At 40.7% G+C, this 72,089-nt stretch overlaps 1 protein-coding gene across 1 annotated transcript; it reads right to left on the bottom strand.

Moving 5' to 3' along the window:
* Nucleotides 1–9,069: 9,069 nt before the first annotated feature.
* On the bottom strand, nt 9,070–59,227 carry AMTN (amelotin). Its single transcript, XM_032213812.1, has 10 exons — nt 58,921–59,227; nt 23,998–24,044; nt 23,828–23,881; nt 21,941–21,997; nt 18,523–18,600; nt 16,619–16,675; nt 13,529–13,624; nt 12,465–12,500; nt 10,293–10,319; nt 9,070–9,504 (listed from the first exon to the last, which is right to left on the bottom strand). Exons 1-10 carry the CDS (start codon nt 59,225–59,227, stop codon nt 9,070–9,072), a joined length of 1,194 nt encoding a protein of 397 aa, XP_032069703.1.
* Nucleotides 59,228–72,089: the final 12,862 nt, after the last annotated feature.

Genomic DNA, 72,089 nt, shown 5'->3' on the forward strand with positions numbered 1-72,089 from the left:
TTGATTAGCCAGGGGACATGGTGAAGCAAGTATTAATTATAAACAGCAAAGCTTCTAAAGATGAAGAGCTGCTATTAACAAGTTAGAATATTAGCACTTACCCAGGAGATATCTCATGGGTACCCAACACATGTACATGGTTCTCAGACAGACCAGATGGGAGTATTGGAGCAAATTGGAAATCATATTTAGCATTACAAAGACCTTAGAATCACTTGCATTTGAATTCCAGGAAACATTTCCAAGGCAGGCAGTTTATAAAACGCCATAATCTGCCAGTATTTGATAGGTTCCACAAATGAAATGAGTTTAGGAAAGAAGAATGAAAAGAATTCAAAGATCAGTCAAAAATGAAGGGGGCAAACCTGGCAATTGGGGTTGCTCGGGAATTTTCCGCTTCCAAAAGAAGCTGTCTGTTATTAAATTGTGCTATTCTCCTTCACCTAAACACTACATTGTTCCTTCGGAAACATATGGCTGGAAGCTGAGTAATGTGACTTGTAGAATAAATGTGAGATTGGGGGACATCAGAGGAGAATAAATGGGAGACAGGAGCAGACAGATGGTGAGATGGCAGACAGGATGAATACAGCACAGAATTGCTTGTGAGAAAGAAACATACAAGTGATCAGCTACCATCTCCCTCATAAATGAAACCAATTGGATTGAGGATCTTCTTTCCTTCTCACTGAGGCTACTGGTTCCCTCTCTGTGCAGAAGAGAAGCAGAAACACAGGATATGGAAGTGGTAGAATGGTCTTTCTAGACCAGCTATCCCCAAACTTTTTGGCACCAGGAACCAGTGTGGTGGAAGATAATTTTTCCATGGATCAGGGGAGGGGGGAAAAGAAGCACATAACCTAGACCCCTCACAACAGCAGTTTACAGTAGGGTTCATGCTCCTATGAGAATCTAATGCCTGATGATCTGAGGTGGAGCTGAGGTATTGATGCTAGCACCAGAGAGCAGCTGCAAATGAAGCTTTGCTCGTTCACCTACTGCTTACTTCCAACTGCGTGGCCTGGTTCCTAGCAGGTCACAGACTGGCACTGATCTATGGCCCAGGGCTTGAGGATCCCTGATCTAAACAACCCACAAATCATTATAGGAAGGCTGAAGCTTACTTTTCTTTTCCTTCCTGTTTTCTTTCTGTGCTGCATCAGTGTAGCTTGACAGCAACAGCTATCTATCCTTACTTAGGGTGACCAGACGTCCCGCATCTGGTGGGACAGGCACGATTTTTCATCATTTTTCCCGCGTCCCGCCCGCTTCTCAAAAAACCCCACTTTATTTTGGCACTCGCTGGCTCCCCCGCCATCATCAGCTGCCGCTAGCTCGCTCGTTCCGTTCCCCCATCTATTCTATCTACACTAAAAATCTAAGCCAGCCCAGCCTGCCGCTCACTGATTGGCCTGGACTTCAGCCAATCAGTGAGCTGGCTGGGATGAAAAACTTTAAGCACGCACGAGGCGTGCTTAAAATTTTCCATCCCAGCCAGCTCACTGATTGGCTGGAGTCCGCTTAAGCACGCTGCGTGAGTCGCAATTCTCACGAGTCTCCATTTCATTTCGCCTTCGCCGTTTGCTTTTGCTGCACTGCCCTGGTGAGTAACTCCGGCGGTGCCGGTGGGAATCGGGAGGCTTCGCCGCTTCGGGTGGGCGGCGGCTGCCTTTAGCAAGGGAAGGGAAGGCCTTCCCTTGCGAGCTACTCATGAGAGGAACTGGGGGGGAACCGGGGAACCTGAGAGAGGGGAAGAAGATCGCCCCCCCCCCCGCAACTCCCCGGATTTTGAAAGCCGGATGTGTGTGGAAGGCGGGGTTTTTGAGGAAAGCGCTCCAGGGTAAAAAGAGGGAAAAGCAGAGAGCCTACCCTGGATGGGATCTCTTCTTTCCCCGGTGCTTTCCCCGGGCTCGGCCATCTCCATTTCCTCCCCGCCAATTCTCGCTCCCCTGACCTGAGGCCTTGGCCCCGCCCAAGCCTACCTGCCGGCGGACCCTTGCTACGAACCTCCCTTATCTACCGCAAGGAGAACCGATACACGTGGCCATCTCTTTTCCCTTCCGCGGCCACTTCCAGCCTGCCTTCTCACATGCTGGTCAAGCACTTCCCACCCGTCCTTCGCTTTGGGGATGCTTCGCTTGCTCTCTTCGGCGCGCTTTGCATTTAGCCCTCACTTCTCATCTCTGCCTCCCTGGCTCAGCTCCGCCCTCGCTTTCCCCACCCACCAACGATCATCCCAGAGGCTCCAAGCAGAGACTGAAGGAAGACCGCATTTCAGTTAGCGCACCTGGGAGTCACCGAAAACTCGATGCCGGCTTCCCCATGTTTTGTTTGTAGTGAAGAATAAACTGACAGTTGGTCGGAGGGAAGGTGGGGGTGGGGGTGGAGGCTGAGTGTCCAAGGAAGCCAACCCAGACAGGCATCGCAGGGCACAGAGGAACCCAGCAGTCAGACGGGAGACCGGGGGGGGGGAGGAAGAGATCCCATCCAGGGTAGGCTCTCCGCTTTTCCCTCTTTTTACCCTGGACGGGATCTCTCCCCCCCCAGTTTCCCATCTGTCTGCTGGGTTCCTCTGCGCCCCCCAACTGGCAATGGTCAATTCCAGACCCTCTAACTGGTAAATAGACCTGAGGCCATAAGTAGAATTCCTCCAGCAGGGAGGATTTGAACTTTGGGGTCCAGCGGAGGAGAAAGTAGGCAGAAAGTGAGCAGAATTCCAGAGCGCTGATCCAGACACGGCTGCGGCACGGAGGGTGGTTCTTGCACTCCGAACTAGCCTGCCCGCTTCCTCTTGCCCATCCGCCACCGAGAACTCAGAGGCGGGCAGCTGCTGAGAAGTCTTGGGCTTGGAGACAGAGCGCGCTTCCCTCCGGCCTTTTCCTTCTCGGCTCTCAGGCTCCGGCAGTCTCTGGCGCTATAAGCTGTGTGGAGCCCTCGCGTGCAGAACTTCGGGGGGAAATGCGTGGCGGCGTCCAGCTGAAGAGCGAGGCGCGCTTGAGGGTGCTGCAGGCCTGGGAAGTGGGGGAGCGGGAGGAGCGCTGGTGGTTTGTTTTTGGGGTGGGTGGGCACGACGGGGAAGGGGATGACTGTGCAGAGAGGCTCAGAGGTGGATACGCCTGGCAGTCGGTGGGGACGGTGCTGAGAGGAGCTTGCGCTGGGAAAGCGTGGCATGCGGCGGACCGTGCAAGCTCTCTCCCTCCGTTTTGGTTGAAGGACAGCGGTGGCGGGGAGGCGTTTTGTTCCGAGAACGGGCTGCTCGGTGAGAGGAAAGGGGGCTCCCTGAGAAGCGAGAGCAGTGAAGAGGTGGTGCAGTCGCAGAATTCCCCGACACTCGCTTTTTTTAACCCAGCCTACCTCGTAGGGTTGTTGTTACGGGGCTAGACTAGGAAAGGCAGCCTCTCTCCCATTTTCGAGAAAAAGTAAGGATGTCCATCTGGTAGAACAACCACCTGTGCAATTTGGTGGCGATCTGCGAACGTTCAAGCCATGTAATGCGTGGGAAGGCATAGAATAAAGTTAGCATACTTGAAGTGAAATAGGCTTTGGCTATGTTTAGGTTGCATTAGCTAAAATGTGCCAATACCATCCTTGTTGGTAAGAATTGTTGTCATGTTAGAAGAATGACTAAGGCTGACAGCCTAATCTACTCTGTATTAAATAAATAAAATGGATGGAAGGAAATGAAAGAATACAGAAAAGGTTGGTGAGGCATTTAGTGGCCTATGGATGAGAATGGTGGCTGTTTAGTAAGAAAATCTGTTTGGAATGTGCATATATATTCATATGTGGCCATAGCAAAATAATAAATAGAAATAAAAAAGCATGATTGATTTTTACTGTTTTTGATGAAAGTGAGAGGATTAGTGAAGGCTTGGTGCAGCAAGGATCCCACTATCTTGCTATTTTATTTTTCTTTATGTACACTGAGAGCATATTCACCAAAGACAAATTCCTTGTGTGTCCAATCACACTTGGCTAATAAACTATTCTATTCTATTTTTACTCTATTCATTTCTATTTCAATTCTAACAAGGAGTTTAGCTTCTCTCTCTTGAAAATGTAAGCTGGCATTATAATGCAAGCCTCAAACAGTTCATTTAGTGACCAAAGTTACAATGGCATTGAAAAAAGTGTCTGATGACCATTTTCACACTTAGCGACCATTGCAGCATCCTCATGGTCACGTGATCAAAATTTTGATGTTTGGCAACAGATTTGTATTTATGATGGTTTCAGTGTCCTGGGGTCATGTTTGACAAAATATAAAATTTTTAATCAAGCCCCCCCCCCTTCCCCGTCAATGGTGTCCCTCTTTACCAATCTGAAAATCTGGTCACCTTATCCTTACTAGACCGAAATACTGACATGCATGTGTGCTTAGTTACTGCCATAAGCTTATGTTGGCATCTGTGGGATGAATTAGTTTGATCTAGTTGTTAAGGTACCAAGCTAGAAACCAGGAGTGTGTGAGTTCTAGTCCAGGGGTCATCAACCCGTGACTCTGGAGCAGCATGTGGCTCTTTCATCCCTCTGCTGCAGCTCCCTATTGGCTGTCGGCTCCACAAATGATAGGGTTTGGGTTAGGAATTTTGGTTAGGACAGGTAGAGGAAAAAGGACGCCTTGCTAGAAGGAGACTATGGTGGGGGAACCAGACTTCCGGTCAGCAGAGGAAAAAGGATGCTGCGCTAGGAGACTTTATCAGCTCCAGAACTGAACAGGGAACTTTCAGTTAGGACCTTTGTGGCTCTTTGAGTGTTTAAGGTTGCTGACCCCTGTTCAAGTCCCACTTCAGGCATGAAATCTGGCTGGGTGAGTTTGGGCCAGTCCTTCCCTCTCAACCCAATCTACCTCAGGGTTGAAATGGAGAAAAATAAGGCGAGAAGGAGTATTAGTTATGTTTGCTACCTTGACTTATTTATAAAAATAATAAAGCTGGGATGTAAATGAATAAATAAATAAACAAATATATGAATAAAGAGATCCCACAACACATTTTTATGAGGCTTCTTGTCAGAATAATACATTCAATTCCTAGCCCCAACAATGGAAGGTAGTTGGGTGAGCAAAAAAACATGGACATAGTGATCATACTTTAGTACTGCCTTCATTTTCATGTCCTTGGTGCTTTAAACACCCACTTAACAAATTTCAGAAATAATATCATATTTTTCTGCCTCTTGTTCCTTTAATTTAGTGACATCCTTCAAAATAAATTAGCTAGGTGCTCCTGAGCTGGGTCTGAACAAATTGTCCTTTCTTTAGTATTAATTCTACTTGATTCATCCTTCAGAACCAACTTCAAAATCCCCACCATCTTCAGGACAGCTTCAGAAATAACACATTTCCATTCAAATATCCTTGAAAAATAATTAAACGTGTCTCTTTCAAAATTCATGGTCTAATTCATGTGGCCTGATGAATACCAAAGGGCAACACATCACAAAGATACTGATGGGCATTCATTATACTTTATATGACCTGCATACTATGGACCCCTCTATTTAATACCTCTAAGAAAGTTTAAGCTACAAGGTAGCTGCTTGTCTTAAATGAGAATGTAATGATTGCATATTAAGTTGAACAGCCTTCATAAATGGCTGAAGTATGCCCAAACAAAAAGCGTATAGAAACTAAACCATGCACAAAATAAGATGCACTAGAAAACCAGAAAGTATTCAATATCAGGGGGAAAATGTACTCTTTAATTGGACAAGACTATATATTACCTTCCCTAAGAAGCAGGTTTTCTGCTTTGGCAAAAGGAGACAAGTAAACTACTATGTAAGAACATCTAAACAAATATTTAGAATATATAAATTCTACTTAGGTTCTAGAATCCAATGACGCCCATAGCTTGCAAATAAAATTAAGGTGATTTTGCTGGTTTTATTTGAAATTTAGAGTGCTTACTCAAGTGGTTACTTAGATCATTTCCCAAATAAGTGCATTATTTATGTGTTTAATGCTAAGCCTGCATTATTTTAAAGGGAAACTTCTTAAAACAATCCTCACACAATCCAGAAACAGATAATCCTTCAAAGGATTAATATCTTCAAGCCATTTCCCCTAAGAGCTTGTCCTGACTAGACAACTTACTAAAGAACTCCAGGGAAGTGGGGGAAAACCCTTATTGGGAACCTTCTCAGAACAAATCCAGGGGTTTAAGGCTGATAGGAATAATAGTTGCAATATTGTTGCAATGATGGAAGCCTTCCATCATGCACACAATGTGAGGCAAATCCATCGACAGTCTTAATATTTGTGGAGAGTGACTTGTCAACTTCTAATAGAGCCCAAAAGTTCTGGAACATTATTAAGAATGGCCTTAATAATGGCCAGAAGGGGAGGGAGAAAGGGAAAGGAAGAAGGAACGTAAGCCTTATAGACTGCTTTTGGCACCCAACCAATTTTGCTTGATGAAGTTGAGTCTGACTTAGGATCAGCCAAATGAAAATGCAGTATGAAAGGAAGACTGAGCCAAAGCTTCTACTGAAAAGAATATAGGATGTAATTTGTATGTGAAATTCTGTGATCAAGGTCAGCATATTATAGGGAATTGCCACAATAAGATTAACATTGCTTTACAACTTCCACAGAGAATATTGTTGGCCAATGCATCCTGAGCATTAATGGCACAGTGATTAGAATGCACTATTGCAGGCTAACTCTGCCCACTTCCAGGAGCTTAATCCTGACCGGCTCAAGGTTGACTCAACCTTCCAGCCTTTGGAAGTTGGTAAAATGAGGACCCAGATGGTTGGGGGCAATATGCTGACTCTGTAAACCACTTAGAGAGGGTTCTAAAGCACTGTTCTGACCTAGGCTTCCTGAGACTGTAAAAATCACACACTTAGTCCCAAAAACCCTCTTTTTATTAAAACGGCTGTGAATTATGTTCATTCACAGCCTGTAATGAGTCACCAACAGTTTGTGAAGAGTCCGACTGAAGTCTGCCCCAGTCCTTCAGGGTAAGGCTGATAAGCACCCACCCTTATCTTCCTTGAAATGCTTCCAGAGACCTAACTGCCAATTAGTTTTGCAAGGCCAAATGGAACACAGAGTCAAAACAGAGCTTCAGAGTTTAAACTGACCAGAACAAACAAAGTTGCTTCCTGCAAAGGCTCACGCCCATTTTATCCTCTTTTATTTTTTATGGGAGGGGCCAATTATCTCCAAGCCTTACTCCCGAATCGCCCTTTTTGTCATACCTGTTCTCTGGCAGCTCTGCACATGCGTGCACTGGGAACAGTCTCCCCTTGTTCCTCTGCCTCACTGATGTCAGACTCCGGAGGCTCCGGAGGCAGTACATAACTCCCAGATGGCTCTGGCCCCCACTCTGCCTCCAACACCGAGCCCTCATCTGAGCCTTCCCCAGACTCCAGGACTGGCCCATGTTCCCCCCTCCCCCAACCTCCTTACTGTCTGACTCTGCTGCCAGCTCTGCAGGCCACCGGTGTACCACAACAAGCATTGTGAAGTGGTACATAAGCCTAAATGCTATTGTTAAGTGCTATTGAAATTACCCAGCCCAAGTGCTGCCTTGACTTCATTATTATGCCATCCTGTGGCCATGGGTGGTGAGGCTCAGAGCCAGATGGTGTTTCAAGCAGATACATTTGCTATGATGAAATGGTCAGTTGACATTGTCACAGATGTTGGCACAAATTTTTATGGTAGGAGTTGTAGTAAAACTGTTAGTACGTTGTGTTGTAATATTGTTATACTGTAATAATGTAATATCATTATATTGCAACAAAACCTGGTTATGTTCCCCAACTTGAGGTGCTGAATATGTCAAGGGTCCCATTTCCTGACTTTATTGTCAACTGGTATCACAGCTACTGTTATTTATTGTGGATGTTTTTATTGTTCATTGTTGTTTTTAAATGTTTTAGTGCTTTAGTTGCAATCTATTTTTTGAACTGTAAGCCACCCAGTGTCATTGATTTAGGTGGGCAGCTATAAACATAGAATAAAGAAATAAAGAAACACACACACACACACACACACACACCTTGGTGCCAGCTGTCTGTCCTGTACTATCATTAGATAAATAATTCAGGGGGAAAGTATAATTATTGTAACCATAAAGGTGAATAAAACAGAAAATTCAAAGACATTGTAACTGCATTGGAAAATGCCTTTATTGATGGAATGTTCATAATGCATTTTCAGAAAAATGTAATATATATATAGCATGGCACATATAGCATTCCCTAGATTCTCAAGGGGAAAAAACAGAAAATTGATGGCATAGTATCCCCCATCAGATCAAACCACAGAATATAATGAAGTGATTGAGTTAACAACATCTAATTATTTGATGGTGTTAATAGAATTCATTTTTAAAAAGACATTACGGTACATAAAGTTTTGTTCCAGGTTATATATCTAGCTGGAAAAATAATCACATAGCTATACTAATCCATTTGATCTGGGGAGAAGGAGGAATATAATCTCTCTTATTGCCATTGAAATTGTCAAATTCCCTATTTTGAAATTTGCCCAGAGAACAAAAAAAAAAGAGGCAAGCAGAAGTAAAATAGTAGTGGGAGTGCACAAAGAAGCATGTTGAAATATTGAGATGCACTCCAGTACTTGACATGATCTGGAAAGGGGTTGGGAATCATGGGAAGATGGACTATTTGCTACTCATTTTTTTTAAAATGATGCCACATCCTCTTTCACACATGTCTAGAGCAGAAAGTTCTGCCTTTGTGCTTAGAGTGTTATTTAACGTTTTTAAAAACAATGTAGGTTCAGGCACTTAGTATATAGTAACTGAAAGATGCTAGTTTGGAGAAAGCTAGTTTATAGCAATGGTTATGTAGAGTACTAAACTGGCCAGATATGTTGCTAAGGAATAAATGTGAAGCTAAGAAACTTTTTGTCATGAAATAAAAATTCCAGATTATTAAGATTTGACACTGGAATTAGATAATGCTGGATGTCTGATCTGAAAAATGCCCACATCTTTTGAAGAAATCATGTTTTATTTCTTAAAACCAAAATAAAAAGGGCTTTTTGCCATTTCTAGCCTGAATTGAAGAACTGCTGTCACCCATAGATCAGGGCACATTCAGAGGCTTACTAGCTGCAGTGTTCATGGGTATGTGGCTGTCTCCTCTCACAAGTGGTTGAGAGAGATTGTGAGGACTCTGCATGTTACCCATATCGAATTTTACAAGAGAGGTGGGTGGTTCCCGAAGCTCACTTGGTTCCATATTGATGTCCGCAGTTGGTTCTACAAACATGCCACTTGTACCAGCATCTGGCTGTCTGAAGCCAGAGGGAGTTGGGTACAATTCACCTGGAATCTCACTCAGTCCATCAGTGGCTGTGGGGAAGACCTTCTGAATGCCTGCTGCCGTGCCTTCGGGATTGGCCTGGCCCACTGGAAGAAATCCATCTTGACCGTCAGGAGGGGGTTCAGCTTGGCCTGAAGGGAACATAGCTCCTTGCATGCCAGGAACGAGAAGCCCAGTGAAAAACTGTGAAGGTGACTGCCAAGGCAAAAAGAAAATAAGAGAATATGCATCAAAAAATTTTAAAAGAACTCATGGAGCACTTTGGACATTATAGAGAAAGACGGAAGAGAAAAGAATGAAAAGAGAGAGAATGTAGAGTAGTATTTCTTGTTTTTAACACCTCCATAAAAATGCAAGGAATTCAGCATTCTGGAAAACAGAATACCGGATTCCATAGCCTAACCATATTTTTAAATCCAAAAGTATCCTGAACCCTAGCCCTACTTCAATAAGATGATAATCTTATTGAAAACATTCTTCACTTAAAGGGCTTCTCAGTCTAAATGAAAATTCTCAAGACAGAGAATTGGATGGACAAAGCAAGACCCTGAAAGATATGAAAGAAGTCTTGTTCATGTATAGTATTTTTAAATGAGCAGTCAAAGTTGCAGCAATTGTTTCTAGATTTACAGCCATCTATCTAAATTAGCTTCTGTAAAATTGTATACAAATCTGTATCATGTTTTGTCTTCCTGTTTTGTCACTTCAAACTGTAGTATAAACTCTAAAGCAGACCAAGAAGGAAGGGAGGGAGGGAGGGAGGGAGAAAAAAGGAAGGAAGGAAGGCCTATTTTTTTTATTAACCCAACTGAAATATCCTGTGAATTGGTGAGACCCTTGGTCCCCTAATGGCATTTTGTCTGACCCTGTGAAGAAGGATTAGAAGCTGTAAATCTATCACACAGTGTGGATGGTTTGGAATTGGGCTTATGATGATTCTGAATGATCCCATGAAAATAGAAATATGTTAGTAAATTATTTACCATTTCCTCAGAGCTGAGCACTGCACCCTAGAACACCAATCAGAAAATGCGGGTTTGAGGGAGCAGAATGGAATAAATCAACATTAAAGGCATGGAGCAATGATTTCTAAAAGGTTTACAAAAATGATGATGATGATGATGATGATGATGATGATGATGATGATGACGACGACGACAATGCACAGTCTTATTACAATAGATACAGGGGTATCCATAGGTGTTCCAAAATCTACAGGATTATGGGCATGGAATAGTGATCCAAGCTCTACGCCTTTAATAATGGAGCCAAGCCCACCATCCTGCAGACCTTTTCACACACACAGACATCTCTTCAATAAGGCCTTTGTGATAGGCTAGGTCTGGAAACAGACACTACAAGAAATGCACAACTTTATTATTATTATTATTATTATTATTATTATTATTATTATTATTATTATTATTATTATATGAAATGTTAACAGGATATTGAAAGCCTGACAGTTTGTTTCTCCAGTTTTATACTAAACATAATCAAGACAGGGAAATCTGAATTTATTTCCTCATCACTTGCTATCTGTTCCACAAGCTCATATTTTTAAAAGGATTTTTCCTTCTCTGTACTTTTCCACATCCCCTTCTCATGAATGTTGTCTGCGGGATAGCAATCTGTAGTTACACACAATCCTCCCACAGCCACATCCTACAGAATATCCCAGCGTGAGTTAGGTTAAGATTTTTGGCCCTTTTGTTGGATTTTGCCTGATTCTGATTTTTTCTAAGAAAGCAATAGCAATAACACTAAGACCTATATATTGCTACACAGTGTTTTACAGCCCTCTCTAAGAAGTTTGCAGAGTCAGCCTATTGCCCCCAATAATCTGGGACTTCATTTTACCAACCTCAGAAGGATGGAAGGCTGAGTCAACCTTGGCCCAGTGAGCATTGAATCCTTGGCAGCCAGCAGAATTAGCCTGCAATACTACCATCTCACCACTTTTTCCATTAAAAACCTTAAGCCCCTATCTTCCACAAAAGGGCCAATTATTTGCATAATTGAAAGACCCTCTAGAAGTGCTCTGTGGCCCAAATGCCTTTCCTAAAAGAACCTACATCCTCTTATTTTTTAATATAAAAATAATTGTTTTTGATAGTGCTAAATAGTTGCCACTGCTGTGATTTCATGAAATTAGTCCAAAGAGCACAAACATGTTAGTTCAATACTGCTTTGAAGTGGATTAGTGAAAGATATATAAATCCATTTCCTGTGAAACCAAGATATGAAATGGACTTCCACTTCAGTCAAGCCTATTAGCAACACCATTTAAGGTGCCCAAGTTCCTCATTTTTTAACAGAGTCCTGACCCTCCTGGAAGAAGATACCCTGCCAGATATGATCCTGAAGAAAAGAAGGCCATTGCATATTCTTCCCAAGCGTGTTTCACACATGATAGGAATCAGTGGTGGGTTCCTGCTGGTTTTACTACCGGTTCACAACATGTGCGCAACACGCTGAGCGTGCGTGCACTGTTCAATGTAGATTGTCATTCACGCTTGTGCAGAACAATTTACAGTGAACTGCGCATGTGCAGTCACTAAAAACAACATGGTGGTGACATCAGTGGCGGTGAGGGAACTGGTTTGGGGGCATGGCAAGCCTGGGTCGCTGCTGGTTCTGCGACCCAGGCAAAAATGCCATTACTGGTTCACCGAACCGGGAGCAACCCACCTCTGGTAGGAATGTGGGAGAAAGTTGTTTGATACTAAGCTAGGCCACTGTTCCATTTCATTCAGTCCCATTAAGATTAAAAAAAAGTTGGTTGCTCCAGATGTTTCAGACAGATTGCTTTCCTAGACCCACTTGCAGATGCTTAGAAATTGAGACCTTGGGCATGGCAAAGCACCAAATTGCAAGAATAGCTGGATAGCAGTGATCAGGATCACAATTCGATCCATTTTTCTTTCATTGGAAAAGGGTTGAATTACATGATCTTTAAGGGAAACAGATTTCACAATTTATTCAAGCCCACTTCAGGCTATGGACATTCCCAATAAAGGATTGAATAAGCACTGCTGTTCCAGCGAAAACAAACCAGACATCCACTTCAAAAAAAAAAAGCAAAACTATTCATTATGCAAAAAAAAAAAAAAAAGCCTGAAAATCTCAAACAGACTTTCTGTCTCACTTCTTACCTGTGGTCCCATCTGTGTAACTATAATTGGCAGCATCTGCAAGACAAGTAATAATAATTGCATGTATGTTATGCCTTTAGTTAACTACAGGTAAGACTGAAGAAGGAATTGGCTTTGGGGATAGTTTGTCTTTTATCTGTTCAGCTATTCAGTACTTGTAAAACATGCTTCTATTCTGACCTTGTAATCCTTTGGATCAGGGGTGGGTTTCTGCTGGTGTTACTGCCAGTTCAGTGCACGTGCATGCACAGTTGCCTATAAATAGGTCTGCGCATGCGCAGAACATTAAAAATGTCAAAAAAAACATGCCACAGCAACTGGGGAACTGGTTTGGGGGTGTGGCGAGCCTGCCGTCCTTACTGGTTCGGCGACCCAGTTGCAATTTCCACCACCAGTTCGCCCAAACCAGTACAAACCGTTAGCAACCCACCTCTGTTTTGGATCATTAGACAGCCTTTCTTTAGATTCATTTTAAGTTACACTTTCCACAAACATATTTAAGTTGACAAAATCAATGTAGCCAGTATGACGATTCTGCTTGGACTTTCTTCCCATAATTCTCGTGTGAACCTCATTCTCTTGCACCTCAACTTTGTGTGAAGCAGCTGGTACTATTCTTCAGTGGTTGTACTGAGATGAAGCTTTCTCCAATCAGGTGCCCTCCAATTTGTTTGACTCCAATTCCTACCAGCTCCATCCATCCCTTGGGGAAATTGTGATGTTTTGCTTCTCATCCAAGAAGCTTCTTCAGCTCTGAAGAAGCTTCTTGGATGAGAAGCGAAATGTCTTCAGAAAAAAAAATAGAAAGCCCAGTTGCCTCCTGAAAAACCACCTTTGGGACATGCAGAGTAATAGTGTGTGAATATACACCACATATACAGATGATCACAGAAGCTGATTTAAGGGAATTAAGAAGTTATTTATGCTTACTATCCAATGTCTAAGTCTGGAAGGTAAGTATATTTGCTTCCTATGATTGCTTAGTTTCTAAAATGGAGAAAGATGAACAGTGGAAACAGATGAGGATATTAGCCAGCATGGATTCTTAGTTATAAAATACTTACTGCTTGCCCTGGCGGTAGCTGCTGTGGTACAGTCATTCCTCCACCAACTATAGGCAATGTTTGCATTGTGGATAATATTCCTAGGAGAGTAGAAAGCTGCATGGCAAATGGATTAGAACATGGTTAGAAAGAAATACAGAAAGAAAGAAAGCAGCTTCCTTTGCATTGGGTGACACGATTAAAATCTTCAACTAAAATATTTTTGTTTCTTTCTAGTGTCAAATATAGCCAAAAAAAGGACAACAGTTTTACCACCATCATCAGGGCTGCCGATAGGATTATTAAGTGCTGGAACAAGACTAATATGGCCCCCCCTCACCTACACATGGACACATAAATCAATAATGTCATAATTGTACTGTAGTGAAGCCTAGAAGGCCCAAAACGGAGTGCAGGGGAGATGCGCAACCATAAAGGTTATGTCAAACAAGGTTGCAAGGCACTTTTGCTATACACACAAAGTATAGAGTATGAAGTATATATCCAATATTTGGTTTTGTAAAAACTTAAAAAAAATTCCTCTTCATGGACCCCCTTTGAGCTCCATGGCCCTGGAACAATGTACCAGCTACACCCCCCTCTCCTCAGGCCTGACCATCATCCTGAGCAAGATGTGTAGGGCTTCCCACTCATGCATGATGTTTCAACTGTCAGGCAAAGTGTCAGGATTTTGGCACCAAAGTTAGCCCTTTGGCTATTCTGCAACTTCTGAAGACTTACATATTCTACCAACAAAACAAGGCAAGATTCCTGTGATCTTCCAGATGTTATTAGATTCACATTCTAACCATCCCTGACAATAAATCCTGGAGGTTGGAGATGGGGGCTCTTGGGGTACAGCTGGAAAAAAACTGCTACTTGCATGAAAGCGTGGCTTAAGAGCCATTTAGTACTATTAGTACCCTTTAGTTGGGTACTAAATGGGAAACTACAAAAGCCCCCTCTCTGAATTCATTTATATTTTCTCATTTGGCTGGCTCATTTAAAAAGTCCTTTTTTTTTTTGCCCTGGCAAGGCAATTATTTTAATCCACCTGGATCTTGGGAATGAATTCCAGTTGGGTTTCTAACATCATAGCTTCTCTTTTAACTACTTTTTTCAACTCCTGTGGAAATATATCACTTCCAGTGTTCTGCTTGCATTTTCATTATCATTGCCTTTGTTATATCAGAATCCTCCCCTTCTATGTTAACAGGATTTAATGATTGATTTTTCCCCTTATTATCATTCATCGATTGATTATATGCTATCAAGTCAATGTTGACGCTTAGCAACCACATCAATAGATCTTCTCCTGGAGGATTTGTCCCCAACCTGGTACTTCAGGCCTTTTAGAAGCATTATAATCTATTATATTATTAAATTTTACATTATTAAAATTATTATGAAACCAAACCTTATAGATTCTAAAGTAATAGAACTGGAAGGATCTCGCATAAAAATTCATTCTGAATGCCACCTGAGATGCAGTTTTACAAATAAGGCATAACCACAAAGCATCCTTTTGTCTTCTCTAAGAAGGCAAGAGGCTTAATGTGAGAAGAAATATCACATTGTTTCTTGCTTCTTTTGAATTTTATTTACTGTTTTTATGCTTTTGATATTTTATTGTACACCACACAGAGATGGGCGGTTCTTAAATATGATACCATAGATCAGACCTGCGTGCCAGATGCGTCATGCCCATGCCTGGTTTAGCGAAGGGGGGGGGAGTCTGATACATCATGTGATGACGCATGACGATGTGAGTTTAACACCCCTACTGTAGAGAGGTGTTAGGTAGCTAAACAGAAAGACAAACAGACAGAATGTTTCTAGGCAGCTTGGTCCCAAACCTTTGCAAATAATAATCCTTTCAATTGTCCCTGAGAAGCAGTGCAGATACAAAACAGAATCATACATTCCACAGAGTGGAAATCCAATATTACTTGGATTTCCAAAGATGACAGTGGGGAAAATAGTTCCCTTATTCACACCTCTCCTCTTTATTGAAAATCCATTACATGCTGCCTATAAGAAGGATCCTATTCAAAAAAAGACTCCACAGGTTGCACAATACATACTATCTGAGCTGTCATAAATGCTGAAGAGATTCTCCATCATTTTGTAGTAATTGCCATGCTCTGCAGTCACAATTGCTGGCTAAGTACTACTCAGAGCATCTACTGTTAGATATTGCTAAAGACTCTTCTCTGCTTGTGGCATTCAGTTTTTCTTCAAGAAGTGATCCCATCCTGATTTTCTGGCTGAGAGTTTTAGTTCTTTGATTTGCAGAAGCAGTAAGAAACCAGCAGCATCCTGCAATCTTCCAAAATGAATTTCTCTAGTAGGTGGATGCATGAAACTGGGTGAATTTAGAACCAGCCCTCTCAGACAAGTTTGGAGAATTTTGCTAATATTGAAAAGATAGAAAAACATTCTGATTTTTTTTAAAAAGATACTGAAAGCAGAATGCTCAGGAATTTTTACTTTCCTCTCCTCTCCTCTCCTTTCCCTACCTCTACTTCTATCTCTACCTCTACCCTTCCCCTTCAGCTCACTCATGACAAACTTGATATAAAAAGTCTATATCATAGGGAACAGCAATGAAATCCACTTACCTTTGCTACCCGTTTGGTAGCAATATGAGCATGCGTGCGCAGAGCATGCCTGCAAAGGTAAGCAAACAGCAAGGGGAGGAATCCGCTTTGCCACGCAATTTATGTTAATATAAATTGCACGTCACAGCTGATCGTCAGAAAAACCAATTCATCCGAACCGGTAGCATTTTTTTTACTACCGGTTCAGGCGAATGGGTAGCATTTTTAGTACCGGTTCGGGTGAACCCATCTGAACTGGTAGCATTTAACCCCTGATGGAGAAGTAACATTCTCACAGAGAAATGAAAATGGCTGAACCATTGCCAAGAAAAACTATATGTAGGGCTATCAGATCTGGGTTACGCAAATCTATATGACCATTAGCAGCACAAATTTATTTTTTGCTGCCATCCAGTTTGTTGGGATCTTTGCAGCCCAGATCTGCTAGTTATCTGATCTGTAAAACAAACATATACAATGGTACACTTGCTTAGTGCAGAAAATAACTTACGAAATTCATATCTATCGGGAACACCTGATTCTGTGGTAGGCTGATGACAGGAAAGTTCTGTAATACAAAGAATGTATGGGTTTTTAAAACTGATTCTTGTGAGAGTTTTAATGCAATTCTGTGCATGGCTATTCAGTTCAATTGGAATTGCTTCTAGCAACCTGATCCTGAAGGCATAAAAAAAATAATTGCTAGATCTGGCATTAGTGCAACAGTTCTTTGTACTTTGCACTTTAATGTTCAGGGACAGAGAGCATATCTGCAGAGTAATATCTGGGAAATGAATGAGAATTTTTCACAAAATGATTTTAATCCTTCATCATAATCAGACTGCTGAAAGTTAGCTGCCTACTAAGAAATATAATTATTTGCAGATCTTGTGCTTGAGCATACCATGCACATATACACTTAAGCTTGGAGGACAGAATCTTTTGATAGAAAATTATTTATAATATTTGTAGAATATTAATGGAAATTTTTTTAAACCCTTTGCCTTGTGATCAGCGGTGAAATCATCTGAAGTCTGCTACCGGTTTGGTAAATCTGCTACCGAGCAAGTGCTTTGTGCACACATGTGCAAAACATGTGCACTAAAAAAGGAACATTTTGAAGCCTTCCGAGTCTGCAAAGACAAGTAGAACAATGTGGGGGGGGGGGAATCTGCTGTGCCACGCAATTTAGATTAGCTACAAAGTAGGAAATTCAACGATTCTAGCTAATCTAAATTGCATGTCACAGCTGATCATAGGAAATACCGGTTCGCTCGAACTGGTAGCATTTCACCCCTGCTTGTTGTGGCGAATAAAATATGAGGAATTGCCACTGATTGTTACGTTACCATTCTTATATTCAGAGCCTCCCCTTTGTATAGCAGAAAGGGAGAAAACTGATACACTTGATCAGTTTTGTCAACTATTTTTAATCCAGTTCATTTTTCTGCTGTCAATTTAACAAAACTGATAGCAGCAAGAAGACAGAAGAAAGAAATCTTTAACTGTTTCCCTCAGCTTCCTTCTCTGGTGTAGGCAGCTGGGATCTCTCTATGCATTCAATACTCTAGTTGTTCCAGCTAATCTTTTTTTATTCAGACCAAAATCAATGGAAACTCTATGATGTGTGTGTGTGTGTTCAAAGGTAACATGCACCTTTTGGGTGACATGCCTGCATTCACTAACACCTGACAGCAATTATTCTTGAAAGCATGCCCTATTCTTACACAATTTTCAGAGCCTGTAGGAGAATGGGGTGCGCCCCCATATAGCCTCTGGAGGCTCTGAAAATCATATGAAAATAGCCTGTGTTTTCCACAGTTTTTGGAGACTGCACAGGCCGTGGAAGATCATTCTCCAAAGCCCTTGAAGAATAAAGGCCTCATGCAACCCAGAGAAGGCTAGGGTAGGCCATAAAGGGCATGTCCACAGGAAAACAACACAGCCTGGAATAGTAAGCATTGCATTGCAGATGCTGGGCAAGGATTGTCCCTGAACCACAGGACAATTCTGCCTTGGGGAATAGTGTGAGGTGGTCTTTTTGAGTGGCAGTGGTGCTAGGGTTGAAGACAAGACTTCGACATCCATATAAGGTCCAGCCTCTACATTCCCACCAAATGCAGGGTGGCCTAGATTGGGAAAATTTAAAAAGAATGTTTCTCTTTTATTTGACAGGATCTATGTGACACACCAACAGAATCAAATTAGGCATTTTGGGGATTTTTCTCATGCCAAACCCCAAAGTTTTATTTATCAATGGTCAATGGAGTTCTGAATTCCTAGGATTCAGTCCACTTCTGACTTAGAAGAGGATTTTAGTTGGGCGGAGCCCAGATAGCAGCCAATGGATGCTGAGTTTTGGTTTTCTCTTTCAGTGCTATTCAAAAGATAATGAACATTTTTTTTTCAGCTTACCATATTTGGAGGCTGATTTCCTGGTAGGTTTGGATCTGGAACCAGCTTTGCTGGAGGCAGTACAGCTCTTTGCCGAGACTTCAATTTGAAAGGAATGAATACTTTTATTTGTTACATTTATACTTTGTCTTCAGCACCTAAAGAAATATGCATTGCACTTCCTTTTCTAGTTTTATCCCCTCATCAATAACCTTGTCAGGAAAGTTGGATTCAGAGATGGTGAAATTACCGATGGAAATTCCCAAAATTACCGATGGAAATCCCCAAAATTACCGATGGAAATTCCCAAAATTACCGATGGAAATTCTATGGCTAAAAGTGAATTAGATTTTTTTATATTAATTCTTGAACTTAATCCAACATCTTAACCACCATACCATGCTTGATTAGATACTGAAGTTTAATTTAAATTAATTGAAAGGCTTAGGGTAAGATTTTGTGATTATTTACATTCTAAAAGAAAAGAATCCTCTTAGAGAACAAAAAGCCTACTTCCATCCCAAAGTCCTGATTCTGACCTGTATTTTTAATTCTTATTAGAATTATACATTATAGCAACTGCCTTTGCCAACATGATTTCAAAGACTATTTCGTTCTCTCTCTTAGTCTAAGACCACTAGTATCTTTGTACATAAGACTTTCAATATTCAACAAGATGTTCAGTTGTAAGAAACTCTAGGAATAGAGCATCTTACAAAGAATATTACCAAAATGCTACAAATGGTGTCAGTGGTTCAGTTTCAGTGAAGTTAAAGGAAACAGCTCTTTCACTACACAACCCTCTGTCAGCCATAATTATATGAAGAGATTTATTAATCAAGCTGGGGATTGATGCAAAATCCAAGGAAAAGAAAAAGGAAAGATAATGAGAAGCTCAGGTATTATATATAATATAATGCTGGTCTTGTTGTATTTGTGTCTTTTCCCGTGTAAGATTGAAATTGTTGTGGCAACATTTCGGAGAGGTCTTACTCGCCATCTTCAGACTGGTGTTTTTGGCTTAAAGTGTGGCCAGAGCTGCTGTCTTTCTATAAATCTTAGTGGAGGGTGGGGTGGTGGTGGAGTGCTGGCTTTGTTTCAGTAAGTGGATTTATTGGAAGTGTGGCTGTATCATGATTGGGAGATTGTTTGTTTACCAGGGCTGGTTTCCAGATGTCTGGTAGGTGGGAGGTATCATCACGTTTATTCATGTTGTGGGGGTGTTTCTCTATTTCGATAGCTTCCATAATTATTCTCTTGTTGAAGTGTTCAGTTTTGGAGATTAACCTGGTTCCTTCAAAATTAATTTCATGTCTTGTAGCTTTAAGGTGCTGGAAAAGGGAGGAAGTTTGTTCTTTTTTTTTTTCTTACTGTGTTCTTCTGGACATCTGGAAACTAGCCCTGGTAAACAAACAAGCCCCACCCACCACCCAGGCTGTTACAACACAAAACAACAACAGACCCACAGCCAGCACCAATCAGCACCAATCATGATACAGCCACACGTCCAATTAATCCACTTACTGAAACAACACCAGCACTCCACACCCACCCACCAAGATTTATAGAAAGACGGAAGCTCTGGCCACACTTTAAGTCAAAAACATCAACCTGAGGGGAGATGTGTGTGTGTGTGTGTGTGTGTGTGTGTGTGTTCCAGCATAACTCTGGAACACCTCAAGCAATTTCAACCAAACTTGGTACATAGATGACTTACTCTCTTAAAACAAATACTGTGGAGGTAAGATACCCTAACACCCCTTGGGATCTGTGTTCTGTTAAGATACAGCCTGTTGTGCCTTAAAATGGCTTCTACTGTACTGCCGTAAAATGGCTTCTATTGTACAGCGCAGTGGAGTTGCCATGGTAACAGTTTCCAAGGTGGCTCCCTCTGGTAAGGGGGAAAATCCAACATTAGAAATTATGTTTGATCTGGACATTTTCCAGAATACCCAGGCAACACCGGGTTATTGGTTAGCAGCATTATAAAAAAAATTATAACAACATTAAAGTAGTTCTCATGAGCACTAATTGCTACATCTTGAAGCAAGGATTAAACCCTAGGAATTTTCCTGATTAAATGGTAATAATGGACCACTCTCTTATTTATTTCAGAAACCCTCTGGATATGCAAGCATTTATGGCAAATAGAAAAGGGGGGGAGGGTGCATATTCCATGAATACTTTCAAAGAAAGTTTGCAGATTGAGACCGGGAAACACTACCCTCCCTGCTCCCAGTGAATTTCTCCCTTCGGCACAATAGAAAATGCTTGGGACTCAGAGGCATCATTTGCAACTGGAAAGTCCTTTGGCTTGGACGTCATCTCCATTTGCAAACAGCAGAGGGGGAGGAATTGAGAGAAGTTCAAAGGTAGTGCTGGCAAATGTAAACTACATTGTACGCAAGGAGGAATTGGCCTTTCTCAGGCTCCTCTGCCTCCAAGTGTTGTTCTATCATTTTTCCGGAATCTCAGAACATTCTTGTTCCATTTGGAATCAGGATTTCCTTCTATGCATACTTTTGCTACCTTAGATTCTAGGCCATGGGTGTCCAACCTTATCAACATTAAGACTTGTGGACTTCAACTCCCAGAATTCCCCAGCCAGCCATGTGTCAGGGTTCCAAGTAACAACCCCAAATCAATCAAAACTCTGAGGCCAAGAGTTTCCTCAAAGCACAATTTTATTTGGGACGTCAATTTGACCCAGCTGGTGAAAACCTGACTCTGAAGGACCCAGAGTTTTCCCCACCCAAATCAAAACCCAAAATTGTTGCTCCCAGGTCACATGTCCATCACATGGTCCAATCAGGTTGCAATCCCAACTCCATTTTGTTCACGCCTCTCCAACACCTAGTAAAACGTCCTTGGCTCCCACGGGAAAGAATGTTAGTTTGGCTACACATCCCCCAGCTATCTCTACCTCCCCCCTCACATTCCCACAGCTCCATCCATCCTTGCTATGGCAGCCCTGAAGATGCTCCCAAAATGGTTTCAAGGCTGACACCATGCTGACTGGGGAATTCTGGAAGTTGAACTCCATAAGTTTTAAAGTTGCCAAGATTGGACATCCTATTCTAGGCTAAATCAATTGCCATTAAATTTGAGTTTTTTAAAAAAAATATTACCCAGCAAACATATCATAAGTTTATTTTCTTCAAGCCAGCAATAAGATTAATCAGTAGCTACTTGCCAATTTTATCTCATTTTTATTTATTTTAGGTATTGCTTTTATCCCATTGTTTCCTACTTCACTTTGGTTTTTTTAATGTTTACTTATTTTTATTTATTCAGAATATATTATTTGGCTTCATATCATAACATAGAATTGTTATTATTTTATAGCACTATATATCAGAACAATTGCAGCGCAAGACAGTTAAAATGTGACCTTTTTTAACCAAGGTGTTTCCATCAAGAGAAATAAAAACGGCAGTACCTGAGCTTGCTGTGGAGTATTACCGATGGCTATATACCTTTGCAACAGGCGTAATATCTGGCAAATGAATCACAAATAGTTTTTCATACAATGATTTAATATTTCATCATAATCAGACCACTGTAGGTTAGCTGCCTGCTAAGATATATAATTATTTGCAGATTTTCTTGTGCTGGAGCTGTTTACTATGCACATATATACTTAACAGCTCCTTTTTATGGAAATTTATCTATTATGTTAGCAGAATAGTAGTGGGAAATTTTTTTCTTGACCTTCTCACTTTAGATAATTCTACAGGAAATTTTAAATACAATAGAACACAGGCAGCATGATTTTAAAAACTTCTTAAAGGACAATAGTTTTGATCATACAGAATTTTCAACAGTAATTATAACAAATAAATTAAATATTTTTTCCAGGACATGAAAAAAAAAATCCTGAAGTTCTGCATATGCTTATTCTGGCTGCAGTTTTGCTCGCCAGCTGCTTACATTCCAGGAACAGCTATGGGATTAATGCTGGAAGTCTAAAATTACTCCATTGAACATATAAAGATTTACTTTTGAGTAAACATGCCAAAGACAGCACCGTACATCCGTCTTTCCCAATATGACATGTTCCACCTGTGTGGGCCCCTAATTCCAAAACCTTCCCAACCAAAATGCTCATTGCAATACTGATTTAATTGCATGCTTGGAAAGTTGCCGTTGACAACATCTGGAGATTGCCACCTTGGAGAAGGCTGATTTATAAGATTGCAGTCACAATTATTTCTTTTTTAACCTTTTCTCCCCTCTTGTCCTTCGGTGGATAGAATAGAGGGTTTCTTAAAAGAGAAAGGGTGGAAATAATGGAAAGTAATGCCATGTCTGGAGACAGCTCTGTCATAAGATAAATTGAACCAGTGAGTAGTGGCATGACTTTATAAGAATTGGTGGAGAATTGATTGGAGGTAGGAGGATTTGGTTCATAGGGCACTTATATTCATATGGTGTAAGTCCCATTGAAATAAGTGTCTTGTTACACTGGTACATACTCCCTTCTAATGTACTTCAAGATTACCCCGAACTTCTGAATGGATGACACGTTTGGGTAATTTGTGAGAAAGTTGATAAAAATTATATGCAAATATTCTGCCTGAGGCACCAAATTGTCCTGGATTAGTTTTGGCCTTTTTGTGGCTACTCAAGAGCCAGGGCGGTACAGTAGTTAGAGTGCAGTGCTGCAGGCTACTTCTGCTGACTACCGGCTGCCTGCAATTTGGCAGTTCAAATCTCCCCAGACTCAAGGTGGACTCAGCCTTCCATCCTTCTGAGTTCAGAAAATGAGGAGCCAGATTGTTTGGGGGCAGTAGGCTGACTCTGTAAATCGTTTAGAGAAGGCTATAAAGCACTGTGAAGTGGTATATAAGTCTAAATGCTATGGCTATTACGCCTCTGCCTTCTCCATGTCAGCAATACAGCTGCCTCCATTCCTGATTCATCTGCTTCAGATGGCATATTGCAAAGACAAGGGGAAGCAGGGAACCACAAAGAAGCAGTGGGGAAATTTTTTGGCAGAGCTTTACCAATTCATCTTGTAACTTTGGATCATTCTCTTGATTCTTCCAGTGCACTGATTTTACTCTGATTTGCGAGAAAAGGTGCCAGATCTGATGAGGGTCTCCATTGTTTGGCCAATAACAAGAGATAAGGTGAGCCAAAGCAGGGAAGGTGGCTAAGGAAACTAGCAGCTCAGAACCAAAGTAGAGGAACCTAGGCCTCATAATAATGTGTCAACATTTTCTAGATAATTAAACAATTCAGAACCTGCGATGATCATGCAAACACACACACTGCTTTTGCAACAAACAATCCTGCAGCCCCCCTCCCCCACTGTCACCCCTACGTTATTTACTTCTTTGCTGCTGCTTGTAGCCAGAATCCCACCAATGTGGTTGATCTGAGGAGAAAGAACATAAATTCTAAATGAAGCATACCAATATGTCTTAATCTTATGCAATTTAGTCTCCACCTAAGTCATTATTCAAGCTAAGATTTGCTGCAGTAGCCTCTTACAAAGACTCCTTCTAACACTTCAGTGTTAGAAGCATGTTCTGTATCACCTAGGAGGAACAATACTACACCATTCTCACAGCTTTGTCCAAGGCTAGGGAGCTACAAAAATAAGATTTCCATTAACCACCCATAATGAATCAAAAAGAGAAGTTAACCCTCATTTACATTCTTTGAGTACAAAAAAATTATGACATGCATTGTGTACCAGGCACTTCGTTATACCATACATATGAATACTCTGGGGAGTTATTTGCACACTCCCAGCGATATTAAGGTTGTATTGGTTGCCAGAGAAACATTAACATAACATATGATTCATTTCTCAATGAGTGTTCACTCCTTTTCTGGTGGCTCTTTAAAAGCACAGAGGTAAAAGAGAATCATAGAGTCTTAACTATTCACAGCTTTCCTCAACTGTTAAATTACCAACACATCACCAAAACATTTTAATGTAGTACTGAGAAATTCTCCTGGGATTTCCAACCCTAAGACAATCACCAGTTGAAAGACACCAAAATTCATGGCTAGAGAGGCTCTTTGCTCTTACTATTTTTTAGATTATTTTCCTAGAATAGTGCTCAGGAAAGGCACTAAGGTGTAAATTGCTGTGAGCAATAAGATTATTTTCCTAATAAATGTCCTTTCCTAGGCCATTCTCTATTTTCCTTTCATCCATTTGATCAGAGCAGCTGCTAAGAACCAAATCTGCTCCTCCTGGCCTCACTTTACATAGCCACAAAGATGGGGGACCTCTTGGAGGCCAACTTAAAGTGACCCTACAAAGCTTTAAACTTTTTTCTTTGAGAAAAGAAAATTGGGGGACGCTGATTTAGTCCTACAAATATATAGAATAAAGAAAGTCAGGTCACCTGGGAGTTCAATTGAGTTTTGCTCAACTCCTGGTATCTTCAATGGACTCACATGTTTGATGTTTTCTCAGCATGTGGATATTGTCTGCTATTGGTTTCTTTTATCACTAACCATTTTTTCTCCCTCTCTGTGTCTCTCCTTTTCTCTCTTTCCTTTTTACCATCTTTCTCCTTCACTCTTGTCTCCCCCTTGGTTATAGTTCTGCTTAACATTATGCATTTAATTTCTGTTCTAGTTCACACTTCTCTGTGTGTTTGTAATAGAATCAATGCTCAATATATAAATATGTTTGGTAACTTCCTTAAAGGATGTTAAATAAGTTTAAAGTCCTTCAAATATTTTTTTTTTTCAGTTTCTTAGGCTTGCTCCACGGCCCTTAAAACATTAAAAGGAAAGATAGGGAGGCTCTGATTCAGTCTCTCTTTTTCCTCTCAACTTCCTCCTCTCTTTATTCCTCTCCCCCCCCTAACTTTATTTCAACAAAATAAAAACACAAGAAGAAGTACAGTCCTAGAATACTGAAACTTGTTAGAACATAGAACAATTGGAAGGGGCCTCAGAGATCTTCTAGTCCACACTCCCTGCTCAAGCAGAACACCCTAAACCATTTCAGACAAATTGTTGTCCACTCTCTTTTTGAAAGCCTCCAGTGATGGAACACCCACATCTTCTGAAGGTAATATATTATTTTTGTTCTCATTTTCAATTCAGCCAGCAGAATATTATATTACTTTCAATCTCTGAACATGTACATAAGCCCATGCACAGACATTGCACAAATAGTAGAGTATTATCGTTGTTTAGATATTTCTCAATGCACCAGACTTTTCACATGTGAAATCTAAGGGATCGAGTTGACTATAAGTGTGATTTCCTCATCTCTCCTTCAAAAGAGAAGGTGAGGGATTATTTTATACATTTTAACCCAAGTGGTTAAGATTGTTCCAAGCTGCCCAGAAGGCATATATATATATATATGTTATATTTATGCTGATAAATAAATAAAGGGAGACTAGTATAGATCTATTTCAAGCTATTTAGCTCTCATCAGCTAGCCACACCCTTGTTGGGAATCGAACCTGTGCCATATATATATATCCTGCAGACAAGCTATCTGAAAAACAAACTGAAAGAAACAATTGCAAACTTCCTCTTCCAAACATCATTTAAAAACCCCACAAAATCTTGACAAAGCTTAAAATTCAGCACATGCCTTGCTCCCAGTTCTCCTTCCTACAACAATGTAAAATAAAGACATCTGTAGTTCTCTCCCTAGGATGTGTGGAGAACAAATATACCCCAGAATAGCCTCAAGAAAACTGAAACTCTATTTAGAAATGTTTGTAATTGGACGTTTTTACAGCTGTTAATCCATGAGATTTTGCTACCTAATGAGAATAGGTAAGATCAGATAAAGAACCAAATTACTTTATACAAATTAAAATCCCAAATTTTGAAAGATGGGGAAGGATTTGGTGCTGGTGCAATCTTAGATTTACAGAGAACAAGTCTTTTTGGCATCAGGGTGAAACTTGGCTCTATGCTTTATGAAGTACATAATACACTTTCAGCTTGCTAAGAAGGTACACCACCAAAAGAAACACATGCAAAATTTTAAAGATAACTTACTGGAATGGAGAATGTCAGCCCCAAAAGAGAAAGAAGTAAAATTATAATCTTCATATTTCAAGACGGTATCTGTATGAAGGAATCAGAAATTTGTTTTTATTTCCCTCTAGTATCTTATAAGCATCATTATTCACCATTATCAAACTTGACTCTTACCCCACAATTCTCTTCCAGATGTAAACAGAACAACAGGTTGGTGCCTAGAGTTTCGTTAAAGCTCTTCCCTCAGTAGCTGGAACCCTTCTGAATGGTATCTGTCCCCCCTTGCATGAATTTAAACTCCTATTCAGGTGGGTAGTCATCAGAGTAAAACCCACAGGTGATAATTTGTGTATCACGCAGTACCCAACATCTTATTATCAGTAAGTATCATTATGTCGCAGAATGTCTGTGGTCATGGAGGGATTTTTTTTTCCTTTCTGAGAAGAAATGGAATAATATATTGAATGGGCTAAAGAAAATCAAGCCCACTTTTTCAGGGTCAGAGTAGATGAACAATAGCATGATTTGTAGTCTAAAAGCATCTTGTGTATACCAGGTTCTCAGTCTAGATCAGAACGGTATAGAAGATCACAACTTAAAAATGGCCATCCACTTACTGTTTAGATACCCCGATGTCTGGTTTCCCCTGTACTGCATTTTTTTTTAAAAAAAACCTATTTTTGAGCATCTAGTTTGGGCTCCAAAAGAGATCTTCTTGAGGTGGTTTCCAACTGAATCACAAACATACTTCACAAACTATGTTTAAATCCAAAGTTCTCATGATGTTGTCTTTGCTTGCTTCGTCCCCAGTTTACAGTTGAAGGATCTTGAAATTCTCTTTAGCTGTTCCAGTTTTAAAGGAGAGCTTTTCCCCTTCTCCAGACACTGTTTTTGCTGTGGACATTAGAATCCTCCATCAACCATGTGACTGATGATGTGGTCATACCTTACTTCCACAGAAGCAGCTGCCCAAATAATGGTTGACAGGTTCTAATGTGCTTGTCATTTAAAAGGTGATCTTTTAAAAAATGTTTGGAGTTCTTCAGTTCTCTGACTGGAGAACTGAAGAAGCTTCTTGGATGAGAAGTGAAACATCTTCAAGGAAAAACAAAGTCCAGTTGCCATTTGAAAAAACACCTTAGGGAATCACCAGGTCTTAATGGCTTTCCAATATACCCACAGTGCTGGTGTAATGCTATTCTCCATAAGCAATAGAAAATGGCCTCTTATGTAGAATTCTGTTTAGAGTAGTAGATATGGCTTGCTGTGGGGTCCTACGTCAAACTGTAGATCACACCATGACTGTCTGTAAACAGTGGGCATATACCGGTCCAGTATCTGTTAATGGTTAGACGGCCTAGATATTGGTATTTAAACATAGATCTTTTAAGCATTTATATTTTATTGTGTTCTACTAATCTAGATGAAAAGTTAATATATATTGCTAGTCCATGTATGATATACCATATGCTAAATAAATAAATAACAGCATGCTTATTAATGACCACCCCTTCTTACTTTACCTTACTTCAGGCCTGCTAGACTAACAGGTTGACTTTATATCTACTTCATATCTACTTTGTGCCTACTTCATGCCTGCTGGGCTAACAGGTTGACTTTATATCTACTTCATATCTACTTTGTGCCTACTTCATGCCTGCTGGGCTAACAGGTTGCAGATGTGAAGGAAGGGTATGGATAAAGGAAGTAAGAGCTTCTTGCAATCCTTCCTGTCCAACTGTTATATATGAATCAGTCAGTCTTGCATTTAATATAAGTTTAGCACTCTTTCCAAAGAGTGCTAAACTCTTATTCGGAAAGAAACCCAAGTGATCGCAGTGGTGCAGTGGTTAGAATACATGCTAGATCATTGCTCAGTGCCAGGAGTTCGATTGTGAGTGGCTCAAAGTTGACTCAGCCTTCTGTCCTTCTGAGGTCAGTAAAATGAGGACCCAGATTTTGGGGGGACAATATGTAGACTCTGTAAATTGCTTAGACAAGGCTGTAAAGCCTTGTGAAGCAGTATATAAGTCTAAATTCTACTGCTATTAGAGCAACTTAGCCGTCAAGCAGTTTGAGATGGTTTATCCCAGGCAGTTTACCTATAGCCTCCATCACACTTTAAAGTAAGTGACTGGTTGATGTTTTCTCTGTCAGCAGGTAACACTCAGAGTGCGGGAAGCCTGGGGAATCTACTCCCTTTCCTTAACACATTCTGCAATAAAACTGTAAGGACAGCACCACATGACAGCTTGTTCCTGAGACAGAAAAAAGCTTGATAATGGAGCAGGAAGATAATATATGAATACAGCCATCTGACTATGCTCTTGGAACGAATACAGATGTTCATCTATGAATAGTTACATTGGTTATTCTACATCAAGGAAGCTTCACCAGGGATTTTTAGCTGGATAAGATATTGCATAAATTCTTCCAGTGTGTTCTTTTTACCAGGCCTGTACACAATGTTCTGTAATGATTATTATGTCAATTTTACAATAACACAATGAAAGTTTTAATGGAGCATTTTATATCCTACTATTATTTCAGCCCTTCTAGCAGTCTTTTAATAGCAACTCTTGTTGCTTTACTTGGACTAAATTCTATTTTAACCTCTGGTTTGTAAATCCCAGTATATTTAGTTTATTTAGCTGAGGAATGAACAAATATTTTGGCCCAATTGTTTCATTATTTTATGGAGTAGAGGCTGTATATACTATTATATGTCTGTGTCACAAGATAAGCATGGACAACATACAGTACACATGCGTGACAGTCATCCACATTTTTTGTTCTTTACCTTCTCCAGCAAACTTAGACAGAACAGAAGTGTGGGTGGATGGTAGGGGAATGCATGCACGTAAGCTTCCCCTTCAGTAACCTGTTCACACATTCCTGGTTTTCCACTGTGGGAAACAGAGACTTTTGAGCACAACTCTGGGAATGAAAAGAAAACATCATCTCACTTACTTTAAGCTTGTCTCACCTCTGCTCAGGATTGCTACTTTCTTTTGCCAATGAGTTGATCAAGTTGGGGAAAGGAGGGTAAATATTGGCAGGAAAGAGAAATCAGTGAAGCATTTTCTTTATTTCTATTGATAGAAACCAAGGATCTTTTTGCCCCATTTTTCAGCTGGCTGGTGAGAAAAGCAAGTTATACCCTTGGAGCTGTAGTGGCACAGGGGTTATAGTGCAGTGTTGCAGGCTACTTCTGCTGACTGCTGGCTGCCTGCAATTTGGCAGTTCAAATCTCACCAGACTCAAGATTGACTCAGCCTTCCATCCTTCCGAGGTGGGTAAAATGAGGACCCAGATTGTTGGGGGCAATATGCTGACTCCGTAAACTTCTTAGAGAGGGCTGTAAAACACTGTAAAACGGTATATAAATCTAAATGTTATTGCTCTGATTGCATCGTCCAAACTTTTTATGACTGAAAACAACATATGATCTGCAATCCAGGGACTGCCATTGGCAAGACGGACAAAACTGTAGCAATGGAGCAATCAAACACGTATATTGGTTTCTAATAAACCTGATTTCTGGTTTAGTATTGAGTCTTGGCCAGGCTATTCGTTTCTTCTTCTTCTTGCCTTCTCACCTTTACCACTCCATCTTTCTTAGTCCCCTTCCACCTCCCCATCCACCCTCCCAAAGGACCATTTTAACAAGTTCTTTCTTGTATCAATCCCACACCTAATCTGGTAATTGGGTAAGTGGCCATCCCATTAAAATTAATGGTTATGCAGAGCTAAATTGTCTTTTAGACTATAAAACAAAATTGTAATAGAGATGAATGCAGCATCAGCAAGATAGAAAGCAGGGTTAATTTTTTTGTGTGATAACAGAGTGGAAAATGACAGCTCCAACTAATGGTGTATAATTTTACTTCTCTACCTGTTCTGTAGAGTGCAGAGAAACAAATATTTTCCTTCTAGGTTAAGAACTGCATGTAATAAATGAATTATTCTGTAGATTTGTACAGTAAGCAGAAGCACGATTCACAACAGACTTAGCGTAACTATATATAATGGCAGAAACCAATCAACACATCTGATTCACAAGGTACTCCTAATCCCCTACTGATCTCTGAAAATAGTTTTGGTACTGTTTTGCCAGTTAAGAGCTTCCTTTCCTGTATGTCTAATGACTACAAAAATAATTTCAAATCCATCTTGACGCAGGGCTCAGTCATCAAAAATCAGTCTGTCTGAAATCAAGAAAACTCCTGTCTCACTGGGGAGAACAGATCATTTATTGAGGGGGGAAAAGATGTTACCCTCCCAAACAGAAAAAAATTGTTTAGAAACTGTTTGGGGCTATAACAGTCTTGTTCTCTTTCCAGGTTGCTCCATGGGAATGGCATTGATAATATCCATCCATAGTTTTTCCAATTCATTTTACCCGTGTTCCACGTAAAGTGATTCTGCTGTCCAATACTTGGGATTTGGAAGTGTTTCTAGATAAAGTTTCTGTTCAGTCTCACAGTAGATTAAGCTACCACACATGATGTAGGATGAGCAAGGAATGTCCTTTGAACTGCTGAAAGGACTGTGTCATAAGAGGGTTCCATATGCATTTACAATACATTATCATGGGGTACCTAGGTGCTCCCATGTTACGCCCCTTTTAGGAGGCCTGCACTGATTTCCGGTTGTCTTCCGAGTGTGATTCAAGGTACTAATTATGATCTTTAAAGTGCTCCATGGCTTAGGCCCAGGATACCGGCGAGACCACCTACTGCCACCGGTAGCCTCCCACCGTCCAGTGCGATCCCACAGAGTTGGCTTCCCTCTGGAATGAGCTGCCCCCGGAGCTTCATATAATCCCCGGCCTCCGGTCCTTCCGATGCACCCTAAAAAGTTGGCTTTTCCAGCAAGCCGGCCTGGCCTGAACAAAATAAAATAAATGATTGATTATTGTTAATTTCAATCTAATTTTTTAAATGTTATTGTTAATCTTAATTGGGTTTGTTTTTGGATACTCTATCTAATTTTTTTAACTTTTGTAATATGTCTTTTTTTTAAATGCTGTACGCCGCCCCGAGTCCTTTGGGAGAAGGGCGGCATATAAATCCAATAAACAAACAAATAAACAAACAAATATTCATATAAATCCAATAAACAAACAAATATTCAGCTGACCATGAGAGCACAGATAAATGTCCAAGTGGCCTCAATGACTCTCATAAAGAGTGCTAATGATCAGATGAGTGCATATACATCCTTCCATCCTCCACCATTCAGATAGAACCTAAGAAGCTTTTTGGATGAGAAGTGAAAATGTCTTCAAAGAAAAACAAAGTCTAGTTGCCTTTTGGAAAAGCACCTTTGGGACAACCATGACCTGAGAATCTCCATAGAAATTTTGCTTCAGCTTATGTATCACTTTTATTTATTTATTTACTTTTGGTATAATACTCCGGTGCTGTGGGTACTCTATAACATAACCAAGAAACAACTACATCTAAATAAATGCCAGTGACATGAAAAGTCCATGGCATGTAAACATTATCTGTAGGCACCATTCAAATGACTTTTGTGAAAAAGTGGAGTTCATATGCCATCTATGTAGGACAAGAGTAAGCAATCTCCCTCAAGAATAAGACTAAGCAGTAGTTGTAGCCTCTAGACTTCTCTCTTAATTTGCCCCCAATTTTTTTTCACTAGACCTCAATACCAAGAAACTGATTAATGAAAACAAATCAGCTAAGACGATTTGTATCTAAAAATTTGCAATACACTTATAAATAGTTTTAATCAGTTTCTCTTTTAAATTGTGCTTTCTACTTTTGAAATGGATTCAAAATGTGGGCAGTGCATGTATGTATGCATGTGTATGTGTATTTACATGTCTGTGTGTGTGTGTGTGCACGCACACCAATGTTTATGAATTTGGAACAGATTTTAAAATTCGATAGTGACCAAAGAATATATTATGCATCTTCTACTGTATATTAAAACTATTGGCAGTTCTAGTGCATGGAATGTAGGAAGGATTGTTTCTTAAACATTATGAGTGGGAAATGTATGATATATTTTAAGAAGAGATGTTTGTGCAGAAGCAATGAATCTCTTTCTTCAAACATGTTTTGTTTAAAAAAAATAGGACACTGAAAGGTATGTGTAGCCACAAAGTTGATGATGTGCCATTTTCACTATGTTCAAAACCATTATCAAGCTTCAGGACAAGTCTCCCAAAGTAGACAACAACTTATTGATTAGGGAAAACGTGGGGCATAATATTTGTGATGAGTTTTGGAGAGTGCTTAGAATATACTGGATTATCATGTTTTATTTCGGGAAACAAAGTCACCTGCATGAAATGGGTTTGCAGAGAAATGGTGCATTTTTTTCCGTAAAAGATGGGTGTTGTGAGCATCCCACAACTTCGTTGTTTTTTTTATATTTTTATTTAAAATATAAGCAAATAGAAAAAACAAAGGAAAAAAACACAAGAACAAAGCAAAACTAAACAATATATACAAAAACTGGGCATAGAAAACAAAGTATATATAAAGATTGTCTCCCCAGTTGAATACGGACAGATATATTTCAAGAATAATGTTGTCCTCCTCTTGTAAAAAAAAAGGCCTACAGTTTATTAACTTCTACAACTCCATTAACGCAACCAATTTGACCTGGCATTTATCTATTATATAAAACAAAAACATAGTTAACAGATAAAGCCTACAGCAAAGTTAAACTTCAAAGCCCTGTTAACAATCTATTTTTGTATTTAATTTGCAGAGTTCACAATGGCTTCTTGTATACCATAAACCGCCACAATTGTCTGTCCAAGATCAAATATCCTTGATTGATAAAACTTTTCCTTAAAATTTTGACAGGGATATTTCCCAACAATTGGCTCTCATTCCCCCAAATCATAACTGTTTGTTGTAAATATCTCCACAGCATTTTTTGTAAAAAAAAAAAAAAAAAATCTGTCTACAGGTTGAAACACAGCATCTCTTGACAATTGTTTTCTGATTGGATTTAATAAGTCCATTTCCCAATCTTCATCAATCTCCTTAAGAAAGTCTAGTCCATCACTTATTGATTCTGTCCTCTCTAAGTCTTTAGAATTCAGGTCCCTGTCAGCCTTCTTCAACAAACCTTCAATTCTTAAACTAGGACCTTCTCCTTCAAATTTGCCAGCAATAAATTAGATTCCAATCCATTTTATTGTAAGCCTTGTTTAGTTTCCTTTATTTGTGTCTGAGTGCCATATTTGGTTTGATTTAAAACAATTGTTATTTTATCAAACTTTTTATGTACATCTTCAACTTGTAAACTAAAAAGCATTTTTTTCAAAAGCTTCCCAAAAGGCTTTAACATTAAGTTGATGCATTATTTGCATTTTTAATATAGTCCAAAACTCCCCAATAGCTGAGCTTTCACAACCAAACTTAAGCAGTTCCTCTTAAGGATGGGGTAGCAGCTGTACTATAACAGAATGAACACAGAAAGAATTAAGATAATATTTCCCACATAAAAAGTGAATAAAAAAAAGGGAGAAATTCCCATCAGAGGTTAGAAAAATAAGACCAGAGCTTTTAAAAATTAATGGAATACAAAATCATTGTAGTGAAAATCCAATGTGAATGTAAATCAAATCAGATCACTTTTGCTATCCAAGACATCACCATTGACTGATGAAAGAAAAAGTGATTTGCAACTCCAAAATAAAGCATTAAAAAAGATGCCAAAACTTCACATTAAAATTCTGCAAGGGGGTGGAGTAATTCAACATTCAACCAGTTGATTAATAGTTAAAGATGAAAATCTTCTTAATTTCCTCTTTTACCATTTTCGGTGTCAAGGGAAAAGATGACGATCAAAATGAAAAAAGAAACTTCAAAACATACAGCTAAAACTGAGGTGCATTTAAAAAACAAACAGCTGAAAGGAGAAGATGGAGACCCAATCCTCCAGCCACTCCCACTGAAAATAGCAACCAGCAAGATTCCTCTTGTCAGATAGGTACATAGTGGTCTGAGGGTCATTTTAGATCATTCCTAGTTGCTTCTGTTCGAATTGGAGAGTGCCCCATGAAAGAACCAGCTTTGGTGGCAAAATCAGCTGTTTGTCAGTGGAGAAAAAGATTGCCTTGCCACTCAGTGCATCATTTTCAGAAGACAACCCCTCTTCCCAAATACAGCTAAGTTCTAATGGATCAAATCTTGATAGGAGTTCAAATACAGCAGTTAGAAAGTCTCAGGTCTCTCTGAGAATTAAGAATACATTGTTCAAGAACTCTGATACTTCCATTATCAGAGAAACACATTGAAGGGAAAGTAGTGGTAGAAGTTAGAGTCAGTCCCAAGCTATGATGGGATATCAGTCATTATTAACAAGTGGAAACTCTTGCCATCGGTGACATTGTCTCAACCAGCAACTTTCTTTTCTTGTTCCTCGTAACGTGTTTGAGCACAATTGCCAGCATCTCAAATACTAGTTATGTTGCTAATAAAATTATGTGTCTTTGCTTATGCATTTAGCTTCTAAGAAAACAGTCCCTTGAAAATACCCCTTGGTACTCTACATATGTTATTTCCTTGTTATACATAACTGGCTTAGCCCTTATCCTTGTTACACTTAACTGGCTTAGCCAAGTGAGTTCCTTGATTTACTTGCCTGTTTCCCTTTTTTTTAAAAATGTGTCAGTTTAAAACACAGCATCTCCTTAAATATTTAGAAATTAGAATACGGTTTGTCGTAGATGTTGAGGACAAATTCATGTTTTAAGTTTCAATTAAAATTTGGTGTAACATTTCAGTCTGAACTTCAGTTTGGTTCCTATCAATTATTTCACAAAATGGCCAATCTGTTTACTTCTTTAATTTACTAGCCCCTCAGTAACAGCTGCTCAAGTTATAATGCAATAAAAATATAGTTTAAATTCCCTGAACCCTTTGGAAAAAGATGATGTGGGAACACCATTATACCCAGCTCTTTGCAGAATAAGGATGCTAAATCTACCCAGATAAAACTTTACTCATAAAAGACATTGGATTGTTTAGAAGGGTTGGGGATAGAAGGCATTGTGGTTCCGTTCCTTCCTTATGTGGTGGTTTTAGTCTATGGTACCGATGAGAAATCAGCTTGGTGGTGTTTGCAATTTGGAGTCCCACTGAGGTTGACTCTTTCTTCTCCGCTCTTTAGTATCCATATCAGTGAGACAAATCAACTGACAGTTTGGACTGTGATTCCCCCTTTAGATTGATGATGCCAACTCTGTATAAGATATCAACATCCTATCCCAGTGCTAGAAGGCTGAGAGGGTCTTGATGAAAGAGAACAAGCAGAGAAAAATAGAGTTTCTGTTTGCATATTGGGATTCTCCATCAACACTAGTGTCATCTGCAGGTCCTTCTGGATTCACAGCTTCTGCTTGAACAATAGGTGAGGGCCATCACTAGAACAACCTTTGCCCACCCTCTGTTTTTGCATCATGACGTTACCTGGTGTAGGAGGTGAGTTACAGGAGCTCCTGCTTTCATTACCACCCAGACAGACTATTTCAACATACTATATAAGAACTCCTCGGCTTATGACTGCAATTGAGTCCCAAATTTCTGTTGCTAAGTAAGGCATTGCTAGGTGAGTTTTGTCCCATTTTGCGACTTTTATTGCCACCATTGTTAAATGAGTCACTGCAGTTTTTAAGTTAGCAACATGGTGGTTAAGTGAATGTAGCTTCCTTTTCTTTTTCTTTACTTTGCTTGCAAGCAGTTTACAAAACTTCAGGACACAGCCCCTGTCATAAATATGAGTCAGTTGCCAAGCATCTGAATTTGATCATGTGACTATGGGGGATGCTGAAATGGTCATAACTGTGAAAAACAGTTGTAAGTTACTTTTTCCAGTGCCGTTTTAACCACTAAATGAGCTGTTGTAAGTCAAGGACTTCCTGTACTTTACATAGCGTTGCCCTTAACAACTATTTGGAAACTACAATTAATCCAGACTGCAGAATATTTGGTAGCTATAAAGAAGGAATATAAATACACACACAGACACACGCACTCTCTCTCTCTCTCTCTCTCTCTCTCTCTCTCTCTATCTATCTCTCTCTCTCTATCTCTCTCTCTCTCTCACACACACACACACACACACACACAGAGTGAAATTGTGAGACTGCTTAAAAGTGAATAATCTTATCATTAGCATTATGATTTGGTACAACAGATAAGATAATTTATTTTTCTTTGATGATTCTGATTTTAACTCAATAAACAGACACAAGCTAAAAGCATAACTATTTCTAGTCCCGTTGCAGCTCCAACTATAGTATCTGCCTTTCTTATAGCTGTTTGGAAGATGATTTTTTTTCATGATTTCATCTTATACCCTTACATTTAATACTCTCAGAAGAATTCTGTTGAGAAGTAACAAAATGTGTGATTTTGTTTTAATAAAAGAAAAATGATTATCCAGTAGCTTGTGTTATTTCTCCCTCTGATGGCAATGTTAAGGAAGTGCAGTTACTATAATAAAGTCTTGTTTTATATTTTACTTTGCAAGGTGGCTTCAGAATTTTCCGTCTGTCATTTGCAATAATGCTTTCTCAACTTGTTACTACTATAAATGTGAAATTAGAAAAAAAAATACTGTCAAATAGCTATATACTACTAGAGAGATGATGAAGATGATTTCTGTCTACCTTTTCAACATAGGGTGAATAAATTACAACCAGATTAGATTCCAGGATTCCATCTGGGTCGATCATCAGGACCAGAGACTTAGTCTTCCAAACTTTTGGACTCATGCTGGAGCCAGGGAACCTCTATCTACCAAAATGTGTGCGTTGAGCTATTCTATGCATAGTATTTATGTAGTGCCTGGTTGTGTGGGGCTTTTTCTTTTCCTTGATTGGGGTTTTGATGGCTGGCTATTAAGTCATTAGCTGTTGTTTCCTTCTGCTGCCAAGTCCTCTTAAATCCTTCTAAGTACCTGATAGTCTGGTGTAAATTAGCACTCCTGTTGACTGACAAGGGCCTGTTTCCCAGACTTCAATTATTTTCCTGGATATCTTTGTACTTGCTCGGCCAACAATCTTTGTACCTGTGAAATTGAATGTGTGTCTTTGTTCACTGCAATGTGAGGATATCAATAAGTTCGGATCTCTTTGTCTGGCTGTTCTCTTGTGGTCTTTCAATCTAAGGTTAGCTACCTCCCCATCTGTTCTACATACTCACAAGGGCAATCCACCCTGTTTATCCAGTAGATTACATTGGAAGATCTTCCATCTCCAAGTAATATTTGCAATGCTTGATTTGTCCTTTTATGATAGCCTCTGGGCAGTGTGCAATGCCCACTTGCGGATCTCAGAAGCTGTGTACTACTGCTTCCAAAATGTTTCTGATGTATGGCAGGGTGTGCTTAGTCTTATATCTTCTTTCTTCCTTTCTCTAGATTAGATGATTAGATTGGATTGGATTCCACCCATCAAATTTAAGCACATGAGATGCTTTTCTCTCATCTTAACCACCTTCTTAGCTTGGGTCAAAGGGGGTCTTCTTCTCTGCTACTCTAATTGCAGAACCCTCATGGAAGTGTTGAGTTCACACTTTTACACTGCATTAGAAGTAATAATAATGACTGGATTCTCATGGGCCATGGATGTGAGAATCCACAAGTATCCTGGCTGGAATACTTCTAAGCAATTTAGGACAATTGTCACCAGCATAGCACCACTATTGTCCTTTATCCTAAGATCCTTGAGGACTTTCTTTTCATGCAAACATTGCCACTGTCCTATCTGGAATACTGAGAAATAGAGGCTTCAGCTTGGAAAGTGCTAGAAGTGCCATCACAAAGCCTTTCTGCCCCACCCCTTACCCCTGCCCTAGAAAGGAGATGTTGGCAGTGGTTGCTCTTATCACACTGCCCTTAAGCCTTTCATGAAACTACATGTGGAAATCTCACAAAAGCTCATGCTCTGTGGCAGCAAGAAGGAGAAAATGTTAGTTAGCGAAATCCAGGCAATTAAAAAACCTGCCCAGGCCACAGGAGGAGAAATTGGAAATCACCTTCTCTCAGCTATCAGTTATGGAATCACTGGAGCAACAGAATGGAAGGCAAAGTTGCTGTACAAATTTTTTGCAGAGGCAAAACTTCAAGAAATAGTTCCTCAAATTAATTTTATCCAGGAGAAGATTTGAGCTTGAAATGTGTCCTTTTGCCTCATAACTCACATTTTTTTGGACTTACAATATGAAGAACTTAATTGAACATTGAGTTTTAATTCTCTCTAAATAGTCCAGCTAATTTCTAATGTGTTTTAATTCTCTGGAACATTGTTTCTCAACCTTGGTAGCCTTAAGATGTGTGAACTTCAGCTCCCAGAATTGGCTGTGGTTGAAGTCCATACATCTGAAAATTGTGCAGGTTTGACACATTATTCCAGAACTGCCAACTCAGTTCCTTTGTGTCTGGAAGATGGAGGAAGCACTAAAATTTGGGTGCGGAGCTTTAATTCTAGAGTCCTCTTTTGATAGCTTTCGAAACCCCATCTCAGTGCAGTTCCTGAAAATTGTCAGCCTAGTTCTTGTTATTTTCAGGTAGGAAATAGGTAAAACTTAGTAGTGACAACCTCAAATAGCCATATTAAGTTTTTCAGAACCCAAAATCATGTATCCAATGCTCCAAGGTCTATTTGTATTTGTATTTGTATTTAATAAATTTATAGGCCGCCCAATCCCGAAGGACTCTGGGCAGCTTACAGAAAGTAAATTTTAAAAAACATAAAGAATTAAAAAAACAGAGGAAACAGATTAAAAAAAAAACCACATCAAGCACCCAGTCTGGTCGGGGCTGGACCTCAGTCATGAGGTCAACAGCCCCAGGCCTGCCGGAATAGCCAGGTTTTGATAGCCTTTCGGAAAGTCATGAGAGTAGGTAGGGTCCGGATCTCTGGGGGTAGTTCATTCCATAAGGTGAGAGCGGCTACAGAGAAGGCCCTCCCCTGGGGAGCCACCAGCCGACATTGTCTGGTTGATGGCACCTGGAGAAGGTCCACCCTGTGCGATCTTATCGGCCGTTGGGAGGTATGCGGCAGCAGGTGGTCTCGCGGGTATCCAGGTCCTAGGCCATGTAGGGTTTTAAAGGTAATAACCAGCACCTTGAATTGCGTTCGGAGACCAATAGGAAGCCAGTGCAGCTCGCAGAGGATAGGTGTAACTTGGGTGTATCTTGGTACACCCAGTATCACTTGCGCGGCTGCATGCTGGACTAGTTGTAGTCTCTGAACACTTTTCAAGGGCAGCCCCATGTAGAGCGCATTACAGTAGTCAAGTCTTGAGGTGACAAGGGCATAAGTGACCATTTGAAGTGCCTCCCGATCCAGATAGGGCCACAACTGGTGCACCAGGTGAACCTGGGCAAAGGCCCCCCTGGTCACGGCCGACAGGTGATGTTCTAATGTCAGCTGCGGATCCAGGAGGACCCACGAGTTGTGGACCCTCTCTGAGGGGTGTAAATTTTCACACCCCCCCCAGGCTTAGGGATGGACTATCTGGGCTATCCTTGGGGGGCAGCATCCACAGCCACTCGGTCTTGTCAGGATTGAGTGCAAGTTTGTTCACTCCCATCCAAACCCTGACAGCTTCCAAGCACTGGCACATCACTTCCACCGCTATGCTGAGCTGGCACGGGGCAGAGAGATACACCTGTGTATCATCCGCATATTGATGGTATTTAATCCCGTGCCGATGAATGATCTCACCCAGTGGCTTCATGTAGATATTGAATAGGAGGGGGGACAAGACCGAGCCCTGCAGCACCCCATATTTAAGGGGACTAGGGGTTGACCTTTGCCCTCCCACCAACACCGACTGCGACCTGTCAGAGAGGTAAGAGGAGAACCACCATAAAACGGTGCCTCCCACTCCCACCTCTTCCAGCCGTCGCAGAAGGATACCATGGTCGATGGTATCAAAGGCTGCTGAGAGGTCAAGGAGCACCAGAATAGAGGAATGTCCTCTATCCCTGGCCCGCCAGAGATCATCGGTCAGCACAACCAAGGTGGTTTCGGTGCAGTATCCAGGCCTGAAACCAGACTGAAAGGAGTCTAGATAATCTGCTTCATCCAAGGTCCGTCGGAGTTGAAGGGCTACCACCTTCTCAACAACCTTCCCCAAAAAAGGGAGGTTGGAGACTGGATGGTAGTTCTTAAGAATAGCTGGGTCCAGAGAAGGCTTCTTGAGGAGGGGTCTTACCACCACTTCCTTCAGAGGTTGTGGGAAAGATCCCTCCTGCAAAGACGCGTTCGTGATCATCTGGAGCCAGCCTCGTGTTACCTCCCTGCTGGTCGAGACCAGCCAGGAGGGACACGGGTCCAGTAAACAGGTGGAGGCACTCATCGCTCTCATGGCCTTGTCCACTTCCTCAGGGGCGACAAGCTGGAACTCATTCCAGGAAATCTGATCAAGACCCTCCCTCGGCATCTCCGCTGGTACTGTCCAAGTGGAGTCAAGGTCTGCCCGAATCTGAGTGATTTTGTCCAACAGAAACTGAGCAAATTCCTCAACCCTTCCCTGTAAGGGTTCCCCCGCATCCTCCCCCTTCAAGAGGGAGCGGGTTATCCTAAACAGGGTGGCTGAGCGAGATTCTGCGGACGCAATAAGAGTGGAAAAATGTGCATATTTTGCCGCCCATAGCGCCACTAAATAAGTCCTAATAAAGGCTCTTAATAGTGTTCGGTTGGATTCGGAGTTGCTAGCCCTCCAGCAGTTTTGCCCTTTGAGTTGATGAGGCTCCTAACTTCCTCATTTGCCCCTAACATCTCCAAATTATAAAACATACAGCCCATGATTGCCAAAAGCAATATTCTCTGTGATAGGAGTATTCTGATAGGAAGGAAATAATGGTTATCAGATGAGATATTTGTATTTTACTTCTTGAAAATCATGGATCCAAAGGTGGGAAAATTGGAAAATGGGTTATAGTGGATCCTGCAAATAAATAGATACTCTCACATATGTTCTATTTGAAGTTCATACATACTACTTAAAGATTCCTAGGTAATGCAAATGTTTTCCTCATGATCCTCATATCTTAAACCTGGCCCAGCTTCTAAAAAAAATATAAATTTCAAAGCGTGTTTTTCAAATTCATTTTAATTTAAACATTTATGTACTCCCAGTGATTACATAAGTATTTTATCATAGGCAGAAAATAGCCATTCTTGAATCTTAAGTATCTTTGATTTAGTGAATTGTGGCAAAAAGAAAACAGAAAAAAAAAGCGAGAACAATATCAGCACATCTTATTTTCCACAAAGCAGATTATAACAGGAACAATGAATAATTACATTCCAACTCAAGTTCAGATTTGCATCATTTCTTTGGATATCCTGAATTATCTTTTAATACTGTTTGCAGTATTGGAGATAAAATGGGGTGTGGTTGAACAAAACAAGAGCTGAAGACCTACACAAGCTGAATTAACCCTAATCCCCATTTCATTTTCATGCTCTGATTCAACCCTCCCCGTGTCACGTAAATATTCTCTTTCTGAATTATTACTTCTTAATCATTCTTAATAAGATGCTTCTCCTTCTTCTTGGTTCAATATCTGCTGGTGGGCCGCCACCACTTCCTTCATCTGCATCTGGTTTCACTGGGTTATAATAAAAAGGAACAAAATTATATGGCTGTGTGTCAACTGAGCCAATCAAGTTGGGATATAAGTATTTCACCCAGTTCAGATATGCCTTTGCATATCTGTCTAGGTTCTCTTGTGGAATTCGAGGATCCTGTGAAAATAGAAAAAAAATCACTGTATCATTTCCTTCCCACATAAATGACAGATTAAAATACCTATCTGAATAGAAAGATTCTGAAGACGTCACTTTAGAAACCTGAGGATTGTTTGGACCATTGATATCACATTTTCTATAACGACTTTCAAATCTCTGAATTGCCTGACCATGCCAAAGTTATATTTATTTTCTTTATACAATATATCTGCCACTGCCAGATAAAGTTTAGCAGACCAGGGCAAGTCTTTATAAGAGCAATAGCACTTAGACTTATATACCGCTTTACAGTGCTTCACAATACTCTCTAAGCTGTTTACGGAGTCAGCATATTGCCCCTAACAATCCAGGTCCTCATTTTACCGTCCATGGAAGGATGGAAGGCTAGGTCAAACTTGAGCCTGGTGAGATTAGAACTGCCAAATTGCAGTCAGCTGGCAGTCAGCAGAAGTAGCCTGCAGTATTGCATTCTAACCACTGTGTCACCGCAGCTCTTGTCAGATTTCTCATGTGCTATACTACTGATTTGATTTTAAAATTTATAGAAATTCACCAGATTGGATCTAGGATGGTCATTCTTATCTAGGTTTTCAAAGATGATATTATTTTTCTGCTTAATAATTTAGGAGCCTGTCGTATTTACAGCTATGGCAGATTTTTGAAAATGATTTTTGGAATCACCATGTGATGGTACAACATTATGTGACCATAATCATGTGTTCCAAAGAGCACCTAGAAATCTTTATTTATCCAAGAGCCCAGCATTGCAATAAGCATGCCAGGTTTTTTCAGTGTTAAGGGGAAAAGGAACATCTCAGTCACTTTGAAATATTTTAGCAAGGGCAATCCCTTTCCAGCAATATACTGTGGATAGATGGATGGTTCCTTCTGACATTCATTGACATAAAATACCCATATTCATTACTTATCAAGGTTTTGAATGAAGATTCAATTCCTGCTTTCCACAGTTGCTGGCATTGATCAATTCATCCAGCATTCCTTCTAATCTATCAAAAGTCATTCACAAATTTAGCAAAATTCATACATTGGGTTTTTTTTTTAAAAAAAAAAACCTTGATGTAGGTTGGAATACAAGCATCAAGACCCTTTTTTCTTTGTATCTACATACCTCAGCCACACTTGATGCAATGTCTTGTGAATCAGTATTTCTACAGCAATCATTCAAACATTTTGGATCAAAGCAAGTAAATTAGCTTGTGAAAATGATACAGGCATTATACTCACAGGGAATTGAGAAACACCCACAGTGAAAAATAAAGATAGCAGTAATGGTACGATGACTCTCATCTTCTAAAGATATGTCTTGGCAGGGATTAAAAAGAGAGAGAGAAGGAAAATCAGGTCAATGACAAAATGGAAGTGCCAATTGCACCCCTTGATAGAAAACATTTCTTAGCCACATAAAAGGATGAGATACAAATTGGCTAGCACCTGCATTTCATGGAACATTGTGAATTGGCCTGAAGAGGGCTGAACAGGATATTGAGCCACATTCTGTAAAATGAAAAGGAGTAATATACTATGTTTACCAGTAATATGACAAATACATGGGGGTGGGGGTGGGGGTTGGAAATCAGGCTCCTTCAGGTGGCATTTATGGCCAAACAGCTGTTTCAGTCTGAGAAAAATTGAGAAATTTTGTTCACTATAACAAGGATTTACATATCTACTATTATTTGTCAATCAGAAATAGTGTGGTGTAATTGCCCCCATTGGGAGAGATGCAATATAGATGAAGGAACAAATGCCATCTCAGTTTCTGATTGAAAATGGATCTTATCTATTGCAATCGGGATGTAGGTGCCTTTGCTTTTTTTCAAATATATCTTCCTCTTCTCATTCTTAAACACTTTCCCTTATCTTTTTTCTTCAAGGTTTCACATAAAAGCTTTTAAAACAAGGATCCACCTCTGAAATTTTGTGATTTCCAAGAATATTTCTGGGCTCATATGTACCCAATAGATTAAAAAGAAGATGTGGGTTGCTGAAACAGATCATGCCTAAGAGATCATGCCAAACAGGTCATGCCAAACCAATCTTACTTCATTCTTTGACAAAGTGATTAAATTAGTAGACCAGTGAAATGCTGTGGACATAGTATACTTAGATTGCTATACGGCATTCAATAAAATAGACCACAACATATTTCTTGGTAAGCTAGAAAAATGTGGGATAGACAGTATCACCACTAGATGGATTTGTAACTGGCTGACAAACCATGCTCAGTGATTACTCCTTAATACTACTCATAGTAGTAGTCCTTAATACTGCTTGTACTATATCTACATGGAAGGAAGGAAGCAGTGGGGTACCACAAGATTCCGTCTTATGCCCAGTACTCTTCAATATCTTCATAAATGACTTAGATGAGGGAATAGAAGGGGAATTCATGAAATTTGCAGATGACACTGAACTGGTAGGAATAACCAACATTCCAGAAGAAAAGCTTAGGATCCAGAAATATCTTGACAGACTTGAACAATGGACAATATTCAACAAAATGAAATTTAATGTGGAGAAAAGCAAGGTTTTACACTTAGGCAGGAAAAACTAAAGGCACAAGTACAGATTAGGTGAAACCTGGCTCAAAAACAGTAACTGTGAGAGGGACCTTGGAGTCCTAGTGTGTCACTTAAATACAAGCCAGCAGTATGTGGAAGCAACCAAAAAAGCTAATACAATCGTTGGTTGTATAAACAGAAGCATAAAATTGAAATCACATGAAGTATTAGTTCCACTTTTAAAAACCTTAGTAAGACCACTTTGGGAATATTTATTCAGTTTTGGTCACCACATTACAAAAAAGATGTTGAGGTATTGGAAAAAGTGCAGAGAAGAGCAACTATGATGATTAAGAGGCTGGAGACTAAAACATAAGAAGAATGGTTGCAGGAACTGGATATGGCTAGGCTAGAGAAAAGAAGGACTAGGGGGTGACATGATAGCAGTATTTCAGTATTTGAGGGGCTGCCACAACAAAGAGGGGGTCAACTTATTTCCCAAAGCACAAGAGGGCAAGACAACAAACAATGGATGGAAACTAATCAAGGAGAGAAACAACCTGAAATTAAGGAGAAACTTCCTAACAGTGAGAACAATTAACCAGCGGAACACCTTGCCTTCAGAAATTGTGGCTACTTCATCATTGGAGGTTTTTAAGAGGAGACTGGACAGCCACTTGTCTGAAATGGCATAGGGTCTCCTGCTTGAGCAGGGAGTTAGACTACAAGACCTCCTTACAGCTTTATTCTGAATTATTGAGTAGCCCATTATTTGCTCAGAAATAATATCCATGTACTCAGAAATAAGACAAAAGTAAGCCAGGGAAGGAAGAAAGCTTTTGGTACCTGGATGAAGTCACAGATCATAGAACCCTAGTTCTCATTTTGTGTCAGCTCTCCTAACATATTCCTCAACCCCCAAAGTGTACAGTCATATCCAGAAAGTTTATCTATCTATGCCCCAGTTGCTTATGTGAAGAGCGGAACAAGGAGAACAGCAGCTGGATTACTACCTAGAACAGTTCCTGGTCATGTAAGCCACATACAAATTGAACTACTGCAGTGTGTTCTAATGAGTTGGCAACTGACTTTGGCTTGGCAGCTATAGCTAGTACAAAATATGAGAGGACCTTGGTTGCCAAAGGTGCAGCCCACTTAAGCCTGATATTTATCTGTTCATAAAGCCCCGTGCTGTACCAAGTTGCTACTGAGATAAACTCAAGAATATTTGGATGTCTGGCAAAGTGTTTCCCACCATCATATACCCTCCTATCCATTAAAAATCATGAGAATACCTTCCTGGTAGTTTGACAACTGCCAGAATTTTATTTTATTTATTATCCAATTTCTACACTACACACCTCACCTAAGTGATTCACAATTTTTTCTTGTGGTAAGTCAAAAGATATAAGCAATTCACTTGTGGAAATCCTTCCCTGTTCCGTTATGGTTGGTGGTATGTTTTAGAAGCTTTTGATACTCATCTATGGCATGTGTCTAAGGCTCTGATTCTTTAGAAATGCTGTGTGAATCAATCTGAGTCATATTGTTATCCTACCTTGACAGAGGTTTAAGGAAGTTTTGATTTTAAACGCATTTTAGACTTTTTCATTGTGTACACATTCTTAATTGGTTTGAACCTCCCAGATAACAATCCCAATTTGGGATTACATTGGTGTTTTTCTTTTTAAAGCAGTGAAATAGGGGCTATAAAGTTTATAATTCAATCAATCTGCTTATTGCTCAAAACCCAGATTCCAATTTCTCTTTAGAAAAAAAATAGTGAAAGTATATAGATTTTGTACAATGTTAATTCCAACAAGCAGAAATAGAAAGCCAGTTTGTAGAAAAAAAGGACATACCTAGTTATAGGTTGATCCCACTTTCTATAGCACTCCTAGAAAATCTGAATGACAGCTGTGGTTTCACTGCCCCATTCCAGGCTTCATCATTTGTCTCATGTTCTTTATGGTCCGTTGGTCCAGAGTTGTGTGAACTACTGCAAAAAGAACAGAACTGCCTTCAAGACAATGTTGCTTCATTTTTATAAGGCTAAATCTGCTCGTCTGATTCACACAAAGAGGCCTTATTCAGTTAAGGTCATGGAGTTGTGATCCACCAGGTAAGCCATAAATCTTGAGGGTCCAGGAACTAAAGGTTTAATTCCTCATTAAGCTGATCAAGAGGTATGGCTTATCTTGAAAAATGAGTGAATGCTGTAAATTAGGGCTTGTGTTTGTCTTATTTCTTTAGATAATCAGGCTGTTTTTCTGGATTCTTTAGCATTCTTGTGGTAATAAATTTCCCCTTTTCACTTGCCTTATCCTAGGAAGAAGCCGGCCTCTGAATCAGATGTATCGTCATTTACGTTTCAATATCTTCAATGGAATTCACCATTGGTCAAGATTTTTGACATTGCGTGATTTCCTCCATGTTTTTGTAAGGTGAGCTGAACATCAGAATTTAGTTTTTGTTGCATGTATCACCTGTTTTTCCTCAGACAACTCAAGCTCACTTTATTGGGGTTTTCTCTTCATTTTGTCCCACAATAACCTATAAGGGCAACTGAGCTGAGAGGAACTGGCCTAAATTCCAAGCTGTATGTTCTAGAGCGAAGGGGGATTTAATTCCTTCAGGCCTACTCCAGCATCCATCCATATCTCCCTCCCTCCCTCCCTTCCTCCCTCTCTCTCTCTCTCTCTTTCAATTAAATCTCATTACCAGAATGTTCCAGGCTTCGATATACTGTATATATTATCACTAAGTTATGGGACCTATATTTAATCTTGTTTATCGTAAGATTAGGACTATAGCCAGTGGTGGGATTCAAATAATTTAACAACTGGATCTCTGCCCTAATGATTTCTTCCAACAACCAGCTCACCAAACTGCTCAGAAAGTTAACAACCGGTTCTCCGGAAGTGGTGCGAACTGGCTGAATACCACCACTGACTATAGCCATCATCTTCCACATTATTAGCTTGTATCTGATCAGAAGAATATAAGAACTTATATTAAAGGCAAATATAAAAGGATGAAGGGGAAACATGTTGTAATTAGTATCTTCAACTTACAATCATTCAGTTAGCGACCGTTCAAAGTTACAATGGTATTTTAAAAAGCGATTCATGACTGGTCTTCACATTTATGGCCATCGCAACTTCCCTATGGTCATGTGATCAAAATTCAGGTGCTTGGCAACCAGTGTGTATTTACAATGATTGTAGTGTCCCATGGTCATGTCATGGCCATTGTGACTTTTCCAGCTGGCTTCTGAGGAGCAAAGTTAATGGAGAAGCTGGATTCACTTGACATCCATGTGATTTGCTTAACAACCATAGCAAAAAAGATTGTAAAATTGGTGTTTAATAATTGCCTTGCTTAGCAATGGAAATGCTGGTTCCAATTGTGGTTGTAAGTGAAAGACTCTGTATGGACCATTCTAGTTGGAGGACGTCTATAGAGACGTCTCAAGTCATCCAGGTCATAGTTGTCCCAAAGGTGCTTTTTCAAGAGACAACTGGACTTTCTTGTTTTTCTTTGAAGACATTTCACTTCTCATCCCAGAAGAACTGAAGAAGCTCTTGTTTTTCTTCAAAGAAAAACAAGAAAGTCCAGTTGCCTTTTGAAAAAGCTCCTTTGGGACATTCTAGTTGGAGGTGATAAGAACTAAAATAAAATAATATCTGAAGAGCCACATGTTCCCTGAATTCAGGGCAAGAAACATTACTTTCTTCATATTAACTTTCTTTCTGTAGGACTTTAATAGTTCAATTTTTAATTGTAGTACAGAGGAATATCTAGAGCTGTTTTTAATCAATCCCATTCTGCCTAATCAGTATTCAACTGGGGGGAGGGGCACATAATTTATATGTATGTTTGTTGTTTCTTTATGCACATTTTCATCTTGTTTAGTTTTTGCTTTGTTTGTTGCTGTTTTTCTTTTTTTGGTTATGCTGAAATTTGTACTTTAACTTTGGAAATAAAATAAAAATTAAAAAATTAAAAAAAAATATTTACACATGCACCATTGTTACTTTCATTGTTTTCCCAAACAAAATATTACATGTATCACCATGCCTACTTTCAGTTTTGTCACATTTGGAGGCTTTTGAAATAATGGAGGGGATAGGAATATCTTGATCAGTTGCAACAAAGAGGAAGAACCTGCAAGATGCATTTCAGTCGATATAAATGTAAAATTCTACATGGAATAAACTCCCTTTTTATGACTCTGTAATCCAGGGTTCCTGAACTGGTTAGTAGCAGTTCACTGCGCGTGCGCCAACCATGCATTACTTGCACATGCACATTTGACTAAAAATTGCTCTGCTCATGCGCAGAACCATGCCAGCAATGGCAGAAGACACCGGAGAACTGGTTCGGGGGGGGGGGGGGTGTCAGGCCTGGGTCACTGCCGGTTCTGCAACCCAGGCCTGAATTCCACTACTGGTTCAGCCGAACCAGGCCAAACCAACAGCAACCCACCCCTGCTGTAATCCCTTAATTCAGGGGTTTTGAGGCAACTGGATGGAGCTGAGTGTTTACTAGCCAGATGCCCTTCCCGACACCATACAGAATTTGATAGCAGGTACTTTTTCTTTCAATTGTAGAAGAGAAATATCTGCTACTACCTGGGATTGAATTTTCAACCTTCATAGTGGGAGGCGAGCATCTTCACGTCGCTCAAAATTCTACATGGAATATTGGTCCAACTCCAGTGTCACATTTTACCAAGGATTTTAATAAACAATTGCATCCAACGGGGAGCAACCAAGATAATATGGTGCATAAAGGAAATTGTAAGGAATATTGAAGCATTAGTATGTAAAACAGAAAGTTGCAAGACAACATGAAAAGTGTCTCCAAGTACTTGAAGAGCTGTCATCGAGAAGACAATAGAATTGTTCAAATGTGTTTCAGAACACAGAACAAGAAGCAATGGGTTTGAACAACAAGGAAGTGTACTTATTCATTAGGGTTATTTATTAGTTTTGTACACCAATAAAGCAATTGGGAGACTCAAACAAATAACCCTGATAGAATCCCCCTTGCCAGCAGTTTCTTTCTGAAACTGCTCCAAAAATGCCCCATTTAACTCATTTCTAGAATGCCATTAGTGTGGCAGTTGAGATTCCAAAATGGAATTCTATTATAAAACAGGGGGAAACTTTAAAAAAGAAATAGCTACTCTATGTACCATTCTTTTCATAAGGGTAGAGAACTACTAATAGTTTATCTCAGCATGCATATGCAGGACAGATTGATTCTGGTTGGATAAAGTCATCTGGAAGCAAACCATGTAGGTAAACTAAAACCAGGATATTGAATGGCAACTGCAAACATCTTGGCAACTATATCTGTAACCTACCCACAAATAGGGCACTGCGGTTTGTACCATCTGCAGTTATAGTGAGCCTTCAAAGGCAACCCCATGTACAGTATATTACAGTAATCCAGGTGCACAGTGTTAAACGCATGAGTTACTCTTGTTTGGGCCCAGTGAGACAACAGGAAACATTTCCTAGCTCTGCAAAAGACTTCCTTGATTTTACTTTCACTGGATATACTGGATGACCATATCTTGGAGATGCTGTAGCAGTAAATTCTTAATTTACCAAGATCCATTTCAATCTATAATTCTTTGAATAAATCACAGAAATACTCTTTCCATATCCTGGTTGAGCTTTGATGTTACCTGTGATGTTACTCTGCTCTAGAGGGGAAAAACTGCTTTAAGCAACACAATGACATTTTCCAGAGAAATTAATCACCTTTCTTAGATATCCCTTTTGAGTAGAGAAATGACATCAAATGGACTCTATTCATGATACAATTGTCTCAGAGTTTTTGTTTAACTGCGACCTATGGAGAATTAAGAAGTTTATATGCCTTAATCCAGCATTTGGTCACACACACATCCCTTTTCCTTTTCCTATTTGCCAAAAGAATGGGGTTTCTTGAATTAAGATGATAAAACAAACAGGAGAATTTCTGCACTTGGGTTTTTAAGGTTTAGAACTAGATTTTGCTAAACCCTGAATATTAAGAACTTGTGAGCTGTTTCAGATCTTTGGCTCTGTGTGGCAAAGAAGAATCCCTGTAAAATGAAGCAAGTTGAACCAGGAAGGTTTTACAAGTGATGCTTCATATTATTGTAGAAAGGGAGGGTGTAAAAAAGAGGCATGCTTTACTTTATAAAATACTTGGATAGTGAGTATGTTGGGTGGGAGGAGGAAGAAGAATTGAAGCAAGTGACTAAGAGATTTACTGTTTAATCACAGGAATAATTCAGTGTCTCTCAATCAAGGGGTTCTTCCTCAAACCAAGTTAAAGTTCTCAAACAAACAGAAAATTGTACTGGCGTAAAATGTGTACTCTCCACTGGGAATCCTTATCAATGTCACTGGTGAGGGTGCCCTTATGTGTGGAATAGTGCTCATTATAGAAAGGAACAAATAGATTTCTCCAACTTTTCTTCTCTCCAATAAAATATCATCAGCCATGGGAAAACATCCACCATCCATTCTGCATGAAGTGGGATGATGATGGTGCTAAAGAGGAGAAGAATTTTGACAGATGGAAAGATAGGCAGGCATATCTTATTGTGGGAATTCATGCTGGATTGGCACCAATGGCTTATGTGAGACATTCCGTTTATAGTTGGACTCTATTCCTGAAATAGCTCTATTCTGTACTATTGCTAAACCTTTGTTAAAAGAAGTCTAACAGCAGCTGATTATTGGGTTCTCTTTGAATGCAACCAGCAGAAAATACTTGGATGGAATCAGAGTTATTCCTCTGGATTCTTTTGGATATACATATATACTCTTCCAAGCGTGCTAAACCTATTTTCAAACACAACTCAAACAATGGCTGACATCATAGGGACATAAAGCAGTAGAGAAAGTGATGGAGATTTTTCTCCTGCTTCTGCTACGGACACCACTCCTCTGGTGTTATTCACACTGATCCAGTTCTCTAAGCAAGAGGCAGTTTTGAAAGTTGGCAAAAAGACAGTGGACCATACTCTGCTTAAAGCAGAATGGCTGGAAAGAAAGTGACAGCAGAGCAGAGGAGGCGTGCTAGACTGATTCTACTGACTAGAGTTCATCTGACTGCAACATCAAAAAGAGCCAGCTTGGTATAAAGGCTAATGTGTTGGCCTGGAAATCAAAGAATTCTGAGTTCTAGTCTAGGTGTAGTCCCCCCTTAGCCTTTTCTATAATAATTAAACATATCAACAAACCCAAAATCAATGTTTCATTTTTTTCCTAAGGCATTCGTGATACTGCCAACATATTTAATAGCAATGTTCCAGATCTTTCTGCCAATGTTTCAGGTCCATTAAGCCTAAAAGAGAAGTGTCTTGTTTAATTTTTATATTTACTTTAAGAATCTTCTGTGTTAAAATATGAATCTTACCCAGTGGTGGGTTTCAATTTTTTTTAGAACCTATTCTGTAGGTGTGGCCTGTTTTGTCGGAGTGGCTTGGTGGTTGTGTGACTGGGTGGATATGGCCAACTTGGAAAATGTGATGAAACTCACTTAACAACGCTATTGCTTAGCAACCAAAATTTTGGGCTCAATTGACCCCTGCTCTAAGTGGTCATGAAGGCCTTGGTGAAATATGATGTAAAGCTTCCAAGGAAATGGTGTGCTTTTATCAGTTCCTGACACTGTATTTCACTCATTTACCCAGAATACTATTGTCCAAGATGATCAGATCAATTAAATTCAGCAGTCACTTCAGACTACATAACATAGATTTATGTCTGTTGATTTTGTTCCAAAATTAAAAATATTCCACTCTCCTACTGTTCAATGAATCATATTTTCATGCATACCATTACCATACCATACCATTTTGTAATGGAAGAGTCATTCACATTGACTTTGGCCCACATGAGAGGAGCCATAACTTCTTGGATCTTGTTCTGTAATGTGTTTATGTGATTTCTGTGGTCTGCAGTCTTGTAAGGATTCCAACAGGTTAGATAGCTACCTATGGAAGGATTTACTATTATACCTAATCTTCTCCATCTCAAGACTGATAATCACAAATGAATTGAATCCTCAGATATTCCTTTTGAGCCAAGTATGACCAGCCTGTGAGATGAGAACTTCATTGTAAAGAAAGGAGCCAAAGTTTGTGAGATTTATCTAGAACAGAGCTGGCTCCAGCCAGTAATCAGCCAATTTGGCCATGATTATCCCTTTAATTGACTTTATAGTGGTAAGGGGCAATTAATTTTTTACATGTTGGGTTATCACATGTTTGATTAATTTGTACTGAAATAAATGAAACAAATTCTAAGAACTTGCTCAGGACTGAAATGGTTGCTTGGTTGCTCTCTGAGCTTACTTGTTTTCTTGCAGACATTTCATTACCCTAACTGGGTAACATCATCAATGCTAGTAAGATGCTGTTTGCTGTCAGTTTATATTCTGGTGTCTTGCCTGTCCCTCTGTGTGTGTGTGGTCTTAGAGATGCTTTGGTTGGGCTGTTTACTGATGACTCTGGCTGTTTCTTGATTATAGCAATAGCAATAGCAATAGCAGTAGACTTATATACCGCTTCATAGGGCTTTCAGCCCTCTCTAAGAGGTTTACAGAGAGTCAGCATATTGCCCCCAACAATCCGGGTCCTCATTTTACCCACCTCGGAAGGATGGAAGGCTGAGTCAACCCTGAGCCGGTGAGATTTGAACCGCTGAACTGCTGATCTAGCAGTAGCCTGCAGTGCTGCATTTAACCACTGCGCCACCTCGGCTCTTAGGGTATTGCTTACTTGATTATTGGTCAGAAATTGGTCTGAAGTTAACCTTGAAGTTAATCAATGCTAATCTGGGTGCTGATTACTAGTGGAAAAATGTTTGAGTCTTTTTGTTCTCTTTTGGGCTGGTTGGTTGTCTCTTTTGCATCGACTATACATGTTGTTAATGTCTATGTGTCTCTTGATGTCTGATTTGTCAGAGTGCCAGGCTTCTAGAAATTCCCTGGCATTTTTGGACTTAGCCTGGTCTAGGATTGTCACATTTTCCCAATTCAAACTATGGTTAAATCTGTCTATATTTGTGAAATTAAAGAATTTTCATCATGTCTTCTGACTGCGATATGGTGTTCATGGATGCACCGTCCCAGTCTTCTGCCTGTTTGTCCTACATAGTAGTTGTTGCAGTTCTTTCATTGTATGTTGTAGACAGTGGTGGGTTTCAAAAATTGTTCGAACCTACTCTGTGGGTCTGGCCTCCTTTGTGGGAGTGGCTTGCCACCCATGTGACCGGATGGGAGTGGCTTGCCACCCATGTGACCGGATATGAAGATGCCGACGACACTTGTCAGAGCCACCTTAAATTACCTCACATACAGCACTGGCATGCATAAGAATATGATGTAAACTTGTTTTTTAAAAGGCATCTTTGGTTTGTGTTAAAACAACACACGCAATGTTCTAATTGCACCACAAACGCAGTAGTCATCCTTTTACAGAGGCACTGAGTTTTATAAATATGAGCATGATAGTGTAGAATAATCATATCCAAGGACCAGTGATGGGTTTCAACAAATTTTTGAACCTCTTCTGTAGGTGTGGCCTGCTTTCTGGGTCCACTGGTGCAACCTCTTCTAACCGGTTCAGTAGATTTGATGAACCGGTTCTACCGAATAGGTGTGAACTGGTAGGAACCCACCTCTGGTTGTAGACGACTATTGTTTTCTTCTTCTGGGGTTGCTAAATCTTTTAGTTACTGAAGATATTTTGAAGGGCTTTTTGTTGGCTTGTGTGCTGTGTTGATTCCATGTGGTTGTGGTTTCTGAGATATATTTGCTGTGGCAATGTGATTCTTTCTAGGGTTTGTGTTGGTTGTGCTCAGCGGTGGGTTCCTAACTGGTTTACTACCGGTTTGCTTGTGCTTGCACGCACACACATGATGCTTCTGCACATGCACAGAAGCTTCTGCACATGCACAGAAGCATCCAGGCAGGTGGGCGGAGCCTCCCACACCATTATTGCCGGTTTGCCCAAACCGAGTCTAACCGGGAGCAACCCACTTCTGGTTGTATTGTATTGGGTTGACTGGTCAGGAACTTTTTAGGTATATTAGTGACAGGAGGAGAAAAATGTGCATGAGGGGTCCTTGGGCTCTCTTGGTGGTTTTCTTGCAGATGTTTCATTACCCAACCTAGATAACACCATCAGTGCTAGTAAAAAGTGCAGTTTATATTCTATCTAGTGGCTTGACATGTCAGTGTTGATGAGGGTGGTCTTAGAGATTCTTTGGCCAGACTCTTTGATGTTGGCTTCATTAGCAGTTTCTTGACTGGGGTATTGTTTACTTGATTGTTGGTCTGATGTTAACTTTTGAGTTGATCTACGCTGATTTGGGTGCTGATTGCTGGTGGAGTTGTGTAAACTCCAAATTGTTTTTTTTTAATGCAAACAATTCTTAAGTTAAGGGATGCCCTGACTCAGGGATGTGATCCTACCACTTTAATAACTGGTCCACTGAGCACGCACTTTGCGCATGCTGCACGTGTGTGCACAATTTACAAAAAACTCACTTTCCACATTACTGCTGGTGAGGAAAACAGCTGAGGAGTGGCAGACACTGCCACTCTGGGCTTTGGAAAAGGAAATATAGGCGAGTATAGTGCAGGGGCACGCAGGCAGGCCTACTTCAAAGTCAGAGCAAACCAGTTCGTTCCCAGCTGATAGTCAGAGCTACCGGTTTGCCCAAACTGGTCTGAACCAGTAGAATCCCACCCCTGTCCTGACTGTAGCAAACCATCTAAACAAATACTTATGCCCAGTCTTCTAAGAAGTAAATGCCAGTAACAAAAATAGGATGGAGGTTCACACTTGTCCTAGCAGTACACGTTCTTTTTTAGAGTTGGCGGATAGTTAAATCTTAATAAAGGAAAGGGTTTGGATGGTATTCATCCTAGAATTCTGAAGAAAGTTCTAGGTGTGTTCCCTCGATCATTAACTGACCAATTTAACTGGTCTCTTTTAACAGATGAAGTTCTTCAGGACTAGTAAAGATCTAATTTTCTACCCATTCACAAGAAAGGAGCTAGGGAAGAAGCTGGAAACTTTAGACCAGTGAGCTTAGCATCTATAGCAGTGAAGTCAATAGAATCACTACTGAAAAAAATGATTAATGAACATTTAAAAGTGCACAACTTGTTAGACGCAAAGCAGCATGGCTTTATTGAGGGTGGAAAGTATCAAACTAATCTGATTGACTTTTTAAACTATGTTACAAATGTTTTGGATAAAAGTGGTGCCATGGACATGGCCTATCTGGATTTTAGCAAAAGCATTTGATACAGTTCTAACAGAATGGCAACATAATGAACTGAGTTGTACAAGCTGGGGTGTGGTTCCATGGCTAAATAGAGCCCAGTGTGTGATTGTTAATGGGGCACTATCTGACCAGAGACCAGTCACAACGGATGTATCACTAGCTCAGTCCTAAGTCCTGCTCTGTTCAAAGTGTTTTTAAGTGATGCAACAGAAGGATTGCTAGATAAGATTTGTCTTTTTGCTGAAGGCAAAAAGGCGGATAATAGAGTTGATATTCCTGGGGAGTATTCAAAGCACATTAAAAAAAATTGGCATTGCTGGAAAATTAATTTAAAAAATGTGAATATTGCATTTTGGGTTTTCTAAATGTAAGGCCATGCATTTGGGAAGAAGAATCCATTGGCTGTCAGGCCTGTATTTATATTCCTTTTAGAATTTTGGCCTGCCACACTTTCTCTTATTTCATTATGCTGTTTCTTTAAGTATAGTTGATGGGAGAGGGGAATAGAAGGAGTAGGATTGTGGAATGTATTATTTTCATTCTTTACTAGGAGCCAAGGTCATCCTTTGTCTCCGTACTTTCACACCTGACCGGAAGCAGCTGGGTGGAGACGCCAGCGTGGAAGAAGAAGATTGGACCATATGATGGACTGTGGGTGTGGGGACAAGATTATGAACTTTTAACTGGGTGGGATTCTGATGTAACTTCCAGAGTTGGAATCCCACAGCATGATGCCAACATGCCTGCCTTATTAAATTGGAACTTTAAGCATAGTTTTGGCTTCGACTCTGATTTAATTCTGCATGGTATTTGGAACGCTGACATTGGCAGGGTATAGTATTATTGGGGGTACAATGTTAGGCAGAATAGAAGAAAAGGATTTTGGTGCATTTATAGCAGTTGACTGCAAAGTGAGTAAACAATGTGGCCAGACAACTGTGAAGGCAAATAAAATTCTGGGATGCATTACTACAGGGTTCACCAGCACAAAAAAGGAGGTCCTACTCCCACTATATAGGGCGTTAGTTGGATCCCACTTGGAATACCTTGCCCAGTTCTGGATACCTCAATTAAAAACGATATTGATATGATCAAGCAAGTCCAGAGATGGGCAACAAAAATGATGCAAGATCTAATGAATAAAATGTATCAGGAGAGATTGGAGGAATTGAATATGTAGAGCTTGGAGGGTGATTGAAACATTTAAATATATTAAGTGTGTGAATAAGGTTCTAGAAGGCAGAAGTTTCAAAATTAAGCAAAAATCAAGAACACAGGGATATAACAAGGGAACATCAAAAGTAATGTTAGAAAGTACTACTTCACAGAAGGAGTAATGGAAGCTAGGAACCAACTTCCAGCAGAGGTAGTGGATCAATTATTTATTACTGAGTTTAAACACATTTGGGATAAACACATGCCCTTTGGACAATGTTTCCCATCTCACTCATAAACACTCTCACCTACACATACACACACATGAATATAAACAAAAATCTGAAAGAAGAAATGTAATGCTAATCAAATTTATTTAAAAGAAAATACAGCAAAAATTAAAAAGTCAGTCTAAATCAGGGTCATTCGTTCAGTTGTACCAGAAGCAAATAGGTGTCTTCTAGATATCCTGCACAGAGCATCTCAGCAAGATCTATAAAACAGGGCGGGGGGGAGATGATCAGGTATTATTTCAGAACTTTCAGCTCTACAACTAGAATAAGTGTTGCCCGCCTACTTTGTAAGTTAGTTCTCACAGCTCCAGAATAACTGTTATGTTCTTTGCTCTAAGCAGCCTTTATCAAGTATCCATTCAGATGTCTTCCCCATGGATTCCCCATACCAGAAAAACATGTTGTTGGGGAAGGCAGATCTAGAGTCTCACTCAAGGGGTAATTCCTGTATAGGCTTAATTTCTTTTTCTCCATTTCTCCTCTTTGATTCAGAACATCAAGGGACTAAGGATCAGGGAAATAGCACACTCTGCTCCCAGCCACAGAAACAGTGATAAGTGGCTCTGGAGCATCTTCTCTATTCACCAGCAAGCGCTGCCATCTTGTTTTTAAGTTCTGCACATGCACAGAACACTTTTAATTGAACTTCTTATGCATGCACTGTGCACATCCAGGGCATGCACACACACAAAGTGTGCACACAAGCGAACCAGCAATAAAGCCGGCCGGAACCCAACCCTGGTGCAGATGCTTGCCCACCACTTCCATGACCTGGTTCCAAACAGTTCAAGGCCCAGTAATGGGCTGCAGACCATGAATTGGGGACCCCTGCTATATGAGATTACGCAGTATATAAGTTATTATCCAGGATTTAGGCCTTCTTGTTATAAAGTAAAACTATAGTATAAAGGACAACACAGGGTTTAGTTTTCTATCACTTTTCTACCATTTTTCTATCACTAGGAGTGACCTTGATTGGAGTTCTGGTAATTATAAGGTTTCTTAAATGAAAAATGAAAAATCAGGTTTAGTAACCTGAAAAAGTTTAAGCACTTATGCTACAGAAGTACCAAGCTAGGTAAACAGTAAACATCTGTTTGGTGGTACTTGGGCAAGGAGATTTCATCCAAAGCTTTAATTCGCTTGGTAAAGGGCAGAATTTATATTACCATCTATTTTTCACAGGATGACCCCAGATGGTTCACAGCAACCAATTAATTTTTAAAAAAGCCATCCCACCTTCCAACACAAATACCAAGTTCCCGAACCATCCTATACTACCTGAGCTTCAGGGAACAGCTTTCCTATGCCTGAAGTCTAAAAGGATAAATAATCTTGGAATGGTAGTAGAAGTAGCCCACAGGACATCCCCTTTTAGGGTGAAATGTCTCAGAAGGACTTACCAGTCAACAAAACAGGTTTAGCCTCCGGGAGGTCCTGGGGGTCCTGGGGGTCCTGGGGGACCCGGGGGTCCTGGGGGACCAGGAGGACCTGGGGGGCCTGGAGGGCCTGGGGGGCCTGGAGGACCTGCAGGGCCTGGGCCTCCTGGAGGACCTGGGGGGCCTGGAGGTCCTGCAGGACCTGGGCCACCTGGAGGCCCAGCAGGCCCCGGAGGCCCAGCAGGCCCTGCAGGCCCAGCAGGTCCCGCTGGGCCTCTGGCCCCTGGAGCTCCTGGTGGCCCTGCAGGGCCTCTACCGGCTGGCCTAGCATACTTTAAAAGAGAATCAATTGCGTTTGGATAAGGGCCATAATTTGGAGCTGGATAAGATGGATATCGGTATCTCCGTCGTTCATGGCTTCCACTTTCACTGCTGGCCTGGAAGGGAAGGAGAAGAATGAGGAAACTATCACATGAAAATGGATAAATGGATTTAATGTTGGGTTTACAATTAATTTAAACCATTTCATTTTTTTTGTGCACCAATTGCAGCCTTATTTGGATCGGGATGCGCTTCTAACAGTCACTTATACCTTTGTCACCTCGAGGCTGGATTATTGTAATGCACTCTACATGGGGCTACCCTTGAAAAGCATTCAGAGACTGCAATTAGTTCAGAATGCGGCCCCGCGGGCGATATTGGGTGTGGACACCTGTCCTCCGTGAGCTGCACTGGCTACCAATTGGTCTCTGGACTCAATTCAAGGTGTTGGTTATTACCTTTAAAGCCCTACATGGCTTAGGGCCAGGATACCTTCGAGATTGCCTGCTGACACATACCTCCCAGTGGCCAGTAAGATCCCACAGATTGGGCCTCCTTCAGATGCCATTGGCCAAACAATGTCGGCTGGCGGGCCCTCAGAGGAGAGCCTTCTCTGTGGCTGCTCCGACTCTCTGGAACCAGCTACCCCCAGAGATCCGGACCATAACCACTCTGATGGCCTTCAGGAAAGCTGTAAAAACTTGGCTGTTCCGGCAGGCCTGGGGCTGTTGACCTCACTGCTAAGGTGCGGCCCCGACTAGAATGAATGTATGAGGGGTGTCTGTAGTTTTTAAATTGTTTTGTCGTTATGTGGTTTTTATATTTCTTGTAAGCCTCCCAGTGTCCTTTGGGATTGGGCGGCCCCATGACCAAATCAGCCCATCAGCTATGGGACTTATGGAGCTGATTACCCAAGCCAAATCAATCAGCTAGAATTGCAGTTCATCATAAGAGCACCAAATATTTTGGGGCTCCTGGAAAATCATATGAAAAATGAACTTCCAAGGAACATCATCCCAAATCCACCAGGGGAAAATTTTTAGCAGGAAATACTTAATTTGAGACCTCTAAAGCAGTGATGGCGAACCTTTTTTCTTATGGCGTGCTAACATTGTGTATGTGTGCATTATCACATGTGTGTGCATGCACACACCAATTCAATTGTCCTCACCCACCTGCGCATGTGCGCACGACTCCTCCCCAACCTCCGGAGGCTTTCCTGAAGCCTGAGGAGGACAAAAACTGCCTACCCCGGCCCTCCGGAACGCCAAAAATCAGCTGGCCAACATGCACATGTGTGCCAGAGCTGACTGCTGGCATGCCAGAAATATGGCTCCAGGTGCCATTGGTGGCACACATGCCATAGGCTCACTATCATGGTTCTAAAGTATGCCAGTGTTTCTCAGCATTAGCAATCGTAAGATATGTAGTCTTCAACTCCCAGAATTCCACAGCCAGCCATTCCACACACTTTAAAGTTGATGAAGTTGAGAAACACTGCTCCATGGTCATGAGAAGGAGAATCTGGTTCAAGTCTCTGCAAATGATGAACTTCCTATATGGACTCAACATTCCTTCTCTCTCCCTTTCTCTCCCTGATTCCTTCATCCCTGCCTCCTTTTTGCAGTGTGGAATCATAATGCTGACTTCCCTCACTGAACCTTCAAGCAAGAACCTTGAAAAAAGATTGTCTGCTCAACCCACTCCATAAACACCACATGACCACCTGACCATCACATTCTTACTGTCATTTTTTTCAGGCATTAAATAAAACCTAAAATTTCTATCATGCAATCACAATAAAATAATGTGTACCTTTAAAGGGACAACAAGGGCGAGAAGACAGGCAAGAACAATCACAATTTTCATTTTGTTGGATAAACCTGTAAGATCAAATAGTTACTGTATTAGTTATTAATAATTAGTTAACTAAATGCCAAGTTTATTTATGCTGCTCAAGAAAAAAATGGTTGATATCCAAATGACTATTAGAACTCTCTTTTACCATGAGATGGACATCTGGAATTTTGCTTCCCAGATCTTGTGTTTAAGAAGTGATATAATCATGCATTGATTTCTAATTAATATGCATCTCTCTCTCTCTCTCTCTCTGTGTGTGTGTGTGTGTGTTTGTGTGTTCCAGCATAACTCTGAACGCCTCAAGTAATTTCAACCAAAGTTAGTACACAGATGACTTACTCTCTGGAAACAAATACTGTGGGGCTAAGACACCCCTAAACCCCCTCAAGGTGTGTGTTCTGTTAAGATACAGCCTGTTGTGCCTTAAATTGACTTCTACTGTACTTCCATAAGATGGATTCTACTGTACAGCGCAGTGCAGTTGCCATGGTAACAGCTTCACAGTATTCCATAAAGGGGCTCCCTCTGGTAAAGGGGAAAATCCAACATTAGAAATTACATTTGGTCTGGACATTTTCCCCCTATAAATAAATATCCAGGCAACAGTAGGTTATCGGCTAGTCAACAATAACAAAAGCTTTCAACATTCTCTTAAAAATCTCCAAATTATCTTAAAACAAATCTAAACTTTTATCCCTCCCATTGGCTGTATCAGAATCTGAATTGAATCTTCTGATTTATATTTAAGAGAAGAGACACTAGAGACATTAATGGTCTTGAACAATATGAATCCTTTGCACTTTTGATATTATACCCTTTCACCCTTTTGGGCAGAATCTTCTCAGTGGCTGCATTCAGGCTATGGAAACTCTTGATTCATGGGGGAAAAAACTCTGAATTACTAACAGACAGAGAAGACTTTTGGTGCCTCAGTGACTAATTCTTTAATTCCTTTGTGCCTAAGTTTATCTGACTATGAGCATTGGAAGGAAACCATTAATAGAAAAAAGTATCACTATTTTATGTAAGTATTTTCATAAGGTGACCAGATTTTCAGATTGGTAAAGAGGGACACCTTTGACCGGGGTGGGGTGGGTGGGGGCTTGATTAAAAATTTTATATGGAGCAACAAAAAATTTCATACAATGCGGTGGACTTGCCAAAAGGTTAAGGCATTTTGGATAAAAATTTGGTGGATTATACAAAATATTCTTTAAAAAAGGATAAAGTTTACTCCTCAGTTATTTCTGTTAGGTATAATTACTGACTGCACAGCAGTAGAGGTTAACTTGATTTTGCATTTAATAACAGCAGCAAAACTGTTGGTGGCGCAATACTGGAAGAAGGAAGACTTGCCTACAATCCAAGAATGGACATTGAAAGTCACAAATTTAGCTGAGATGGCTAAAATATCTGCATATCTTAAAGACCACTCAAATGAGAGATATAAACGAGACTGGAAAAAATGGATCAATTATATACAAAATAAATATGGGACTAAGAAATTCCAGATAGCCTATGCTTAAGATCAGGAATGATTTAAATTGTTTAAAGTTAGTTTAGCAAGGAGGAGCTAAATTCAATGCAAAGATGTTATTAATTTCTTATTCTTTTTTTCCCCCCAATATATCTTAGACTGTGTTTGTCAAATATCTATACCGTGTACAGGTTCTGGGAAGTCGGGGGGGGGGGTAGGTTGTAGGGGCTTGGGGGAGGGCGAGAGGGGGGGAAGCATATTAGGCCTGATGAGGGGTGTTAGATTTCAAAGTAATATGATCGCATATGTATACTGTCTTCTCCTACAACATGATATTATCTATGTAATAGTATCATGTGATTATATGTTATGAAAATGGAAAAATAAAAATATTGTTAACCCGGAAAAACTAACACAACATTAATATAATTTATTACTTTAATAAAAGTAAATATGTTATTTATTAAAACTATTAAACCACTCCATGGAGTTGCAACTTTAAAAAAAATATTTCATACAATGCAAAAATAGTATTGTAATATTTTTTTTTATTTTAACATAACTACAATTTACAAATCTAAATTGTAACTGTTGCCAAAGATCAAAATTTTGATCACGTGACCATGAGGATGCTGCAATGGTTGCTAAGTGTGAAAATGGTCACTAAGTGTGAAAAATTGTCATCAGTCACTTTTTTCAATGCCATTGTAACTTTGGTCACTATACCACCTTTCTTGCCACAGTTCTTAAGTGAATACCTGCAGCTGGTATTTTGTATTTTGGATAGAATCTTTTTTTTAAATAGTCTAAGACAATTTAAAAAAAGAATCCACACAGAATAAATTGAAGTAAAACATTTCAAAGTATTGTGCATAGAATTTTTAAAAATGGTTTCACTTCAATTTATTTTGGATAGAATCTTTTTTTAAATAGTTTAAGACAATTAAAAAAAAGAATCCACACAGAATAAAACTATTTTAAAAAATCCTATGCACAATAAATAAAATATTATTTTAAAATACATTTAAAAAATAAAAGAAAAAAAAAACAGCTCACTTACCAGCAGGCACAAGTGAGCACTCCAAGTCAATCCAGAATGATGTAGATGTTAATACAAAGAACTGAGCAAATTAAAATGGTGAAATTAGTCAGGGAAATATTTTTCAAAGAAACTTTGCCACCATTTTTTCCACACGAGCCAACCTCCAACCTCTGTGCCCCTCCCCTCCAGAAAATCCAGGAAGGAACACTCACTACCTCTCTAGCCAAGTATTTCCTGGAGCTCTATGGTACTGGGTCATCTTTTCTTATAAAATGAGGTAAAAGGGGCGCGGGGGGGTCCGTTTTTTTGCTTTAAAGTTTTAATATCTTCAATGAAAGTACTGAGACAGAGAGAGAGAGGTTAGACAGAGTGTCTTTTATCTTGCCCCTGTTAGGATTTCTTAAGGAAATCCACTGAGCTTTCAACATGAAGCCAGAAAATCGGGACTTTTTAAAAATGCCCCGGGGCACAGGACAAATTGTTATAAATCGTGACTGTCCTGCTGAAATCGGGATGTCTGGTCACCTTATACTTTCATGTTCTCCTTTATTCACCAGGGTAAGAAGAATACAACAGTTAAAATATAAATAGATACTACAATCCTATGATCCTCAGATGATTGGTCCTGAATTTGGAATGTAAATTTGAAGAAATGTATCTTTCCCAAACGTAAAAGATGAATTTGATTTTGACTTGCTCTATCAAATCAGGAGAAGAAAAGTGGGGAATAAAATAGGGAAGGGCAAAGGGCCCATTCTTCTAAAAGAATAATTGACTGTTTGGTCACTTTAAAATGAATGATGTCAATAATATCAAATCACCAGGACCAGATGGATTACAACAAGGTTCTGAAGGAATTTGCAGACAAGATTTCAAGAACTACTGAACCATATATTTCAAAGAACCTAGAACACTGCCAGAGGACTGGAAAAGAGCTGATGTAGTTCCTATCTTCAAAAGTGGGGGAAAATGGATCTAGGAACCTACAGACCTATCAGCCTGACATCAGTATCTAGAAAGATTCTGAAAAAGATAATCAAGCAGCAAATCTGCAAACATCTAGAGGCAAACAAATGGCATAACCAGAAGCCAACATGGGTTTGTCAAAACAGATAGTGCCAGACAAGTCTTATTGCATTCTTCAACAACTGACAAAATGTTGTGGATACTATATACTTGGACTTTAGTAAAGCATTTGATAAAGTAGACCAAAACCTACTACTTGACAAGATAGGAAAATGTAGGTTAGACAACATCAGTTCCAGTTGGGTTTGTAACTGGCTGACCAACTTCATTCAACGTGCTATCCTTAATAGAACTACATCTACATGGATGGGGTACCTTAAGGCTCTGCCCCTGTAGTCTTCAATATCTTCATCAATGATTTGATGAAGTCATAACAGGGAGAGGCAGATATGGCGGGGACTTTAGGGCTGGCCATTATAGGGGAAGGAGGGTTCGCTATATTGCAGAGATCCCTCCTTCCGGCCCTATGAGTCCCACTCCAAGGTCAGATGGCGTGAGCGATCAGGACCCTGGTCTCAGGCTGCTGTCGCTAAATGCCAGGTCTGTTATCCATAAGGCTCCCCTCGTCCGGGACTTGATTACAGACGAGGGGGCAGACCTGGCATGTATTACTGAAACATGGCTGGGCACGGAGGGAGGAGTCCCCCTCATAGAGCTGTGCCCAGACGGGTTTCAGGTGCTTCATCAGCCGAGAGCCCAGGGAAGGGGTGGCGGTGTGGCTATTGTAGTCCGGGAGTCTTTAGCTCCTCGTAGGATCCCTGCTCCGGAGCTTGTCGGGTGTGAGTCCCTGCTAGTGAAGTTTGACCTCAAGGGTCAAGCGGGTTTGCTGCTAACGTACCTGCCTCCCAACTGCGTTGCAGCGGCCCTCCCTGCGCTCCTCGAGTCAATAGCCGAGCTAGCAATTGAGTTCCCTAGACTAATGGTTCTGGGGGACTTCAATTTGCCTTCGCTCGGTGAACACTCTGATGGAGCGCAGGAGTTCATGGCCTCCATGACAGCCATGGGCCTGACCCAGGTAATTCGAGGCCCTACCCACTTGGCGGGACATACACTCGACCTCGTATTCCTCTCGGAGCAGTGGAGTTATGATCTTGGTCTGAGGGGAAATGAGATCATTCCCCTGTCGTGGTCAGACCACTACCTACTGAGGCTAGACTTCCGGAGGCCAAACCCCCACCGTAGGGAGGAGGAACCGACCAGGTGGTTCCGCCCCAGGCGACTGATGGACCCTGTTAGGTTCCAGACGGAGCTTGGGGTCATTCCAGATGCTCTCGCCCACAGTTCGGCGGAGACTATTGCTGCGGCCTGGCACTCGGCGGCATCAGAGTCTCTTGACCGAATTGCGCCACTACGGCCCCTCCGGGTCAGCGGCTCGCGGAGACCCCCTTGGTTCACCGAGGAGCTCCGCGAGATAAAGCGCCGGAGGAGACGCCTAGAGCACCGGTGGAGATCCGACAGGTCCGTATCGAACCGAGCATTGTTGACAGCTTGCACCAAGGAGTATATTTGGGCATTGAGAACCGCCAAAAGATCACACATTGCCTCCTTGGTAGCGTCCGCCGAGTCTCGCCCAGCCGCCCTGTTCAGGATAACCCGCTCCCTCCTAAATAGGAGGGAGACGGGGAACCCCCTGCAGGGTAAGGCTGAGGAATATAGTCAGTTCTTGGCGGACAAAATTGCTCGGTTTCGATCGGAACTGGACTCCACCCCTGCAGATCCAGCCGGGACACAGGGGAATAACTTGGTAGACCATCTCTGGGTTGAGTTTCAGGATGTTGCCTCCGGGGATGTGGACAAGGCTATGCGAGCTGTGAGTTCCTCCACCTGCATACTGGACCCGTGTCCCTCTTGGCTGACTGCCAACAGCAGAGAGGTGACACGAGGCTGGATCCAGGCGGTTGTTACCGCCTCTCTTCGGGAGGGATACCTCCCCACCGCGCTTAAGGCGGCGGTGGTGAGGCCCCTCCTGAAGAAACCGTCTTTGGATCCAGCAGTTCTTAACAACTATCGTCCAGTCTCCAACCTCCCCTTCCTGGGGAAGGTTGTTGAGAAGGTGGTGGCCTTACAGCTTCAGCGTACCTTGGAGGAAGCTAACTACCTTGACCCCTTCCAGTCTGGCTTCAGGCCCGGTTACAGCACTGAAACCGCTTTGGTCGCATTGACCGATGATCTCTGGAGAGCCAGAGATGGAGGCTATGCGTCCATCCTGGTTCTCCTCGACCTCTCAGCGGCTTTCGATACCATCGACCATGGTATCCTTCTGCGACGACTGCGGGAGGTGGGGGTGGGCAGCACTGTTTTACAGTGGTTCTCCTCCTACCTCTCGGACAGGTCGCAGTCGGTGTTGGTGGGGAAGGAGAGATCGTCCCCGAGGCCCCTAACCTATGGGGTGCCGCAGGGTTCGGTTCTGTCCCCCCTGCTATTTAACATATACATGAAACCGCTGGGCGAGATCATTCGAAGGCACGGGATAAAATACCACCAGTATGCGGACGATACTCAGTTGTATCTGTCCGCCCCGTGCCAACTCAATGAAGCGGTGGACGTGATGAACCGGGGCCTTGAGGCTGTTAAAGACTGGATGAGAGCTAACAAACTGGTACTCAACCCGGAAAAGACCGAGTGGCTGTTGTGTTTTCCTCCCAAAAATTTGGCTAACGTTCCACCAATCAGGCTGGGGGGGCAAAATTTATTCCCCTCAGATAGGGTCCGCAACTTGGGAGTCCTCCTGGATCCACAGCTGAGTTTTGACCACCACTTGTCGGCTGTGACCAGGGGGGCATTTGCCCAGGTTCGCCTGGTGCGCCAGTTGCGGCCCTACCTGAACCGGGAGGCTCTCACAACAGTCACTCGAGCCCTTGTGATCTCTAGGCTGGAATACTGCAATGTGCTCTACATGGGGCTGCCCTTGAAGAGCATCCGGCGACTTCAGCTAGTCCAGAACGCGGCCGCGCGAGTGATCATGGGCGCACCACGGTTCGCCCATATAACACCAATCCTCCGTGAGCTGCGCTGGCTACCTGTTGATCGTCGGGTGCACTTCAAGGTCTTACTTACCACCTATAAAGCGCTCCATGGTAGCGGATCTGACTATTTGAGAGACCGCCTCCTGCCAATCACCTCCCTGCGTCCCATCAGATCGCACAGAGTAGGCCTCCTCCGAATCCCATCCGCCAGTCAGTGCCGACTGGCGACTACGCGGAGGAGAGCCTTCTCAGTTGCTGCTCCGACATTATGGAACAACCTCCCCGTGGAGATCCGTACCCTCACCACAGTCCAGGCCTTCCGCACAGCCCTTAAGAACTGGCTATCCCGTCAGGCCTGGGGATAGGATTACTCTCACCCCGCCCGAATGTTGAGTGAATGTTGTGTTTTTATGACCAATTTTCTTTTAATCACGGTTCCTTTTTTTTAAGTCTTGTCTTGCACTCCCTTCCCTTCACTGTTGTAAGCCGCCCTGAGTCCCCTCAGGGAAAAGGGCGGCATATAAATTTCCAATAAAATCAAATCAAATCAGATTTAAATAAGGGTATAGAAGGGAAATTCATCAAATATGCAGATGACAGCAAACTGACAGGAATAGCCAATACTCCAATACTCTTGATACAGAGGAATCTTGACAGACTTGAACACTGGGTCCTATCTAACAAAATGAAATTCAATAGTAAGAAAAGCTGTTGAGACTCTATAAAGAGAGCAACAAAGATGGTTAGGAGACTGGAGGCTAAAACAAGAAAAGAACAGTTGAAGGAATTGGGTATGTCTAGTTTAATGAAAAAAAGGACTAGCGGTGATATGATAGTGGTATTCCAATATCTAATGGAATGCCACATATAAGGTGGGGGGGGTCAACCTATTTTCCAAAGCACCTGAAAACATGAAAAGAAGCAATGGATGGAAACTAATCAAGGAGAAAACCAACCTAGAACTAAGGAGAAATTTTCTGACTGTTAGAATAAATCACTGGAACGACTTGCCTCCAGAAGTTGTGGGTATTACCTCACTGGATGTTTTTAAGAAGCGATTGGACAACAATTTACCTGAAATTGTATAGAGTTTCCTGCTTGAACAGGGGATTGAATTGGAAGACCTCCAGGATGCCTTTAGTATTCTGGTAAGACTTGCTTAAAAATAAACAGAACACCTCTATGCTGCAATTTGAGTTTCTGTGTTTTGAATAACCATAATATTAGAAGAAGCAGTTCAATATAAAGAACTGGGTTGCAAAGTAGCTGTAAGTAAATTGATTGCAATGATATAGTTAAGCATGTGTTGCTGTTTCTACATCCCCCACCAATTTCAAAATATCTCAAAGCAATCAAAATTCACCATCTGATATTTATGCAGCTCTTCATGTCAGTAATTCTGATTGCCAAATAACTGCCGAGAAAGTGTCAAAACAAAAATATTCTCACTTACCTTTTGCAATGCTGCTTTTGCTCTGCTCTCTCTGAATGATATTCCGAGATGTAATGGCAGTGGTTATATACTCTCCAAAATTTCCTGGGATTAGGTAGATTGTCTAACAACACAGTTTCTGGGATTAGAAGATTTTTGCTGTAATCTTTTTACAAATATGCATGTAATAATCTTCCAAGAACCCATTTGGAAATATTTTGGGTCTTCCAGAAGATGATTTTGTTGAGCAATGTGGTAAAGTTCAGCAAAATTTCTTCTCAAGAATTGATAGTGGTGATCCAGCAAGAAACCTGAAGAGCTTCTTTTAGTAAATGGAAAATTACCTTCAAGTCAAAGTGGATTCATAATGAATGATTCCATAAATACATATTATTTTCTGGTATTGACATGGCAGTGATTTTCCATTTCTTTGTTCTGGAATGCTTTTTCTCATTTTCCCAATTTAGTACATAATCCTAAAATTACTTTCTATTCTCCAGTCCAATATCTACCAGAATTTTTATTAATTACTATCTGATAACCCGGCATAGCCCAGATATATATTTATCCGAATCCTGTATTAAAGGGAGCCCCCTTTAATACAAAGCCATTACCGTGGCAATTCCACTGTACTGTACAGCTATTTTAAGGCACAACAGGGTGTATTTTAACAGAACTTGAATCCAAAATGCACACTATCATTGTCAAAAGTACTGTTACTTGACTCTATAGATATAATTCAGTCCTTTTATTGTCAACAGCCCAGGCATTCTGGAGTTATGCTGGAACACACACATGGACACAGACACACACCCTGAGAGGTCTTACCCCCACAGTATTTGTTTCCAGAGAGTAAGTCATCTGTGTACTAACTTTGGTTGAAATTGCTTGAGGCATTCCAGAGTTATGCTGGACACACAGACACAGATATGTGTGTGTGTGTGTGTGTGTGTGTGTGTGTGTGTGTGTGTGTGTGTATGTGTATGTATATGTATATGTATATGTATATGTATATGTATATGTATATGTATATGTATATGTATATGTATATGTATATGTATATGTATATGTATATATTCACTCGAGACCTCGCTGAAACGTTGCCAAGACAATCTCAATCTTACACGGGAAAAGACCCAAATACAACAAGACCAGCATACCTACACCTGTGAATGAATACATACATACATACATACATACATACATACATACATACATACACACACACACACATACACACACACACACACGCATGTATGTATGTATGTATGTATGTAATATTTGTGCTGATAAATAAATAAAGGGAGACTCACAACAAGGAGAAATTGAAAGTCCAGTTTGACTGGGGGGGGGGGAGAACATACCTAGTTACGGATTGATCCCTCTTTCTATAGAACACAAAGAAAATTGGAATGACAGCTGTGGTTTTACAGCCCCATTCCAACCATCATTGTTTCTCTTATGTTCCTTATTATCAGCTTATGCTATATTTTAATAAGCTTAAATCTGCAAGTCTGATTCACATAAAGAAGCCTATTAAGGTCCTAGAACTGTGACTCATCAGGTAAAACAAAAATCTTGAGGGTCTTGAGGGTTTAATTGCTCATTAAGTTGACCAAGTGGTATGGGCACATCTTTAAAAATGAGTGAATGCTGTATATTAAGGCTTGTCGCTGCCTTGGCTTATTTCTTTAGAATATCGGGCTGCTTTTCTAGATTGTTCCACATGTTTGTGGTAATAAATTATCTCTATTCACTTGCTCATCCTAGGAAAAATCCGGCCTCTTAGTCAGATGTATCATCATCTAAATTTCAGCATCTTCAACGGAATCCACCATTGGCCCGTATTTTTTAACATTGCATAAATTCCAAATTCCAGGGGTGAAATCCAGCAGGTTCTGACAGGTTCTGAGAACTGGTAGTGGAAATTTTGAGTAGTTCAGAGAACCGGTAGCAGACGTTTTGAGTAGTTCGGAAAACTGGCAAATGCCACCTCTGGCTGGCCCCAGAGTGGAGCGGAAGTGGAGATTTTGCAGTATCCTTCTCCTGCCATGCCCACCAAGCCATGCCCACCAAGCCATACCCACAGAACTGGTAGTAAAAAAATGAATTTCACCACTGGTAAATTCCCACATGTTTTCATAAGGTGAGCTCCAGAACATAATTTTTGCCACATGTATAACCTGCTTTTCCTCAGATAACTCTGGCTCACTTTCATGGGTTTTTCTCCTCATTTTGTCCCACAACAACACTGTGAGGTAAACTGAGCTGACACTAACTGGCCCAGATTCCAAACTTTATTCAAGACTGGCTCGAATTAACTCTGTAAACTGTTCAGTGAAGTGGAGATTTGAGTCTCTTAAATCCTAGTCCAGCATCTAAATATTCAGTTTAATTCCATCAGCAGAATGCTCGTGGCCTTGATCTAGCATATAGAGGTAGTTCTTGAGTTACAACAGTCCATTTAATGACCATTCAAAGTTACAACACTGAAAAAATGTGACATGATCATTTTTTACAGTTACAACCTTTGCAGCATCCCCATGATGTGATCAAAATTCAGATACTTGGCAGCTGATTCATATTTATGACCATTGCTGTGTGTCCCAAGGTCATGTGATCCCCTTTTGCGACCTTCTGACAAGCAAAGTCAACGGGGAAGTTGGATTCACTTCATACCTGTGTTACTAACTAAACAGCTGCAGTGATTCATTCAACAACTATAAACAACAACAGCAAGCAAATGTTTCACTTAACATCAGAAATGTTGAGCTTGGTTGTGGTCATAGGTCAAGGACTATCTGTAGATGCTGTTGCAGTAAATTCTTGAACTGAGCAAGGGGCTGGATTAGTTGATCTCCAGGATTCTTTCCAATCAATATGACTTCATATTGTACTTTGATATCATCTCTAATGTTACTCTAGTCTAGATAAAAGACTGGTTTGAGCAGCAGTGCAGTGGACTGTTATAGATTATCACCTTTCTTAGATATTCCTTTTGGATGGAGAAGTGACATCAAATAGACTCTGTTCGTGATACAATTACCTTAGAGGTTTGTTTAACCATCA

This window comes from Thamnophis elegans, chromosome 3 (assembly GCF_009769535.1).
Source record: "Thamnophis elegans isolate rThaEle1 chromosome 3, rThaEle1.pri, whole genome shotgun sequence".
Lineage (NCBI taxonomy): Eukaryota > Metazoa > Chordata > Lepidosauria > Squamata > Colubridae > Thamnophis > Thamnophis elegans.

What these genes read in the sequence shown, in the direction of transcription:
- AMTN (XM_032213812.1), bottom strand. Translation starts at nt 59,227, where the DNA reads ATGCTAGGCCAGCCGGTAGAGGCCCTGCAGGGCCACCAGGAGCTCCAG. An exon ending in AGCTACCGCCAGGGCAAGCA is followed by an intron (nt 12,501 to 13,528) that starts GTAAGTATTTTA and finishes CTTGTCTTGCAG; the next exon opens with ATGCTGCCAATTATAGTTAC. An exon ending in TTACACAGATGGGACCACAG is followed by an intron (nt 10,320 to 12,464) that starts GTAAGAAGTGAG and finishes TTGGTGTTCTAG; the next exon opens with GGTGCAGTGCTCAGCTCTGA.